The sequence below is a fragment of the Punica granatum genome, chromosome 8, assembly GCF_007655135.1.
Source record: "Punica granatum isolate Tunisia-2019 chromosome 8, ASM765513v2, whole genome shotgun sequence".
Lineage (NCBI taxonomy): Eukaryota > Viridiplantae > Streptophyta > Magnoliopsida > Myrtales > Lythraceae > Punica > Punica granatum.
In genome coordinates, this window is record NC_045134.1 from 25,451,024 (window position 1) to 25,522,103 (window position 71,080).

A 71,080-nucleotide genomic window follows, 5' to 3' on the forward strand; every position below is an offset into this window, starting at 1 on the left:
CTTGTGGCTTTTATGCAAATGTTGTTTATTGCATTCAAAAGACCCGTGAATGTTTGTATGGCCTACGATTTAACTTTGTGACACTTGACGATCATATGGAGTAGAAAACAAGTAGAGGTTATCAACTAATAAGCTGATGCTCGAGCAGCAGATAGTCTCGGCCAATAATACGGCTCTCGGTATTCACCAAAGTAACTAGCCAGGAATTTTCAATTGAGCTGATCTGACCGATTCAAAGCTTGCTGCTGCTGTAAAACATTTGAATTGAGAGCTGTTCATAGTACCGATCAGAGGAAGAAGAAGGGATGACTAATACCTAGCAACGTCGTCAATCATGATTGCTAGTAATTCATCTCTGGCCTGACTAGTCCTCAACTCCGGTGCCTTGAAGAGCAAGGCACTGTAATCGGTAGGTATATTAATTATTCGAGTTCATGAATACTTCGGGCAAGTAATTTATCCTGTCTGCTCATAATCCGTGCCATAAGTAATGGATGGGCGTTTGCTGTACGGGAATTTTCCATTGATGAATCCAGCACTGTATGAAAACCAAGCATTTCGGTGGCTTTGGGTTCGATATTTGATAAGGAGCTCGTCTTGCAGGGCGAATAGGGAGAAGATTGTGACTGCTCTGGCGTTTCTGCTGCTGAAGAAGTCTTCTGCGAGACCTGACAGAGGACCAGTTAATTCTTCCTGCGCAAGATTAATAAGACCATTCAGGTTCTGCTCGAGTAGAACATGGAAAATCAGATGCATGAGAATCGAATCCTATTGATCTGGAGAGTTCAAATGCGGGCCGAAAACTACAAAATTGTAAAGTAGCTCGTGGAAAAGAGAACACAAGGCATGAGATTTTTGGAAATGCACGCATACACCTTTGCCGATTTATGATAATATTGGTTACTTTTGAGCATGTACTCATGCATGACTCGGTTTTGATCCCTTGGGAGCATGGCTGCATGCCCTTATAAAATACCAGGGTCTTCCTCATGCCGATCAGACATCGGAGCGAAGTATCCCCTTGCCGTCCTTCCCAGTGGTTTTGCAGTAGCCCGGTTGATTAGGAACCCAGTGGAGTACTCTCGGCATCTCAAGCTAAAGAAGTATCACTCCTTGTCTCCATGGAAGCCTTACGCCTATCTAATTGAATTAGTTAGCAACGTACAACAACACCAGAGATTCATATATGATCTCTCCTCAAAGAACGCCTTAATGTCGATGGACAGTGAGCAATTTAGGGATACCTTTGGGAGGTCCCATGACGCAAACTTATTGAGATCAACGACTGCGATGGCTAGCTCTTTAGGTGAAGCTCCATCATAGGCCGGCCAAGTTAAATAATGTGTGATGAGCTCCTCATTTGTCGGGAAGAATTTGAGTCTCGAATTGGATTAGTGATCCAACTCAATTTGATTTTGTGTAATGATTGCAAACATTGATAAATATATTAATGTGTTATAATATATATATAAATGTGAAAGTAGATAGAAAATTTATTATTAAAAAATCGATTATAAAAATGATTAGGAAAAAGTATGAAACACAGTTTTTCAATTACGTTACATCTCGTAATTCCAATACCACTATGGGTGTTGATGGCGATAATGCATGTCATTATTACGATTTGTCTTAATTAAACTACTACTTCTTTTCACGATGGAAAACTACACTTCTTTTTTAGGGAAAAGTATAAAAACCTCTCATGTGTTTTGAGCTCAAAATAAATTGGATCATGTGATTTTTTCATGGACAAATAATACCTTGTGGTTCACTTTCTGAGAGATAATGGACCTCACTGTTAGTTTTTAGTCACTTTTAATCCTCAAACTTTTTTCTTTTTGTCATTATTACCCTCAAACTTTTTTTTTTCAATTTGATCCTAAAATTCGAAAAAAAAAAGGAGGAAAGGGCTGGGGCCATATGTCGGTGACCCCGACCCCACCACCCAAGTTGCCTGCGCACATAGAGGATGTCCACGACCATGGAGATGGGGTTGAGGCCACAAATTGGCGGCCTCTGCCCCTGAATCGATCGGGATCTCGAGTTTGAGATCCCAGTCGATTTTGGGGTTAAGGCCACCAATCGACGACCTTGATCCCACCCTCGAGGTTTCCGGCATCCTCTATGAGTGTTGGCAACCTGGATGGTGGGGTCGAGGTTGTTGACAGGAGGTTCAAGTCCCTTCTCCCTTTCTCCGAATTTTAGGACCAAATTGCAAGAAAAAATATAAAGTTTGAGAGTAATAATGGCAAAAAAAAAATTTGAGGACCAAAAGTAACGAAAAAATTAACGACGATATCCATTATGTCTCACGAAGTGAACTACAGGGTGTTATTTGTCATTCGAAAAATCATATGGTCCAATTTGTCTCAAATTCGAATCACATGGGGTTTTTGTACTTTTTTTTTTTAAATAAAATTTAAAATTTAATCGGATTTAAAACTCTCTTTCATATATAGAGGCCAATATATGTAGACTTAGCTTCTAGAACGAGAAGGTACGTTAGTTAAAATGGTTACCAAATGCGAACATTCAAACTGTAGATACCCTGTTGAACTATTTGGGTCGAGAATTTGTTTTCATGTACAGAAGACAACCGTTCGTTGTTATTGTTATTATTATGATCAAAGAACACCAAATTCTTTAATCTACGGTTAGCACATAGAGAAAGTTAACTCGGATCCATACCACACGAGACGATACCCAGGTTCGATGCATTATTTCTTTCTCCTAGTCAAGTATTAGGCCATACATCATCCCATGTTCCATGGGCTCTTACACGAATGAAATTCAAGAACCGTCTAAAGATGAGTTTTTTACATCATATTTTGGGCTAGGCTGAATTATTAGTTAAATTTCATGTCAGTCCATCAAAAAAGTAAAGCCTTTGAAATTTAAGGAAGAAACCTAACCTAATTCTATCGTGCCCGTTCATCAGCAGGGACTCGATCTTTTGGCCCCGCTTAGTCGAGAAGATGAGGGGAGGTCGGGGCACTGATGTTATTGCTGTCGTACAACTCTTGCTTTCATCACACAGAAGAAGTTAATCAAGTTTAATGTGATGAACTGATGATGCTATCAAGTGGGGTTCTATGTGGTCCATTAGCTTCCCCGACTCCCTAACTCACTAGGCCCACCAACTTGCATTAGTTGGGCCCACCCCTAATCTATGTGATCCATTGCTAAATCTTCCTTTTTCACTTCCTCCGCTCCATACATCTTCACCACCAACAGCTCAGCACTAAAACAAATGCATGACACGTTCTTTGGATAAGACCAAGTATCTTGTGGCAAATAGTTCCCTACCTTGGAAGCTTTAACCGAAGAAATCATATCGTCGAGATATGTGTTTCATGATCGTTTATAACACACAGTCCAGCAGCAGATTCGCCACCCATAACTGTCATACATGTAATATACTTTTATTGGTCGAAATTTTAGTTTTATATTATCTGCGTCGCCCTCTGCCAATGACTGTTATGGACTAGACCAATTATATTTGTCGCAAATAATTCCCCTTTTCTTTCATCTTCACCTCGAGTTTTGAGAGCATGGGAATTTATGTCAGACAATCAAGCAGATTCACGACTCACCATCATTGTCATCGTGTAAAATGCTTTTATAGTTCGAAGCTATTACATTTTTTTTTAGAATTGGCGGGATTGTGACAAAGAACTTCCATGAGGACGATGTGATTTCACGGAATGACAGAGTTTGGGACGCTTTTGACACATAATCAATAATCATGTGTGATCTCTCTTTTTCCTTTCGTCCACACATGATATGATGCTTTAGAGGGATTTGGGGTCGTAATCACATCGACCAAACAATGGAGCCAAAGGGCAAACAAAGAGCATGTGGAGAAATCAATGACACGGGATTATGGAAAAAAAAAAAAGGGACATGGGAAAAGGGCAACAAATTAAATAGGGAGAGATGATGTTTGGGGGTTCCCCCACAAACTCTGCAACTTTGTCTTGTCTCTTCCCACTTTAGAATGGAATCAAAATCAAATGGACGCTCCCCTTCCATTTTTTAATTTTCTCCATATTATTATATCTTATCCTATTATTAATTATTAACACTTAAATAAAAGAAAATACAAAAGGTCACATAAGATATTGTTTATGTAAACTTTATTTATTAGGTCTTGACTAGGATTTGTCCTACATTTCGGGTAATCTTTCCTCAAACATATCTAAGGCTCCTGATGAAGCTATATCCGATGAGCATTCCACGTTGTCTGGAGTTCGATACATATAACACGGTATTGATATCAGTTTGTCGTCAGGCTCGTCAATTGACATTCTAAGGGAAAAGAAAATTATACGCGACCTTACGATTGGGTGAATAAGCGGCATCCAAAATAAGGTGAAGCTCTTCGCCATCCTTTTCGCGTAATCTCGTGTCTTGTTCATCTTGTACATAATATATACACGAACATGCCAAAAGTTACGTGATACTAATAACGTAGTTACATTCGAGAACAACAATAGATCTTGTTCTTTAGCCTATCGCTATGATACTTGATTAACATTTCTCTCTCATATCTCTGTACAATAAGACAATTTTTTGGGCGAATATATCAAGGAGTTTAAAGCGAGTAATATATAATTTATTCCTTATCATAAATTTTGTTTCCGGTGAAAAATGGCAACTAACTAATTATTAGGATTATTAGTGTGGGTATTTCTTTTTCTTTTTGGGTAAAATGGAAAAGCGTGAGTATTACTATCTAGATAGACTTGGATATTTTAAGTTACTGATTATAGTAGGAAATGAGATAACTGCGAATCTAATCAGACAGAGGTGCTAAAATATCCGACAAATTTGATGATATTGAGCTTATTTTAACAAAGTTTGAGTGAAAACGGATGAAATATGATATTTTTTAAGGAAAATATTTACGAACATACATAAATTAAATCGTTAAAATTTCTCGTGTCAGAATTCTTTGTAAATGCCAAGAGATATAAACACATAACAATTTCAATCGTTCTTTATGGCTAGTCATTGGGAGGTACGGCACGGAAAATCAATTGTTATGAATTTGTGAAAAGAAAAAATCTCATCAATAAATAATTATTCAAGAAGATGAGAGTTTTTTAAGGCTGCTTGTTGGAAATATATATTCTTGAATTATAATTCATCAAATAAAAAATTCTGGAAAATATAGAGGTGGGAATAATGTACGAAGCCACACAAAGGGCACATGCCCGCATCGTGTGGATCAGAATCACATGATGACTTCGATCATGATTCCTATTATTTTATTTTCTTAAATTTCATAACATCACAACATGATTTCAGCCATTAAATTGCGTCATTATCACAATGTGTATGATGTGAATCTCTTTTTCTTTTTTATTATGGAAGAAGCTTATACTTTAGTATGAAAATAGTAAAAATTAAATAGATAAGAACGTATGTTTTATCGACGAGAATCGAATTTGAAGATCTCATAATTTCAGATCGGTGAATAATGCAACTGCATCAAACTCTGATTTTCGTGTTACGAAATAAAATTAGATCTTCTAATTTGCTGCATAAAATCCCGTGATCATTATTATTTATTTTTTTCGGATGAGAATAATAAAAAGGCGGAAATTCTGGTCGGGAGCAATAATAAAACAATCAAAGGCTGAGATTCCCTCCGTTCCGCGTGAACCACGAGGAAAAATCTGATCCGACGGTCGACAGCTGGCTAATCTGACCCGACAGCTGAGGATCCGACCCGACAAGCCATCCCCCCTCTCTCTCTCTCTGTCGCATTCTCCTCTGTTTTTTCCAGTGGCATCTGTTCGATTGAAAAAGCAAAGCCTCCAATGACGCAATTCCATCTCAATTTCCTCTCTTCTATCTAATCTACCGTTCATCTGTCCGCGTCTTTCCCTTCAATCGACCCATCTTTGAATCTCTCTCCTCCTCTTCTGAAAAATCTCTCTTTGACTCCTCCCTTCTCTCTCTGATCCTCTTCCTCCTAATTCTCCTCCTCAACCAGGAGGAGCTTTCGAGGCAAGCCCAGGTATCTCTCCCCGTTTTCGTAGCTTTTATGCCGATTGGTTGATGTCTTCAGGTCAAAGCTCGAATTTTTCCTTCTGGGTCTTCTTGTAACTGTATTTTTCCGTGGGTTCTTGAGAAAGCTACGCGCAAGGGTAAAAATTTTGGGTTCTGGGTTGGGAGAATTTCTTCGGTTTCCAGCTAAATTTCCTAATGAAAATCCGGCGAAAATGGGGGCAAAAATGACTCTTTTTCTCTATTTTCCGCTGGAAATATCCCATTCCTTCGTGAACCTTGAGGTTGCAGTGATCCAGGCTTTGACTGGGTTGTGTTAAATTTTTTGCAGGCGTTACTGTTTGGTCGGTTGAAGAGTTAATCATCGTCAAGATGAGCCGACGAGAGTACCAGCAGAACGCCATGGGAGGCTGCGAGGAGATGAGGATGGAGGCTGTGGTGTGCCCGAAACCGCGCCGCTTTGGCCTCTTGAGCCCCTCCATGGCTGAGCCCATCAGACCCTTGAGATGCCATGTCAAGTAAGAATATTTTCTTCCTTATATTTACATCTGCTTGGATTGTTATGTAATTTCATTTGCAATTTGTGATTTCTGTTTTCATGTTTTCTCTGACAAAACAGTCACCATGCTATGGTGGGGGATTCAGGAGCTGGGTCTGAGCTTCTTGATATGATCCTCTCTAAGGTCAACCCTCTCTCTCTCTCTCTCTCAGTAACAAGCTTTTAACGTTGTTGCTATGTTGGAATATCAACAAAAATTGAAACTTTTGCTCTGTTGATGGTGTTCAGCTCGTCTGTCGAATCGGTTCTGCAGCATCTGACTAATAGCTTCTTTCCGTGTTGTGCAGGGGGGCTATGGAGGCGAGAGATCTTCCACCCAGGTGGCTTCTTCGCCTCCGTTCTTCTGCGGATCTCCGCCAGTCCGAGCACAGAACCCGGTGGTCCAAGACGCCAGGTTCGGCACCGAGACAATCCTGCCATTTTCCCCAGCCTCGCCTACTCCCTTGTCCTCCTCCGCTTGCAAGGGCACCGGGCCTGCCCGGATGCAGTTTGGGCACAAGCCCGCTGCTGTGAGAATTGAGGGGTTCGATTGCCTGGGCCGGGACCGCGGGAACTGCAGCATCTCCGCCTGGGCTTAATCGGACTGAACCGATATCACTAACCCAATTGGAGAAAGGAAGAGGAGGTGCTGCGAAAATTTTTGACATGGAAGATGGGTCAGAGGGTGCTAATCAAAATCGAAATCTTTGAGAAGGTTATCCATTAATCTTCTCTAGTATGTTACTGTTTACTGCTACTACTACTACATGTGTATATATAGGAAGGGATGTTCTTGGGGAAGGCTTTTTTTTTTTTTTTTTGTCTGGGAGTCATGTCTTATTATCCTCAAAGGAATGTGTACATGTAAATTATGAGGTGATGAGGGATGGGAAGCAAATTTTTTGCAGAATAAAAGGGGAGAGTGTGAGAAGGGAACGGCAAGAAGAAGAAGTCCTTTTGTCTTCTCTCTCTCTCCTGTTAGGGATTTTTCATTGTTTAGGGCTGGTCCTGAGAGAGAAGTACTGAGATGCTTTGTGTAAAGAAGAATCTGTTCTTATTGAGATCTTATTGATCGTCCCCACTTGCAACTGTAATCTGGAGGAAGTTTGATGGTTAAATTATAGGGTTTTTTGCGCGTCTTGGAAAAATTATGTCGTAGTGGTAACTTTGAATTTTTGATGCTCTCAGCATAGCAGCACATGGGAGAATTGGGTACCCGAAATTTTACGAAAAACCTGCTCTGATTGAACCCGCGTTGATCGAATCATTGGGTTAGATAAAACACCGACTTTCGGTGGTGACCTGACCTCAGTGTGACCACCAGTGTGAATTCTTTGTTCTCTTTTAAATTTAGGCCACGGAAGTGACTGCAACCGGTTTCGTGTGTATCAACCATTCTTGAAAAAGACATGGTCAGGTTCCCCATCGCGAATCGAATCGGATCTGCCCGAAGGAAGGATTGACACGAGGGGAAGGTTAATGGTACCATCATGCCTTTTTTCTGGGTACATGGACAGATGAAAAGATGGTCCTGACTCTCGTGGTAGATGGGGGTTCTTGAAAGTAACTGGATTCCCCAGCTGCCTCCGGTGGAAGCAACGGCCAATCTGACTATGCCGATCAATACCCCGTTCGGATCTTATGCGCAGCAAATGAGTCCGGTTCGGAGTCGTCGATCTTATACCCTGTTCGGATCTGTATAATGGGTCTGACTCGGGCTCGAAAGTTGGACAGGGAAGGTATGGGAACAGGACGTGCCAACGAGGAGAGGGACAAGTAATGCGGGAGTTGAATTTAATGAGGATTGAATTGAATTAAAAGCCAAGGATGGAGAGAAGGAGGGGGCCTGGTTGGTTGAGAGGTCTGTTCTGTGCTGAGCTGTGGGATGGATCATGGATGTCAGCTTTCCTCGTTTATTGACTTGCTGTTAGCAGAAGTTGATGACGATGATGATGGCAGTGTCCAATGTGATGTTTGTACGTATAAAAGTACTGCTCATTATTAGCTTCGATAGTCCCGCGTGCCCTCTTTTTACACATTCACGGATCATTCGGCAAGAAAAAGCACACATTCATGGATCGGATCATCATGGTGGTGTCCATGTTTTTGCTTTATACCCACTACTAGGATATTGTTTCAAGTTCTAACCCCGAGTTGAAATATATCGCCAAAGAGTTCGGCCAAGATATAGGTTTCAATGAGCTTTCCGACTGTCTATAATATATCGATACGACTGCTTGTATTCTTATCCAGTTTACAAACGAGCCCATAAACTTAGAAGGGAATAGATGCATCATACTTGAAAATAGGAAAATAAATGAGTATAAATTTCTGTTTCAAGTGAAAAGTGATATCACAAAACCGAACTTTTTTTTTTCCTTGTAATTGTATTTACAACAGAGATAATTTGATTATGCTACGTCTATTGGGTTTGGGATGCTGTTGTAATATAATAGATAGACGTTCTCATAGAATATCCCTATATAAGTTATTTGAATATCCACTCATTTCGTCACAGGCAGTGACCATGTTTGGACTATGGTCATCGCATGATTAGATGTTGATTAGGCCTCATCCATTCAGCCCACAACATTGCTTATACCTCATCCATTGCGTGATATGGTTTAGGAGCGGCGTCGCGTCGCGGCAAGGTGGAAATGTATATAAAGGAGATCCTGGTGGAGTTGTGAGGATGCCTTGGAGTTGCGAAAGCAGAAGTCCACCATCGACATGGATCTCAAAAAGGCCATGAAGATTTCATTTCCATGTTAATCCCGAGCCGGTTTTCGTAGATGTGGCTATGTGTGAGTCCGAGATTTCCATGCAATGAAGAGCACTGAGATAGTGAGAGAGAGAGGGGTAATATTGTAGAGGTTTGAGTCTCAGTCACTTCTCGAGCTCCTACTGGAACTTCAAACGTAATCAACCGTCGACACGTGCGTTAGCTAATTGTCCCATGATCCGACCGATAGACATTCATATGTTTTGCAACAGCCCATCGACCCAGCTACGACAACTTTGAGTTCGTGTGGTGTTACTTCGCTACGGGTTCTTCGATGGTGATATTGTCTTTGCATTTAGTTATTCCCTTTTATAGCAAGAAAGAAGGCTAGGACTGTTGTCCCAAATTACATATGCAAGAGATCAAAGGAAGGAAGAAGTTCGGTGAATACTCGGATCGATACCGCATGCATATATATACCAAATTAAGCACATATATATATACCGAACTTCAAGTCTTCATTGGTGACATTGTCTTTGAATAACGTTTTCGAGTGTAGAAGTTTGGTAGTGTTACCTTTTCACAACTCGAAAACGTTATGCTATCTGAAACTCGATTATTTCGATATGTGCAGGAAAACCCTTTGGATCTAGACACTAGAGACTCTGATTTGGGTATATATGTATATATATATATATATAAGGAAATATTAGTTGGCAAAACACTTTGATGCGGAGTGCAACCAACCAAACTGTGATACCTCTTTATATATATATATATATATATATATATATCTCTTAAACTCATTTCAATTCAATCCCTATCTCTTAAACTCATTTCAAAACACCCTAAAAAAAATACTCATATTTCCCATTTTGAATTAATTATATAAAGTACAAATTAAGAAAAAATAATAACCACTGGCTAGATTAATTGGTTTTTTCAAAAAAAAATTAAAGAATAGATAAAAATTAATGAGGTGGAATGATGGTATGAGTGGGAAGAAAAACCAATAACATGTATTGAACCATCCAACCGAATTGAGTGACTAAAATAAAAAGAATCCCTTGAGAGGGTTCTAGCTACTGCAATTCAATTTTTTCAATCAAAGAATTGGTTCAATTAGTGACTTATTAAATTGCTATTCACCGAATTGAACCGTTTTAATCATAAGATACTAAAATAAGAATCACCACAATTATTAAAATAATTAAAAGAAATTGAAAAATTAAATAACAAAACCCAAAAATTCATCAAATTAGTTTTCATTTATGGTTAATTCTAAGAATCGCATCCAACATAGCCAAACTCATTCATTTTTATCTATGCTTTATTTTTATTTTTTTTGAAAAAACCAATTAATCTACCCAGTGGTTATTATTTTTTCATAATTTGTACTTTATATAGTTAATTCAAAATGGGAGATATAAGTATTTTTTTAGGGTGTTTTGAAATGAGTTTAAGAGATAGGGATTGAATTTAAACGAGTTTCACACCTAAAAGTCTAGTTGAGGGATTATGTTTTACATATATATATAATATTATTTATTTATTTTTATATATATTATAACCACCCTCAAAGCCCACCACCCCCCCCCCCCCCCCAACAAAAAAATAAAATAAAATTCCTCACCCCACCTTCGGTTGTTTGCATCATTGTATTCTATGCAAGTATTTTCTCATGTGGAGCACCGTTCCAGACTCGTCTCCACACGGTAGCTGATCAATCTCACCCAACTGGTGATATTCAAGCATCGAAAACTAAGGAGCAGGAACTAATTAATGAGGCCAAGCCACGCTTGAAATCACGAATCTTGTGATCTCGAAATGACCAAATTTTGAGGTAGGTTGAGCCTTCTTCGAGTTTGAGGGCTCCCATTATAAAGTGTATCAAGCCCTCACGCGTGCCTAGGGTAACCTAGACTTCGGTAAGACTTGCACGAGCATAGGGTGACTCATTCTAGGTTGATCCGGTCACAAAGCCCTCAGGGCTAGGTCACCTAGAGCTTGCAGGCCCCGGGGTTACTCACTGACTCCCAACTCATATGAAGGTGAAATCTTTGACCTCGATGCCGAGATCGGTTAACAGTTGGGTGGGCTATCGAAGGTGGAGGTCCAGTGGCTATAATACCGATTGTTCGATCGAATTCAAAATAGGATATAGAAGTGTCGCCGAGGGCATTTTTAAAAGAGTCTAAAATTTAGGAGTTAAACTACTCAAAAAGAAGTTTAGATAGGGAATTATTTTCAAAATTTAGCCCGTTTGGTTTCACAAATTTTTGTAACTCTATTCCACTTATCTTCAATTCAACAACACAATTATTACTTTTTCATTTTTCTTCAATTTTTTTAATAATTCAATTTAATTTTTAATATTAAATTTCTCAACTATTCATTACTTTTTCAAATTTAACAACACAATCATTATTTTTTTCATAATTTTTCTCATAATTCAATAATACAATCATTACAAACCAATTAAAACTAAAACTCAACTCAATTAAATTTTAAAATTGAACCCAAAATAAATTAGTTTAGGTATAAGTTTTGAAAATAAGACTACTTTGGGAGAAAGCTCGAATGGTACGGATACGGATACGTCAGCTCCATGGATTTTGGGGGGGGGGGGGGGGGGGGGGGTGTAGATGGAAAACCGGAGGCCGCCGAGTCCAGACAGCGCCCACAGTGAAATGAATCGAAATCTCTCTCTCTCTCTCTCTCTCTCTCTCTCTCTCTCTCTTCCCCCACCTTCTGTGTCCTGGTTTTTGACCAAAGGGACCAAACCAGCGTACGGATTCCACAAAACCAGGAACCAGGCATGTTTTACTAAACTAAATTAGAAAAGTTACATCAACGGAAAGAGCTCACTTTGGATATCGTTATCTTCCCAAACATATGCCTTCTGATTCTTATCCCACGCGCTAACTTCCCTCACGCTCCCCATCCTCTCTTCTTCCTTCTTTTATTTATATCTTCCTCCTCCTCTTATTTTTTTCTCTCCGTTTATATAATTATTATGTGAGCGAAATAATATATAATTATATTAATACATAGAAATAGAAAGTATATGACAACCCCTTTAACATTTTCTTGTACTTAATCACATTCCACTTCGTCCTTCTTGGCAACAAAATTTATTATAAACCAACATAGAAAGGCTTATTAATATATTATTGAACTGTTACAAACTAATTAGATAACTATAGTAATAAAATTCTCACAAAGAGTGTGTAGTGCAGCAGTATTTGCTCTAACATGTCGGTCAATAGATGACATGTATGAATCTCGTGGTAGGACTATACATGCCGCTTGTTAGCAATTTGGATTTTTATTTCACGGAACTAATACGTGAAATTTTCTAATAATAAAAAATTAAATTTTAGTAAATATTTAATTTAATTAATGTATAACTGAAAATTGATCAAATATGCAATATGAGGATCAAAAGCTCGCGTTCGGTTTTTGAGTTGGATTATGATTCAACTTAACTTGATTTTGTATAATGATAGTGTTGACAAATATATAGATTAATATGAATATATATATATATATATATATATATAGACGTGAAAATATATGCAAAATTTATTAATAACAAAATTGATAATAAAAATAATTAAAAATTATAAAAAATTATTATTAAATAAAAAAAGATAAAATAATAATAATCGTAAAGAATAAAATTGAGTTGATTAGATGAAAATTTTTTTACTTAAGAATCAAACAAAGTCTGGATCCATGAAGGTGCATGGGCGCGTAGAATTGGAGGTGGGGATGGCATAATGATGTGACTATGCGGCGACTGGTCAACAGCCAGGCAACGCACGTCTCTACACGTGTCAGACGCATGCTGCTTTCTCCAAGTCAGCCTCTTCCAACTCAGACTCTTCTGACAGCTCCTGGTACAAAGTCCAAAAGACAATTTTGACCTCGCCCAGCCTCCCAATCAAACAATGATGATAGGTATCTCTCTCGATACCTTGGATTTGATTTGGCAAGAAGAGGGATTGTGACTATCCCTTTGCTTCCTACTTACGCGGGATAATACATTAAACAATGAGAACTCTATGAACCTCGCTCACACACACACACACAATTAAAGTAATAATGGAAAATTGGACGGTTCAGTTATTAAGTCTTGTGTCGTTCAAAAAATTTTCGCACTTAAAAAAGGACGTTTCGTACTAAATATTTTTATTATATGAATTTTTTCCCTTGCGCAAAAACTTTTTGTATTCCAAGATGAATTTCTGTATTTGAGAAAATTTTCTCGTACAGGATATTGTTCTAAGAGTGCGAAAATTTTTACATTAGAAGAATCATGTTTTGAGCAATAGAAATTTTCAGTACGAAATGTTGTATTTGAAGCGCAAGACATTACTCTTGAATTACGAAAAATTGTCGCAGCTGACTGGAGGTTCAATGGCTAAACAGTAGAATTTCCCAGTTTTAGATATATATAAGTTTTGATCTCAAAACAATTTTATTGAGATCTGCCTTAATTAACTACGTTCAGCCTCGCTATCAAATTTGCAATACCAAGTAACTAAAAGTATATAGATATATATATATATATATATATATATATATTAATTTAACATTTCATATAGCAAATGGGTAAGACTACGACAAATAGTTTTATTTTTCATTCATGCGGCCGAGATCCATTAATTGGCAACAAAGGCGCTCAACCATACCGTTAGATGGCATATAATAAATTCCAGCCATGATTTGTTTTAAAAAAAATCATAAATAAGAAGACACTAGCAACAATGAGGGTTTAAAAAAGGAATAATCCATGAAGCAAATGAAGTTACGAACCCTCAACTATCACACGCACAGTAAATTGATATAGTGTGCAGAAATGCAGAGTAAAAACTTTGATAATAATCTCATTAATGTCTTGTTCAAATTCATGAAAAAGCACAAAATGGGAGGAGAGGAGAGGTGAACTTCGTATAGAATTTTGTCAAATTTTCATACGAGTTTTTCCCTCCCCTCCCTTTTATTCTACTTCACTTGAATCATCATCACATAGAGCATAACAACTTACATTGAATTTTGTTTGTATTTGCAGCATAGAATATAAATGAATTACAGAGTTTCGTATGCTATAGTAAGAGGGGCAAGATTGCGACATACGTAAATGGATAGCGAGAACCGTCGTCATGCAATGATCTTCTAGATTAATTCATAATTGTACCAATGCCACAAGAAATGGGATGGATCGTGTCATCAAGAAAAGGGTTTGGTAGGGGCAGAAAGGGAATTTTAATTATTCAGCTTCCCTCGAGGCTGCGAGACAAAGCCAGATACGTCCCCCCGCAAGACCAGCTGACAACTCAGTCTGCTTTACTCACTATTTCCTCGGAACCGTTTCATTAATTATAATCACGAGAATACGAATCAACGATAAATTATATTTTAATCGAGTAAATTTTTTACTTCTAATATATATAGGAGTCGGAAATTTATTGAAAACATCTAGAACCAATCCACACTAGACTCAGATGAATCTCATCCAGTAGGCGAAGAATAAACATACCCTGAAGAAAACGAAGAAAAAACCCCACAAAACCACTGCGCCCCTGACAATATCCAAACCCACGTCCTTTCCCGCTCATCACTCTCATGCCTGCGCGCGCGCGCACACATATATATATATATATATATGCATATATCTATATATGTCCCGTGCTCTTTACATTTCAGTTGCATTCATAATATAATTCTCCCACACACTGCCTTCTCCGCGATCGGATTTCGGAGCTGCCACGCTTAAGAGATCATGATAAAGATAAATTAGTAGCAAAGATATACCGCGATGCGGATGAGCTGCAATGGATGCCGGGTCCTCCGGAAGGGCTGCGGCGACGGCTGCCCCATCAGGCCCTGCCTCCGCTGGATCAAGACCTCCCAGTCTCAGGCCAACGCCACCATCTTCCTGGCCAAGTTCTACGGCCGTGCCGGCCTCATCAACCTCCTCAATGCCGGCCCCGATCCCCTCCGCCATGGTATATACATGTATATTTGAATATTCCACCACTTGTTTTTTATGTCGGTTTATTTTGATCAAGACCTAAGTTTGTGCGATTATTTTGTGACAGATGTCTTTAAATCTCTGCTATATGAAGCTTGCGGGCGGATAATTAACCCGATTTACGGCTCGACCGGGCTGCTATGGACCGGCAGCTGGCAGCTCTGCCAGGACGCCGTGGAATCCGTCCTCAATGGTGTTCCCATCACCAGGATCCCCGACGACTCGGCCCTCGCAGGTTCGGGTCCGCCTCTCCAGGCTTGCGACATCCGCCACGTGTCCAAGCCTAACAAGGGCTCCTCCATCCGCCTCCACAGGGTCAGGTCCCGGGGAGGGTTCAAGCGCCGTCCCGCCACCAAGCTGGCACAAGCCGAATCTGTGAGCCGTGAATCTGAACTGAGCCAGGGTCCCATCCGGTGCTCCGAGAGCGACGCAGTATCGGCGGAGACCGAGGAGGCCTCCACGTCACAGCTTGATGAGCGAGCGCCAGCAATGGAGGACGGTCTCGAGCTGGAGCTCGAGCTGACCCTCGGGTTTGATCGGACGGCTAAGAGAGCGTGTTCGGAGGGGAAGAGAACATCTGGCGATGGTTCCGAAGCCGAAAAATGTCAGCTGCGAGTGGGTTTGTGACGATTGGGAGTGAGTCGAGCCCCCTCATCCAATTACTTTGCGGCGGCTCGATGGACATGTGTTGACAACAACCTTAATCCTCCTTTTTTTGGTTTTATATATGTATCTTCTCACTTTCTTTTTTTTATGTAAAATATTTTTTTCGAGACCAAGTCATGTCTCCAATCATGGACGGAATAAGGATTTTCATTCATGGGACAAAAATATTACTTGATATAAATAGTACATAAATATTATTTTTTAGAGGGTAAAATATTAATTTTACTTAAAAAAATTTATAAATAAACATATTTTTGGAGTTAAATTTTAAAAAATTCAAAGTTTAGGGGTAATTGCCCCCTGCCAATACATTGGCTCTGCTCCTGTCTCTGATTTATATGTTCTTTAACTTTTAGTCCACTAGCGTTTGTGGGTTGGTTCGTTTTGTTTCGGTCTCTTAACCTGTACAAATTGTTGAAGAGGTAACGGAAAATTGTATATCGGTGAAGTTACTTTTGGTTTTGGCACAAGAAAGAATTTAGCTCGAATTGATTGGATTGTCTTGTCAAGCAAGAAATTGATTCGTCTTATGCACGTTCGGTCCCCCTTACGTATGGTCCCCTAATGCCTCTGGCTCTGGCTGTAAGTGATTCGGTATTGGAGGGAAATTTTGTAGTCAGCCCTTTTGATCGATTGAGTAATGCTGAATGTTACTTCAACATATCACTAATTACAATAGTTAATATCATTACCGATTCATCTATTGGTTGATTATAACCAGATAAGTATCAATTTGTTTGACCATAAAAACAATGACCAAAAACATTACATGAAGGCACGAGGTATATTATCAGAGGATACGTCAGGTGCACCCGAGAAAAGTTCGAAACTCTAGCTCAAGAATTCAGGCAGATCGGTGTCACACATTGTACATGCCTAAAGAAAAAGGCCCAAACATTATCAAAAAGTAGGGTTGCTATATACATCTTCCACCTGGTACTGTCACATTGCATCCCGAGCGAAGGAAAAAGATCCTCCGAGTTAGTTAACACCATTAATGTCCATGGAAATAAATGGTCGTAACAGCATGTTAAACATTAAACTAGCTAGCTAATACTGTCCAATGAGTGTCGCGAGTACGCACTGAAAGATGCTGGTGATGATTTCCCATTGAAGTACAAAGAAGAATCGAGGCTAGTAAGGATACCAAAAAGCAGACCCTTTAGGGACTAGCAAGGATCCTACGTTGCGGAAATTCCAGGTTAATGTAATCACCCACATGCCCAACTTTGGCTCTGGGTGAGGCTCGCTCAATTTGCACTCTCTGTAGGACATGGGATTTCGAAAGGGGGAACGGGATGAATCCCATCTCTAGCATCGTGCCCTGAATTCCAGTAAATGATGCAAACTTCAACTGTGATAGTGAATATGATGGATAGTAACCTCCCCAGAAGTTGCAGCTGCCAACACCGTCCCAGAAATGGCCCGCTGTATCCACGGTTTCTTGTCCTCCAGGTCGAGCCTGTGTAGAGTTCATATAGTAAATAATTATGGGTCGTCATGTGATGTGCAGTGCATATATACATATAATTATGTGTGTCAAAAACCAACTGGAAAATCTTATTGAAAACCAGCAGCAACAAATTAAGCACTTTCATCAGGAACAGTATCTTGAATTCCAGGGCAGGGCATATAAACTTACGGAAAAGCACACTTGTTCATGATTTGGAAATCTTCTCAAAAGGCGTAGAGCAGTTGAAAGCCCCTTCGTGCTGCCAAAATCTATTTCTACATCGATGCTCTGCAAAGTAAGGTATCGACGACGAAACTCCTCATGCGCTCCGTTGAGGGACCAATACCAGGAGAGGAGCAAACAAAAGGACAGGTAAATTATAAAGGATTCCATAACCATATAACTTCTGTATATATGTTCTGTTGAGGAGGGAATTAATCTTTCTGGAGCTAACTCCGGCACAGTAAGATCCTCATTAAGTCCATGTATCATCATGGGTGAATTAAGGCTTCTGATCAATGAAGCCTAGTAGTGGGGTTGTAAACCTGCATCAGACAAAGCCTATACAGAGCCTAGCCGATCGAGGAGGTCATTCATGTTAGGAAAAATCCACAGGTCTACTTTGGACTTGGGCCCATCCGCAACCCAAAAGCTTAAGCCAATGGGTTACTAGACCATTATCTCTTATAAACCTATGGATTTCCTCTCAACTTTTCCATGTGGGATTACTTCCAACACCCGCACTCACCATTCTCCATATAGGAGAGAAACCGGCCCAACAATTCCCCCCCTTCTCGACTATATGGAGGACTTCGAGCCGGGCTTCCACTTCCGGACTCGGATACCAATTGTTAGGCTCATCACTAGCCACGAGTTCCACACTCGGGCCTTGGCGTGGTGTGGGTTTCCACGCATAGCGTGTGCACTTCCCCAGGATCATTACCTTGGGCTCTGATACCACTTGTTGGGAAAAATCCACAGGTCTACTTTGGACTTGGGCCCATCCGCAACCCAAAAGCTTAAGCCAATGGGTTACTAGACCATTATCTCTTATAAACCTATGGATTTCCTCTCAACTTTTCCATGTGGGATTACTTCCAACACCCGCACTCACCATTCTCCATATAGGAGAGAAACCGGCCCAACAATTCATGCCTCCAGCCTCCTCCTTTCTAACTGCTGAACCTAGCTAGCCCCAAGAGCATTATGCGATGGTGCCGGATTAGACGATACTAACTCAATTGGTTTCATGTCAACTATATATTACCTTAAGCGTGTCCTTTTTGACAGTGAGACTCCTCGGATAAGGCAGCAGACAAGGACCCTCGAGAAATGTCTCGTTAATAAGTGTTTGGTCCCTCTGAGCTTGCTCATTTTGGATATCCTTATGAAATTCAAAAACAGGGTTTACAGAGAGCAGGACACAACGAATTCGGAAATACTCTTCAACTTCGAGCTCAAACAGTTTGGGTGCATCGATCTTGAGACCAACTACGCCGGACAGACCCATCAATCTCATCTTCTCTTGGAGAGGGCAGCTTGAGATCAGCTTTTCAAGCACGGATCTAGCAATCTAGAGAAACGAAAGCTCCAGGGTTTTCAGATTATTGAATCCTCCGAAGGAGGGTGAAGGTTCTATCGCACATTGGCATAGATTCAAATGGATTAAATCCTGACAGGAGAAAAGAGCAAACGGTAACTAGTCTTCTTACCCGCACGTTGTGGGCCTTTATTTTTATAGATTTTAATTAATATTTTGTGAATACATTTTAGAAATACAATCCATAGTTTTTCAGTTGATACTTGTCAAATTATATTTATGAAATTGCTACTAACAACGGAGAGCAAGTAATATGTGAGAAAACTAAGAATGCGCTTAAATTAGTACGGTAAACTATATTATAGGCCTTACTTTTTTCTGTTATATTTTATTTAAATGATTAATTATAAATATATAATAGTACTATCACACTTACCAAATAACACAATATCATATGTTATAGAAATGGTATTTAGAGATTTTTAAATAGTTGTATTGCATACCCAAATTCATAAATATCTATCTAAGAGAGGTAAAACCCACATGCATCACATTTATTTCAAATATCATATATATTGATTATTTTAATCTTTGCATATCTCCATATGTAATCTTGCTAATGATGAAAATATGAATAGATTATCCATAAAGTGTTGAGGATTTATAAAGGTATAAATTTTGTATATGCTCTTATTAGTTTACTTTAAAGTATTTTAAATTTTGTGTTTGGTAATGAAGTGGAGTTAAACTCCACTATATTCAAATATTGATGTGTATATTTCAATGGGATTGCAATGATTGTACGAAAAAGCATGTATGAGAATTTATTATTGGATAGAAGAAAAAAATAAAAATAAATAATGATTATGTTATTAAATTGATGAAAGACTAGATTATAATGGGGGAATTTATTATTAAAAAATTGATTGTGATAATGGTTAAAAAAATATGTGAGAATTTACTATTAAATAGGTGAAAAAGACAAAATAGTAATAATTATGTTATTGAATTTGGAAAAAAAATGGAGTGAAGTAGAGTAGTAATGGAGTTTTAACTCCATTACCAAACGAATCTACGTCTCAAAAGAACCGTGTATACGTATAATTTATATATATTTATATTTTATTAAATTTCACTTGTTTATGCTTATGCTTTTCCTTAAATTAAAAATATCGTCATAAAAAAAATTGTGTTTCTGCCACCAAAAAAATTATTACTTGAATGACAACATGCTTTGCCGTTGCAAGTAAGGACAAACCGAAGGGGCTAAGGGTGGCAGTCGGCTCCTAAAATTTTGACGTTATATGAAAAATGACAAATTTTTCTTCCATTTTTAGTGAAATTACTTATTATTTATATTCCCCCTCCCCCCAAAAAAAAAGCCCCTAAAGGGCTCGCCTCCCTTGACCAAAATCTTGGGTTCGTCCCCAGTTACAGGAGGCCGAACTAATATATAGAGAAAGAGATGGGTCGTGGAAATTTTAATAAGATTGTTTGATTTTCAATAAATTTGATAAAATTTTATGTAGGCATTCAATGAGGAGAATAGAAGAGACAATCAACCATGGAGCAATCATTCACCCAAGACGCTTATATGGCATGCTCTCATTAAACGAATGGAAGTCTCTCGTCACGCGGTATCTAAGAGTCTAAATTAAATACTTATTTAGATAGATTTTATTATATTCTATATTAATTATTATACAGTCAACTGTCATGAACCAAAAATATAATGATAAACTTTTTCAATCGTGACATCGCGCGGCGTTGCCCCTAGTTAAATAAAATCAAAAGCAAAAGGACGCTCCCCGGTTGCAGAAACCACTATCCCATCTCCACCTCCACCTCCACCTCCACCTCCGGAAGCTTCCCTCGGCCACAGTTCAGTCATCTTTGTCTCACCTATACCTCCCCTTGAATATTGCTACGGCCCCGGGACCCGGCAAGCAGAGAGCACAACATGTTTACAAGCCGTAACTAACTTACATAGAGCCAGTGAAAGGATTTCGACAGATCAATGTTCAAGCTGAAAATAAACTCAAAAATGACTAAATCAAATTATTCTTCAATAGCTTGAAAGAAATTGAAAAAGAAACATAAATTTGTCATTTTTTTCCGCAAGCTCGTTGCGACATCGACTATGAGCATATATAAAGAGATGAATTAAACAGAAGTTTTGCCAATTTCTCATGGCTGTAAGGGTCTGCAAGTGTATACCAGGAAATTGGGCTGAGAGAGGTGAGTGACAGCGTCATATTGGATTCTCGTGGCTATAAGGGATCAACGTGGTCGGGGAGGTGGTGGAGGGGGACAAATGTGGAAGCCATGGCTGCAGCAACCATCAAGGATTGTGGTGTATAAGCGTCATACTTCTCCTTTCTCATTTTCATATTTCCTGTTTTAGGTTTAGGCTCACACTAGGCAATATTCAAAAAGCTTGTGCTTCACAATTTTGGAGACTATATTGAACTCTGCAGCTGTAGGTCCATATCATGAGAGCAGATCCAATAAGAATGCGGTTAAATTGGCCCATAATCTGATTACGATGTTGTTGCCTGGCCCATAAGTGCTGTTCTGTCCTTGTGACCACGGAATAGTTATATCGATCCATTAGTCCTTGTGATTAAATTAATCAATATTATTATAAAAAAATGCAGAAAAAAGGCCCGCGAACAATGCTTACACCGACTCAATTTGTAGAAGCAACTAATAAATACTAGTGGAATGAATCCGCGCATCCGCGGGTTAGAATTGTCAATAATTTACATAATTAATATTATAAATTCTTTCGTTAGAACATCTATAGAATGAGTTTCCTTTGTTCTTATTGTATAGTGTATTTTATGCATGCAATCTATTATCTTGATGCGTTACGCGATCTAAATACTTAATTCACTTCCAAAATATATTAATTTTTTCTTATTCGAAAAATCTCTCAATGAGTATATTTTATTTTATTCATACAACAAAAAGGAGTAATAATGAATAATATGCCAAATTTAATGAATAATTATTTTTGGTCATCATCTAGTAGCATGTGCGTGAAATTTCCTCGACAACGTCGGATTCTACCTTTTTTTTTTTTGTCACGGAGAAATAGTAATGGGAGAAGTTTGTGGTCCACCGAATCATCATTGGAAAATAGTGCGATGGCCGTCTTGCAATAGATGGAGTCCAGAATTTACAGAGTTTAAAATTAATTTCCCAGTGGAGCGCATATATATAAGAGAGCTAACTAATAAACTTAAGCGAACGTGAATGATTTTCCATTTTATAGGACTCAATATGGCAATTTCACGGGTTCATTATCGAAGTCATTTAACCTAATTCCATGGGCACTGGTCATTTCGGTTTCAAGGAGCGATGTGGCATCACGACATTACATCATTTGTCCCATTGCTATTTGGGGTCACATGAAGGGTCACGAAAGTAGAAGCATTTGCCGTCTTACGTGGCGCTTCTCGACGCGTTGACCTAGTTTTGATTATTGTATATAGGTAAATTCTGGGATGTCTTTACAGACAAGGGAACGCTGAAGAAAAAAAAATGGGGAAGATGATAAGGTTTGCATGCGCTAATAGTCACGACATTATGATCGATGAGCTGCTTTATTCTCTATCGAGACCCGAAATGAATCTAAGAAAGAGGATCATAATCAGGAGAACAAAAACCTGTACGAATAAGAGTCCAGGGAGAGTTCAAGGAAGGAGAGTTCGAGAAAGAGACCGAGGTGATATATATCTGGAAGGCCATTGACATAAAGAGTTAATTACCATATAGCACGGGCGAACTGGATCTCGATCGGCTTTTATATATTGTTTAGGTCCATTTTAATTTGGCATGGTCACCATCCTCAACATCGTCCCGGAAATTCCCTTAATTCGGATGAATTAATTGTCCTGCGGAAATCCTCCGGGGAGCGGAGCTGCCTCACATCACCGAAGTTGTTGCCTTCTCCAGCACCACTACGTACCAAACCCAGACCCCATCATATTCATTTGCACCATGCATCTCTAACACCCAAGAAGCTGTCACTGCCAGCCACCACCTCCACCGGAGACGCCAAAGTTCCCGCCACCACTACCATAGGCTCCGCCCCTCCCGCTGTCAAAAGCTCCGCCTCCGTATATAATTGCTGCTTCCTTCCACAGCTGGCGAGTGAGCGAGCGCCAGAGGTGGAGGAGACGGTCTCGAGCTGGGTTTAACCCGACGGCTAAGAGAGCGTCTGTGGAGAGGAAGAGAACCTCTGAAGATGTTTCTTCGACGTTATGTCTCTGATTAATCTATAAATGTCCTTTAACTTTTAGCTCGTTATAATTAGCTTTTGTGAGCTATATATTATATGAAGGGAGATCAGAAAGAGAGAGGGAGAGAAATAACTTGTTCAGTGTCGTAGTTAATCTCTTCCAGCCGTCAGTCTCACTAGCTAGCTTTGCTTCCGAAACAAATTAAGCGGCAAACCGGAAAACCGAGCTGCATCTCGGAGGCATTTCTCCTGTCCTGCTAGTTGATTCCTGCAGAAGTTGCAGTATGTAGTTTCAAAAATGTTCACGTCAACTCACGGCCCATATCAGCATCTTCTTCCCTGCAAAACGAAAATTATTCGCAAAAGATATATAAAGTTCTATTCGGAAACAGGAGAGATAGCCATCTTACAAGTTAGCGGTATGCTAATAATTCCTTCTCGTCCGAAGATCCCATTCGCAAGAGAGAGCGGGACATAGCTAGGAGGAGCTCCCTTCAGTCCAATGGGCGGGCAAAGCAAGCAGAAGGAGTCGCTCCCGCATCATGCACTTAGGTTATGCTTAAACCCATTATTAGAGTCTCCGTAATTTCACTGATCTCTCCCACTCCTCTGCGATCTCTCGTGTTAATGATAAGCATAGCCCTAATGCATGAGATGGCAGCTCTGTCCGCTTCTCGGCCCTCGTATTGGACTGAAAGGAGCTCCTTTTGTTGCCCATCTCGTTGCCCTTCTTCGCCTTTCAGTCGTTCCGACAGAGAGGAAGAACGAGACGTGGACCCCAACTGCTGTTGTGTGGTCTGCTAGCTTCCTTAAACACAGCTGGTTTGCATCCCATGAAAGGATATGTTTGCTTATATACATACCCTGGTCAAGTATGTGTCTGTGTTTGGCAATACATTCAGCTGTCTATCATATGCGGAAGGACATATACCAATGACTTCGTCTTAAATTTTAACCACATGCTTGTCCTTATTCGCATTTCGCGCCCGTTATTTGGCAAGCATTGCATGTCCCCATATGGATGGTCGTCTCTTACAACACACGGAGCATGTGAGCGAGTGTCATCGATAGTCCTACGAATTTAGATCGTATCACGAATCACAATATATATGGTCGTGGTCGCACCGTATGGTGTTGGATTGGCATCACATGTGAAACATATCTTGTTGAGCGGGAAGATATTTCTAGGACTTGTCTGCCGATTGTATAGCAAAACAGAGGTCCCTGACTCTACGTATGGATAGCGTGCCTCATAGTTCGGTGTTTTCTGTTATATTTGCATCGCGTCCCACTTGTCATATTCTTGATTGAATTAGAGAGAAAGAAGCAAGCGAGACCCTCTTACATGACAATTGTCTTATCTTCGCGAGGAAGTCTATGTTTCATTACATGACTCATTCATGATGCCTCAATGACAATTGGATCAACGCATAGTGTGTGCTAATGATTTGAGAGGCCTCAATGAACCGTCCATGCAATGCATTGTAGAAATTCCCGCCTTATCTATTCGACCCCGCTTTTCATTTTCAAATCACTTTTGAAACTTTTGTCTGCTATCACTGCTATCATCACATTATTGTCTGATTGCTAGATCGAAGAGTACAGACTAAATCCTGACAGGCTTAGGAGGACACTTGCCCAGTTGTCTGTTTGTGCTGTTTTGTTTGGAGTTCAGAAAATCTGGTGGAGAAGGATTCAACCGTACTATATAATATTCCAACATAGATAACGACCAACTCATTCCCCAACAAAATCTCTATTCAATCTCCAGGGTTTTTGGCTTTCCTTATGATGATCTTTAATGACGAGCTCAAGGACAACCAAAAACTGCTCGATACGCGTTAACCCCAGCCGTTCAATCGTTGCGGTCCGACGTCCCGATGCAGCTGACAATCGACCTTGTGATCTTTGTCTTGTCTTTTGACTGTACAGGGATAAGGAAACTGATTCAAGACTCCTTTGGGGGTGACATGGACTAGTTAAAAACTTGTTGGGAGGACCCCAATCTGAGGTACGGTCTGTTTGTGTGTTCTCTTGTGCTTGTCCTCCTCTCCCCGTGTCCTGATTCTCCTGTTCGAAATCTTTGGGGATTTTGGCCCGTTATGAGATTTGAGGCATATTGCCCCGAATTCAACAAGAGTGTCAAGTTATAGTAGCGAGCTCGGTCACAGCATTGTTGATGCACATTGTCTCGACGAATCGGCCTCCTACTCGAGGCTCCTCTTCCACGCTGAGCCTTCTCACCTTGTTACATGGGCATTTGACCTTCCTTCTATATAATAGGATCTGATTATGCCAAGACTATGACCTTATTTCCATGTCCCTTCGAATTTTGATAGAATTCCTCAAAATGTAATCTATTAAAAGAAAAGGGGAAAGAAGAGAGAATTGTGGTATAATGTAGTGAAATACATTCATAGATGCGTTTGATTTTTGTTGGCGGAATTTTTCATACTTTTTGTTTCCATTCTCCCATTCATTTATTGGACCTTGACCTTCTTTCATTACGAAAATAAATCATTTATAATAATATTAAAAGAAAAAATTATACATTTAATCCTCTAAATTTGATTACTTTTCTATTTTAGTAATTTTTCTATTTTTTTTTATTGTTTACATCATATACCTTTCAATACTTTTTTGTTTTAATCCTTTTCCTTTTTCTTGGTTCGATTTCGTCCAATACCTTTGATTGTTTTTTTAAGGTCCTTTTATCAATATAATTATTAAGAAAAAAATTAATTTTGGTCCTCAACCTTTGTTTACTATTCTTTTTGTCCTAAATCTTTTTTGTTCGTCAAATATTGCCTCAATATTAAACTTCTTACCAACATGACATATCTTGAAATAAAAATTAATTTTTCATTCTTTTTAGTCCACCAAAAACAATTACCTTTTAGAATTAAAAAAGTTAATAATAAATTAAAATAATGATGTAAATTATATGAATCTAGTCGAAGCTTGAGTTATAAGTAACCTTAACTCGGGTGGTGCTAACCGTTAAACGAAGGATGATAACTTGAGAAGGAGAGAGGCGATGGTGGGGAACGACGTCGAGTACCACTGTTCTAAGAGAGGTCACCATAGGCCTATAGATCTATTAATGTTCCTCTTTGCAATCACAATCGCTTTACAACATCATTCATTGCATCACAAGCATGATTGGTGACTACCAAGGCATAATTGCCTATACTTTTTTTATATTTTTCCATGTCTTTGCTTACAAATGCGGGTATTGATGGTTTCAACACAAATTGCCCTTACTAAGATTGCCTACAACCTAAACGCTCTCTCCCTCTCATTAACTCGAATAAGTTCATGATTTTAGTTTTATTATTTTAATTTATTTTAATTTATTTTAAAATTTTAAGAAATTATTTCTAAAATGTTTTGTGAGCATTTTTATGGAAAATTAACAGTATAATTATTAGAATAAAACGTGTAATATTAAGAAAAAGATTACCTAAAAAAGAATTAGTATAAGGAAGTAGCTACAAAAGGTTAAGGACCAAAATTAGAAATTTCTCCAATAAAAAATTTGATAAAATGATGAAAACATAAAAGTAAGTGAAGGGATTAGATGAAAACGAACCAAGAATGATGAAAAAGACTGTAACAGAAAAATTTCAAAATTATAGGATGTCAACGATAAAAAAAAAAGAGACTAAAATAGAAAAGCAACAAAACTTAGATGACAAAATGTATAGTTTTCCCTATATAAAAGCCAAAGTGCGAAACATGAACGTGTCATCTAAGCTTTATCCACTAATCCATAAGTACTCCATGTTGATTGACTTTTCAAATCCAGTCAAATAATTTTTTATTGTATTTTATTTGTGTATATTCAATTAACTTTCTTTTAGTTAAGTTTATGCTTGATGGATTTGCTATTTATACCGTATTATTTGTAGATAGTGTCATATAATTATGAGATTTTTTGAAAAAAAATAGAAGTTTTATCGATAACTGAAAGGCACTCTTTGAAATACGTGCTTTTTCTTTAGGTGTCCGAAATATTCTATAAATATTATGAAACATGAAAACTTATTTTATGCAGCATTCCTCTACTCCCGATAGTTTTTCTCCAGCACCTCCACTCTTCGGATGCAAGTCTATATGTTATAAAATTGTTCTCTCTCTGTACATGTGATTTCATAGTTCCAATATAACTAAAGTATGTATCTGTTGCTTTAAATATATATATATATAATTGTCTGCCATCACCACTTTAAATTTTTTGACTCTCACATCCCATTTATTATGTCTACTCAATATGCAGCTTTGACACATCTCAAGGAGTTTAACTTAGTAGTAAGGAAGAGTTTAAATATTCATCCGATCCCGAGTTAGAAATCCTTTGGAGCCATCGGAACGCGTTTTGCGTGATTACCCGTTCCGTGCGCTGCCGGAGATTCACGGAGTCTCGAAGATTAGTCGAGCGAAACCCGAATATCCCGAGTTAGCAAAAAAAAAATATGCAGCTTTGACACGCATTTTGTTCTGTTTATATTTATTAATATGCTACATGTGTTGATTATTCATTTACTGTCATAAAAAATTTGATTTAAAAAAAAGGTTATCTCGCAACGTGCGGGTACCAATTATTGTAATAAACAAATATAAAAAAATAAAACATGAAAGAAAAATTAAGGGAGGTCCGAAGGTGAGCTTGGGCAGGGGAATGGGCTTAATGAATTTCCTCATCTGGACGGGCCCAAAACTTAGGCCTGAACTAACTACCACTTCAGCTTACCCGACCCGACCCGTATTTTGCCCCGCGAAAAATATCCAGACACTCGTTTCGCCGAGGCCATCCCGCGCATCCGCCGACGAGAACCACCGCAGTCATGCCGAAAAGAGGGCGCGAGACGACGGTGCCGAGCCGGGCATTCGCCGGCGGCATGAATAAGCACATATATTTTCCGGACGCCGACGTAGAGCACGAGCCAGAGCCTCTGAGCGAGCGCCGTGAGCTGAAGAAGAAGAGGAAGGTATCACGGGTCTCCGAAACCCTCACTCCTGCTTCGAAGCCTCGGCGATTTCCGTCCACTTCGAATCAATTCGGCGTGCTTCGAGCACTGCATCGACCGAAGCAAAGGAGGAGGGAAATCAGCAGCAGTAGAGTGGAGTTTCATCGTGAATGGTCGTATTCTTCTCGTGATTTCTCCGGCTGCAGAGGTTCGCGGTTCTTCTCTCATTCGTCTTCAGCAGTAAAGAGAGAAAAATCGAAATCAATGATGCCTATTTGTATGACCATCAGTTCCAAGCAATTCACTTTGCTAGTTCTCTTTTTCGTTGTAGATAGACTTGTGGTTGTTTCTTACAATATACTAGGCGTGGAGAATGCATCAAAACATCCAGACCTGTATTCCGGTGTCCCTGCCAAGTTCTTGAAGTGGAAGCGGCGGAAGAGGCTCATATGCGAAGAAATTCGCCTTTACAATGCGGGCATCCTCTGTTTACAGGCTGGTATCTCTAATTATATCCTCATTTACCATAGCCTCTGCAAATGGAAGGATGAACCGTTGGATAGGTATAACTTCTATGTTGACTCCAATTTTAAGGCTTTTATGGTAGAAGTGATGGCTGGTGTCTGGTGATGTTCTTGATGGCTGTAGGAGGTTGATCTTTTCCAGGATCTAGCTGTTGATCTACAGAAGGATGGATATGATGGCGTGTTCAAGGTACGTGGATAGACTACTTTTGCATCGATGTTTGTGACTTCCAACGTTTAATGGACTTGCATTGCTCTTTCATTCCAGGGGCGCACAGGTGAAGCAGTTGATGGGTGTGCCATATTTTGGAAAGATCAGCGGTAAGGAACTCTGGCCTTGTCACATATCGTATAGGCTTCTTCCTGTCTCAATTATCTGTTATCATGCATTTATGGTTTATTATTTTCAACTTTGATGTTTGTACTCTGTGTTTTTCATTGTATACCCTCTTCTTCCCTCTATTATTTTATTGTCAAGGTTTTAGCAAGTATTGTTCTGAACACAGATTTACCCTTGTGCATGAAGAAAATATAGAGTTCAGGACTTTTGGTCTCCGTGACAATGTTGCTCAACTTTGTGTTTTGAAGGTAATATATAAATTATTTGTTAGTCTCAAAGGACTTTTCTATGCTTTTTAGGGAACTCTTATTTTGATGCCAGCCGATGTCTTTCATAAGCCAATATGCAGGTCGTTCTTTTATGCTACTAAGGACCTTAATGTAATAAGGGCTACAAATTAAAAGGTTCCCTTCTTCTGTATAATGAATCATTTTTTTTTCAAGATTTTCTTTGCAGTGGGAATTTTTATTATAAACATACTGCTCTTTCACCTATAGTTAAAGTTAAGAGATAATTCTTCGATGTAAATATGTTGCATCTATTGTTGCTTTCTGTCTATACTGATAACTATTTTTTTCTGGATTAATCACCTTGGTCTATTGTTATTTAGAGAGGCTCCAAAATTAGAAGCTTGCATTAATGGATGCCTGCAGTATTTGATCATTAGGGTAATTGCGAGGAAGATGCACTATAATTGGTTCTACATATTTAAGGTGCATCTAAATGGCAACAATGTCACATTGACTTTTATAAGCTAGCAATTGCTTTCTGGTTCTAAACCTTAGTCCCACTACCTGGGCACATATATAAGCGAAAGTGGAGAAATTTGTGATACTCCCAAATGCCAATAAAACTGAAGTGTAATTGTAAAACTTGCTGCCAGAGTGCTTGTAATCCTAAGTCTGGATGTACTTGTATCAGCCTGGTTCTCCTTAATGTTAATGTATTCTTGACAATCGACTGCTGTGTTTGTTCTCCAAGAGAGGGCAGGTTGAATATTCTTTCAATATGTTTATTTACTCCTCTACTTGCTGCCATTATTAACTTGAATTAACTTTCTTTTATTAGATAAACCAGACAGAAGAAAACGCCAATTTGCCTGCTCGATCATCCATGTAAGGAGAAATTCTATGAGCGACGTTCTGCTTTGGTTTTTGTGTGCCTATTAACCCATGATGTTATTGTTACTCATTTAGGTATCATACCAGCCAAAGCCGGCATGTTCTCGTTGGCAATATTCATGTTCTATTTAACCCTAACCGTGGAGATGTCAAGCTTGGCCAGGTATTAGCTTTTCCAGCCCATTCTGAACAGGAACTTCGCAGATCATGGCACCCTTTTGGGAAAGTTAACTATTCAATTTATTCGTCTCGTCTTAGAAAGAATATAATGATCTCCTTTGGCCTCATACGGCCTGTCAGGTTGGGACTGGTTGTATACAAGCTTATCATTTGATTTTTATTATTGAATCAAATGTAACCTTGAGAGATGGATTTTATTTTATTTTATCTTCTGTTAGTATAGTTATATACTGATGTTCGCCATAACATTCAATGTCAGATACGGTTGTTTCTTGAAAAGGCGTACGAGTTATCAGAAAAATGGGGTGGCATTCCTGTTATCTTAGGGGGAGATCTAAATAGTGTACCTGAGGTGATAATTTTTTATATAATGTCACTACATGCTAACATTTTGTTGTGATTGAGAATTTACATGTCTCTTCATCTTGTTCAGAGTGCAGTGTATCAGTTTCTTGCTTCCTCTCAGGTGAGTTTGTGTTCTTTACATTTTTTAGTCTGTATTTTTGGCCAGGATGTTTTCAAAAAATTTGTACGACTTCCCAATGTGGCTGTATGATCTTTGGTCAGAATTTAAAAATCGCATCTCCTCCTTCCCCTTTTTGTTCAAGCTAAATGCACAGACAAGCCACAATAACTTTGAACTATTACAGCTGGACATTCGACTGCATGATCGTAGAAACATTTCTGGACAAATGGCGAGTCAATCATTTCGTAGCATGGCAAGATCGTACAGGTATTTTTCAAAATTGTGGTGGTTGCTATAATGTTGTAAGTTTTCCTAGATTATGTAAATATATGATTATGGTGATTCCAGCAAACTTTCTGGTCACAGTCACGTCTTCCTTGTGTGGCTCTTGCTTCCCTAAATATATATGATAAACCTCCATTAAAATATCAAGGTGTACAACTAAGGAAAAGCATGCATTGGATGTAATGACTTCACAATCTACTCATGTTGTAAAAGACAAAATTGTGGAAATGGTTGCTGAGCAATATGTTTGATAAGATATTGCATTTCTTCAACCATGCTGCATTTGGTGTAGGACTATATCTCGGCCGTTTATGTATAGATGGACCCATGAGGAATTAAGGCTTGCAGCAGGCAGTTACGGAGTCACTTCTCTATCTCACCAATTAAAGCTATCTAGTGCATATATTGCTATACCAGTGAGTTATTTAAATGTCCTGCTTTTGTGGTCTTCTATGCATGAAAGTTTTTTGGCTTTTACTTGTAACGACTATAGGAATGGCTCTTTTTTAAAACAATGAGAGAGAGCAGGTAACTAATATGGCTAGCGGTCGTTTCATATTGCATGCAACTTCTTTCATCTCCCTTGAACTGGAAAATTGAGTGTGCTAAGGGTGATATCTTCGTGCTTTTGCCTTTCTGTTTATACAGTTTTATGCATAGTTGCATCTCATATGTTTGTAAAAATTCATCAGGGAAGCTCTCGATGTAGAGATAGATGTGGAGAGCCAATTGCAACTTCATACCACTCCAGTTTTATGGGAACTGTTGATTATATTTGGTAATGCAACTATATGTTGGCTGTGACATTCTTTTATATATGTGTGTGTATATATATTTGGTTATATTTCTTTCTGAAACTCGTCCATCTTTTGCAATGCGCAGGCATACAGAGGAACTTGTTCCTGTGAGAGTTCTTGAAACCCTACCTGTTGACATCTTAAGGAGGACAAAAGGGTTTCCTAGCAAGGTGATTTACAACTGTAAATGACATTCTGACAGCGAAAGTAGTGGAGACGCTTGAAGCTTAATGAGACTATCCTCATTATAGTAGATAACTTATATGATCTTATCTCCATGAATCTTTGCATGAAACTCCAGTTTCTCTAATATTAGGAAAAGAATAATACTTTCTAAACGTAGCTCGTGTTTTCACTGTTTATCAAGTTTACTGGGCATTTCTTAGACTAATTACCTTGTTTAATAATTTTGTTATAATGTTCATTGATCCATTTCTAACCATTTGTGTGCAATTATGTCCATGTTCGTCCACAGAGATGGGGTAGTGATCATCTTGCCTTAGTGTGCGAGCTGGCCTTTGTAGATGGAGAAATATTATAGGTTTGGGAAGCATACTCACTCTCTGTTGCTGAAATTTGTGAATCCTTTAATCTTCCCACTATTGGAAAGATAAGTGCATCCATGCATGCGATTAAAGGAAAAGTCCCTTTCAGTTCGTGAATCACAAAGCCGAAGGGACAGCGACTCCTTCATTTAATGTGATTGAATAAATTCTCTGATTCGGGATGTCAGCCTAAAATATTGTGTCCAATGTGCATGCAGTGGACGTGGCTCTGTGGGCTCTGTGCCATCACATGAATTTACGAGAGAGGAGAGAGGTGGTCTGTGGGGTTGACAATTCCTTTGCTGCCGAGCAATTAAGCTCAGCCGTGACGTTCAGGTAAGACAAGAGATGGGCTGACTCAGTAAATGGCTTTTTTTTTTTTTCTTTTATGGGAGCTGGTTGATCTTATACCTGCTCTGCTTAAATATTGTGCTCTTAGTCAAAGATTTCCTCTCCCGCAATGGCAATTATCTCAACACAGAGGGAGAGAGAGAGAGAGGGTTGGTAAATTGCTGACATCCTTTAATACTATAGGTTATTGAAGGAGGATCGCGGCAAGCACTGGAATTAGAAACTTCCTCTGACCCCTTTGACCGGGTACTCCTGAAACTTGCATTGATCAGTTCAAATGTGGTTCTCGATGATTAAGATCCTTGTGTGTGGACAATATTTTGATCTATTATCTATAAAAGCAAAGAAAAGTCTTGAGAAAGTCGACCTGCACGAGGCGTGAATGTACAACAATGCTTGTAATTGAATTATTCACTCGTGTTTTACAGTGAAGTTTGACAGGAAGGAATAGAAAAGGCAAATGTGATGGAACAGAATCAACAAATGAAATAGTTCGTTCTTATTTGCAGAAGTCTTTTTTTTTTTTTTTATTTTCCCTCGTCTTCTTTTTATTTTTCTCGTGAGATCACATGATGTCTTAGAGGTGCTGGTGGTAGATTATTTCAAATCTCTGACTTATAGGTAAACTCTGCTCGCATAAAGCACTGTATGGAAACTGCACCATGCCTTGTGGTTTCCGGTGTCTCCTCCTGATTCTGAGGCAAGTATAGGGAGGGAAGTCTTGGGAATGGGACGTGGATCCTTTTGTCCTTTGCCCACGACAGCTGCCAAGGGGCAGGAAAGAATTTTCGTTTCGAAAGCTGACAAGAGACAGGAAGAAGGGGTGCGCGGGGGTGAGAAGAAAATTCAGACAAATTTGACAGACAGCCGCCTCATCGTGGGTAAGTTGCCGAGTCTCTATCTCGGAATGCCACCTTGTGCTCACATGCGTTTTTCCTGTCAACGTCTCAAAACCTCCCCGAGAAAGGGATACTAATGGGGAAGGAAGTGGGGGGAGTAGCATAGAGTTAGAGTAGCATAGAGGTGGCGATGATGGTGCCATGGTGGTGATGGGTGGTGGTCCCATTGATGATATGTAGTTTAGATATCACGCAAAGTTAACGGCGGCTTAATGTGATCAATGATTGAAGCTTTTTAGCGGGCAGAGCGGTAGGGTAGGGTAGGGTAGGGTAGGGTCGGGGCCTGCTCGTTCCCCCGACTTTCGGGGGCAACTGAAAGGCAGACCATAGACATCCTTATATGGATGTAGATGAGATATCCGTATAAACAGCGCCCGACGGCTTTGTTATGGCCGAGCAAAGCTTTACGCTGATTGGACGGTACGAGGGTCTTTCGGGCAGAAACTGAGTATTGTGCCGATGTTGCCCTCCAAGTTTTAAGTTAATGACCAAAATATCCGCTCATCGTCACCCGTTATGTGGTTATCATGCCTTCCAAAGGTCATGATTCTATTGGACCATAATGTTGGCAAGATACATTTTTAATTAATTAATTATATATATATATATATATATTTTATGCAGATATATATTATTATAAGAGGAGGGGGTGTTTCTAGGCTGATCTGACATCTCATCTCATCTAAAAATCTATTCTAAATCTAATGAATGACTTTTTGATTCGTTTGTGTCAGCTTTTATTGGGTCTCATCCTCTTCCTCTTCCTCTTCATGCGTGGAATACATCTATTAAAGGGCAATTTATATATATATAAAAATAGAATAAAGAATAAAGAAATATTCATTAAAATCCTCGAGAAAAAGTGAAGAAGAAATTAATGGGACATGGTTTCCAGTTTCTAGACATGAGAAGTGCATTATTCAAAGTGTGTTTGGATTGAGAGTTGAGTTGAGTTGAATTTTGGTTTTAATTAGTTTGTAATGATTGCATTGTTGAATTATGAGAAAAAGTGTGAAAAAGTAATAAATAATTGAGAGAAAATAATGATTAAGTAATGATTGTGTTGTTGAATTGTGAAAAAGTAATGAATAGTTGAGAGAATTTAATATAAAAAATTGAATTGAATGGTTAAAAGTATTTAAAAAATAAAAAAAAGTAATGATTGTGATGTTAAATTGAAGATAAGTGGAGTTGAGTTGAGTTGAATATTATTCCGAAAACAAACATACCATCAACAACTACTCCTTCCCCCACCCCAAAATGAAAGCTTGGAGATTACGCTTTCCATGTGTCCTTCCTCAATTCTCTAATCGATGGTCCGCCACGTCGCCCTTTCTGTTCATTGTTCTCATCGGGGGTGGATGTTTGAAACGTCGGTCTACGCCGGCAGGTCGAGAATTCTCGGATTCAACCTGTTGGCCGTATTCATATGGTGTTTTAATCCAAATAATGACTTTCGCTGTTGAGGGATCGTTTTTCTTCTAATAGGAGAGGATAATCCAAAAAAGTGTATTACTTTAGGGGGTTTTTGGTTTGTCGAGAGATTTTACTCGATCTTATCCTAAACGTAAAGCCGTAAACAAAATGTGCTCTTCGAGCATTCTTCGAGTAGGCTTTCCATTTCTTGTTAAATCAAATGGTGCTTGTCTTGTAGATGTTGACGTGCGCCCAAAGAATGCAACAACATTGGAAATAAGAAATATTCTACTCCTACACTTTTCTTTTAAAGAATCATAATAGAGTCCTTTCTTCTCTCTTTTGTTCATCTTTTTTTCAAATGCATCCCCCAAAGCAAACCCACAATGACATGAAAACAAGACACAGATATTCCCATAGCATCTTGGCAGCTCCTCTTTCCACAGAATCTAACAATTTTTATTATAAAAAAGAAATGCATGAAACCATTTTTTTTTAAAATGGCAGAATTTGACATTAAACTGTATTCTATGAAAAAAAAAAGAAAAAAAGGAGATATTTCGCCTGAAATTAGGAAAATTTTGAAATCGATTCTTATTAGCAGAACTTTTCTTTTTCTTCTTCAAAAGAAATGCAAGAAAATTTTGAACTCGATCTTACCCATAGAACCTTCTTTATTCTTATACTTTTTTATATGCATCTCTTATAGTCGAAAATTACACTCGCAACATGCTCTCTCATAATCGAAAATTACACTCGCAACATGCTCTCTCATAATCGAAAATTACACTCACAACATGAAGGGAATTATTTAATATACTATCACAACATAGAAAACTCTTCAAAAATACAATATACTGATAATGTAATGAATACTCTCTGTTCATGGCAAAATTGTGACGAGGAATACCCAAGAGAAGCTCTCAAGAACTCTCCATTGTATGCTCTTTTTTAACTTATTAAATATATTTCATTTTTCAGTAGACACACCAAAACTATATAGTTTGATTTGATAAGATCCTAACTACAAAACTTATATGCATGCTATATTAAGTGCCTCGTCGACCCATGCTAGCTCCTCCTTCTCGAGACTCAGCTCGATGTCCGGGAGATTCAGGACATCACTGTTCGGGAACCTGCACTTGGGAAGATCATCTACCCAACTGACCAGCTCGGGAGAATCCAAGAACCCATCGCCAAGCAGCAAGTTGTCCTCACAACCCAGATCCAAATCTTGACTCATCACTGGCGACGATATCATAACTGGGTCGAATAACAGCTCCTGTTCTTCAATAGCTTCCTCGATGTGGCTCCCTGCCATTTTCTCCTCTCGTGTAGGTAGTGGCTTGGGCTTGCTGCAGAAGGAAGCAGAGATCTGGGCGTCGAGCACTGAAGACGGTGATGGGAGGCAGAATGAGGCAGTTGTCTCCTCGGACCCGGTGTCTGAATGGATAGGCAAAATCTTGTTTTTGCTAGACATGATTGCACGATCAAACTCAAGCTTCTTCTTCTGATATGCAAGAGCAGCCTCTTCTGCTGTGCCATATGTCCCGAGCCACACCCTGACGCCACGAATTGGGTCCCGAATCTCGGCTGCATACTTCCCCCAAGGCCTCCTCCGAACTCCCTTGTACATAGAATTAGAAGAAGGCCGATTTCTCTTCCCGTCATAAAACTTCTCGCTTATGCTAATGCACTTGGGCCTCTTGCTACTGGTCTCCCTCGCCCTACCTGATTCCTGCCTCGGAACGGGAACTACAATCTCTCTGACAATGCGTTTATGACCTGTACGTACTCTCCTGGAGTCGTAATACGCGTCATCTTCATCGCTTGAAGACTCGGTTGCATCAGGGTCACTGTATATCACACGAACTCTCCTCATTGTTCTGAGATTCTCTTCTCTGTTCAGTTTCTTTTTCACGAATCCCTCCCCAGGGCTCGACCTCGATGACCCCGAAGGAACCTTCTCAGTCTCAAGCCCAGGCATTTCCGTTGCTTTGGATCGGAGTGTGGAGGACAAGAATATACCTATATATACGTCTATATTATATATATATATATGTATGTATTGGTCGAGCAAGCAGCGAAATGAAGAACCTTTGACAGTGCTGGGTATCAAGAGAGACCCAAGACCTGAGGTTTTTCCGAGATCGAAGCGAGAAATTGTGTCCTGTGATGATCAGGCCCAAAGAACTCGACCCCGGAGCAAGTCCTGCCAAGAACAAAGGATTGAAACCAATGAGGATCCCCGGTTTTCAAGCGAACCCTAAAACCCATCTAAAACCCTCATCTCGTTTCGAACCACAGCCATGGAAGCAAGCAGGAGGGGGGGAATGAACTGATCATCAAGAATCAAAAAACCAGAAGGGTCCCGGCGGACCCACTTACCAGTGCGGTCTTAATTGCATGAAGGAGGGGGAGAAGATGCTCTGTTCCCCAGCCTTGAGCAGAGGCCAGCACTGCATGCACCGGAAGATGAAGACGAAGACGAAGACGAAGACGAAGACGAAGACGAAGACGAAGACGAAGACGAAGACGAAGATGGAGATGGAGGAGGAGATCCTGTGTCTTAGAGAGACAGAGAGGCAGAGCTTCTTCGGAGCTCCAGTGATCAGATCAGACCCAGACGACATATATGATCGCAGTGTCTCCCCGCAAAAGCTGATGCAAAGAATAATCTGAGGTAGCCAGAGAGGCAGGCAAGAGGATCGGGTGAACATGGAGAAAGGGGGCATAATTAACACGAGATTCATTCATGGGGATTGATCAGAAAATGAAATCGATGGAACAGAGTCTCGTAATTATCTGTTGTTGTTCCTTACCCGACGAAATAGTCGTCTTCTTCCCTCTTGGAGCCGAGTTGTCTCCTCCTCCTCTTCTTCTTCTTCTCCACCAACTGGTCTGTCGAAGAGGGGGGGAGAGGTTTCTGAGGGATTGGTTTGTTCTTCACAGGGAGAAGCAGAAGCAGAGCTCTCCCTCCATGGCTAATGGCTGTCTGCGGCTTTTACTTCTTTCAAGAGAGAGGACCGACTGACTACTTACCAAGTGACAAAGTGGGGGAGAGAAGACCATTTAATTAAAGTAATCTAATTAATTAATTAATTAATCAATATTGGTCTCTCTCTCTCTATGCTATCACTCTCTCTCCCCGTCATGCACGGAAAGACAACTCCTTCACCGGTCCTTTTTTGCCGCCCGCTTTTTCTCGGGTTGGGCTATTAAGACAGTTGACTTTTCTTTCTCCTTTTTTTTTTTTGTCTTCCCCTTATTTTTACATTTTTTGTTTGTTTATTTATATGTGTAAAATATCTCAAAACACTTGAAGCCCAATTAGAATACATCACTGTCCTTAGTTAACAATACTCTTTAAGCCCAATTGATCATTGGGCCATCATTGGGCCTTTATTGGGCTCCGTCTAATTGACAAAAAAAATTTGATCTTGTTTTGGTAGGGTGCGCCAGGCCCATGCAGAAGTGCAACGCAAGGGCGACGCTCGAGGGCCCCTGCAGCAAGCTGCAGTGATGGGCCCTCCCCATGAAAAAATTAATTTAATATCATGTGGGCCGATGGCCCACGTATCAGATATTAAACTGATAAGAACAGATACTACACTTGATCTTAGCCAAAAGGCCGAGAAAGGTATGAAGAGCAATAGCAATGCTTTCCCCTTCTTATGCTGCCTGGAGCTTCTCGTCCTTGTCCCAAATGGTCGATGTGGGAATACACAAAAGGACATGGTCTAGCGGGTACTCCTCGCGCTTTATCTTTCCTCGCATGCAAAAATAATTTAAATTTTAGAATTTCCGAAATTAATTTGATTTAATTTAATTTCAGGAGATTAAAATAAAAATAGTTGGGAAAAGTGTGTGAGAAAATTTGAAAAAGAAGAAAATAAGAAAGTAATTATTGAGAGAATTTAGTATTATGAATTAAATCGTAATAATATATAAGAAAATGTACTAGGAGAATTTTTTAAAAAAATTATTTGCGTTGAATGGAGGGAAAAAAAAAAAGAGTAAAATTAAGCTATTAAGCTGGGTTCATCGTGCATTGGACTCTTTCAAGGTTAAACATTAACCTCAAGATAGACAAACGTGCTTCTCGAGTAGATAAAAGATATTTGGGGGATAATGGGAAGTAGGTAGGCTCCTCCTCTCTTCATGTGCATCCACTCCTCTAATGGTGTCTCTCTGCGCAACAGCGGCGGTGGAGTATAACTTTCGGACCTGCCAAATCACGTCATGATTTATCATTATTATGAGATGGAATTCATGCGTTGCTATTATTATGATATTGTCCCAACTCCCACCCAAACATGAATCAATCGTTAGGCTCCATTGTATCGACGGTTTATTTATTTTTCTTGGCTAGATCTTTTTGAGATTATGTGTTTACATCTTCTTCTTTTTCTTTTGTTATTTGCAGTGTTATCAGAACATGAAACAATCGTTATGCCTAGTAATTTTTACATTAAATAGAAAACCCATAAAATGGATCGATTCAATGTAATTTTATTCAAAACCGACCGGTTCTATGGGTCCAACGGTTCAAATCTGCAACTTGAATTCTCAGGTGAGCCAAACCGGATATGATGCCGATTTCCGATCCACCTATCGAATCGGCCAGTCCGATCCGGTCATGGTAACAATGGTTATTTTGATTATGTATAAATCTCAAAAAGAAAAACATCATTTCTTCTTTACGCCGCGAGAATAAGTTATTTTCCTTCCTTTTTAATATTTAGAAAAACACGAGATCTCGGCTTTTCGGGGAAGTTGTTCTTGGACGCGAGATGCTTTCGCAGGATTTCGAACCTCTAAAAGGCCTAAATGACAAAAGCGAATCACGTGAAGCGCAGTCGGCTGGTGCCCCCACCTCCTGATCATAAATGAAATTGTCAGTTTGGGTCAAAAGTAAAACTGTAAAGAAATTTTATATGGCGAGTGAAAAAATAATAATAATAATAATAATAATAATAATAATGAAGCAAAGGACAGGTCTTGGGTCTGGGGGGGTCTCCAAATTTATGCGTGGTGGGTCCCCGAGAAGACGTGGGATGGGTCCCACCAGGCATTATCAATCGACGGCTCGTAACGAAGCTTCCCATAAGCAACATCCTGTACGATTCTGTTAAACAGTCTTCAACTTTACCTTTCTCTCTCTCCCTCTTTTATTTTTTTGGTACGTATTCTAAAAATGTGTATAAATTTGACTTGAAAAATGTGTATTTTTGTTGTGTAGTGTGTTGAGTTAAAGTTAAAGTTTAAATTTTTTACTTGAAAAATATATATTTTTATTGTGTAATGCGTTGAGTTAAAGTTAAAGTTCAAATTTTAAAATTTTAACTTTAAATCCAAACGGAACTAATTTATAAAATTTTCAACTTCTTAATAGATCTCAATAAATTCAGTTAGACTCAACCAATTAAGGAATAAAATTTTCACATAATAAAATTTTTTCTAGTATAAAACTCATATCTAAAACATTATTTAAAGAGGACAACTACTCAACCTCTTAAATCGATTTCTTTTTCTTTTTTTATAATCCGAATTTTCCACTTTATATCTCGTGAACGAAAAAGTGATGGAATGTCACAATTTCACTGACTTCTCCATGGAAAAATTGGAATCTTGGCAAAATTTTCAAAGTGCAACATGTAGCAACCTTCAAATAATACAAATGCGAAATTTCCAAGTGCAACATATTATTCTTTTATAATGTATACTTTAATTTGAAGCAAAATGTTATTTTTGCATCTGTCTACGATGATTTTTAAGTGAAAATGAATTTTAAGTTACAAATAATTGCGGTAAACTTACATTTTTCCATTTATTTATAAGGTTTTGCGTGAAAATCTATTTATACTGCAAATTATTAAAACAAACCGGACTTTTCTTTTCCTAAAAATGTAGTGCAATTCCAAAATCTTTAAGTCGCGTCACCTGACTACGAATAAATATTTTATAAGAAAACTGAAATTGAAGAAAAGTCTTTTTTCCAATAAAATTTTAATTCGTAATCAAAGAAGCTGATGTTTCTATGAAATTTGACTTGCTAGCGCAATGCTCAATTATTATGCCTAATAATTGGATGAATAAACTCTATTTCTGTGGTGATCTCTCTCTGCAAACTGATAATCATGGATATACAAGAAGTTGTGATTGTACACCAATGACAATATTTTAATGTTATATTTAATTTTAGAGTTAAGTAGAATTAAAATTTGATTTTAACTGAATTGTAATGATTGTGTTGTTGAATTATGAAAAAACGTGTGAAAAAGTAATGAATAGTTGAGAGAAAGTAATGATAGTGTTGTTGAATTTTAAAAAAAGTAATGAATAGTTAAGAAAAAGTAATGATTACTTGAGAGAAAGTAATGATTGTGATGTTGAATTGTGAAAAAAGTAATGAATCGTTAAGAGAAAATAATGATTGTATTATTAAATTGAAAATAAGTAGAGTTAAGCGAAATAGAATTAAAACTAAAGTTAAAATTGATTTCTGAAATCAAACAAGGCAGTGTTTTATCATTGTATGTTAATGTAATTTACCCCACTTGTATTATTAAATACTAAAATCTTAAATTCTCGTCAACATGAATTGATATGAGTGGTTCAATCTTGTTCTCCTTAAATAAAGTTTCAAGTTCGACTTTTGAGTGGTGAAAATCCATAATTAGAAGAATTTTACCCCTTAAGTGGATCGACTGGCTCATGTTGGATTAATCGTGACACATTAGGCTTTTAAATACCAGATACACACTAGAAAATATTAAAATTTTCTAAAATGTATACTTATGAATCCTCCTAATACTTTTATATATTAAATAATTAAAGAGAATATAGCGTAATGATGGACGCATTCGCCTTATAACGAAAATGTTTTGGTTCGGTATTCGTTGGGGATTATACATACCCTTTTAAGCTACTACGTAGGACTTTTATTTTATTGTACGAGATCCGTGAATTTTCCTATAAAAAATAGGCCATAAACATTACGTATATTATAACTAATGCTATGATGAATGAAATATTTGAATTAGGTGGAATTTTATATTGATTATGAGAAGGATATAATAACCCTCCAATGAATATTGTCCCGATCACTTAAATATAAAAGTACAAATTAATTAAGAAACAAATGTGGGAGAGAAAATGCTGGCCCCGCTGTGAGTCAACCGCGGGTCTCCCGGGAATCATCGCAGAAGATGAGATATTGAAGTCACCTCAGATTCTTTTAAAAGAAAGTATAGCACAATAGCATATATAATATCAGTTGATTTTAAAATTATAAATTTGATATTTAGTGAAATTATTAATATTTTTTATTAAATTTTTTATGATTTTTCTTTTGTTATATTAGGTCTTTGACCTCTTTTATTTTTTAAAAAAAATCCCAGGATGCTACAGTCCCAAGAGCGGTAGGTGGGAACTTTCCCCTTACGGGACCGTTGGATCTTTTATTGATACGATCTTGACCGTCGATATAGTTCGCTAACTAACATCTAGGGCCGTTCGTTTCCGACGAAGAATTATCGACATTGATGTGACGTCAGCATGACCCCCCTCCTTATTGCGTCACCAGTATATGCTTTCCATATCTTTTCCTCGTGAAAAAAGAAAAAGATACTCATATTTTGCAAAAACTTCTAATCATCTTTTTTCGACTCGACGACTATAAAGAGATAGACTCATACGTCTAATGTATGAAAAGAAGACGTGAAATCAAGGGACACATATTTTATAGTAAAAATCAAAAATAAATCCTTTTAGTTTAAATATGAGAATACGTATCATTGTGTTATATTTTTTTCTCAAATTTTATATATTTAATATGGAAGAATACGAAATTATGGCATTTTATAATATATATTTTTTCAAGAGTTCTTCTCCCCATACTTGTCTATGCTACTCGTAAGATAGTTCATAAATGTGATGGCACCTACCTCGACTCGGTACCATGGTACATATTTCGAAATCGAGTTTCCATTTGTGAGGTTCCTTGTGACTATTATTATCCCCTATCATCTTGTAGACCGACGGGCCTTGCTGTACCAAAATTGAAGAGGAATCACTTGTAGAAGGATCCTTGAGTCGTTTAGCGCGCAAGAAATCTAATTTTCGTCCACGAAGAGTCGCAAGTAACGCGTAAGTTGCAGTCAGATAAAGCTTTCATATATTGGACTGAAATCGAATTATATTGCCATGCAAAAGCAATTGTATCATTTATTTTCAAAAGAAACTCTTTCTTTTCTAACTTTGAATTGGAATCGGATCGTTGAGTCCTCATCGAGACATCTACGCTGAATTCTATGTTCGGACTTCATCGAGACGTCCACGCTGAATTCTATGTTCGGACTTCGTCGTGACGTCTATGCTGAATTCTATACCACCAGACCCGATCGAATACCCCTAACAATAATGGAATTGTTAGACAACCCAAAAAGAAAATGATATCAAAACATATAACTATGTTGACCTGACCGGCTACATTATATTGGCTATATATTCAGTTATTCATCCAAAGAAGACTATATATATAACTTTGTTGGTCTTGGTAAAAGTATAGTATATATGACTGGGTGCGACTTCTGTTTTAAGTCATATTTTAGAATGGCTCAAAAAACCAAAAAAAAATATGCGTACTGCATTAATATACACATCACTCTCATTTAAAAATGAGAGGTTTTGAGTTCGATTATCTTCATTCTTATAATTTCTTATATACAATTTTTTTTTAATTAGACTTATGAGACTCGCTCATAATCATAACCAAAAAATAAAAATCTGAAAGCACAAACTACATGCATTGCATATATGTTGGCATTTATATACGCGTGACAAATGTTACATATATTCTCTCTCCCTCTCTCTCCCTCTCTCTCTCTCTACATTTCCATTTTGCTAGAGAGATTGGGACATATGGAAATAGAGAAGAGGAAGAGGCAGAGAGAAACTTTAGATCACGAGGATCCTTCATGTGCTGCTGGCGGTGATGAAAAGAAGGCCATGAAGAGAGGAGAAGAACATCGAGAAGAAATCGCCCCGAAGGCTCCGCCGAGCGAGGAAGAGGTTGAGGAGTTCTTCGCGATCCTGAGGAGGATGCACGAGGCGGTGAAGTACTTCGACCAGAAGGGCGTGCGGGGCAGAGTCGAGGATGGCCAGTGGAGGGCTGTGTTTGAGGCCGAGGTGGCCGCCGCCGTGTATGAGGAAGCAGAAGTTGATAACGATATTGACGATAACAAAGTCATGACTATTACTGTTGAGGAAGATAATAATAAGGGAGTTGTGGATATCAATGGAGTCGGTGGTGACGATCATCTCCTGGACTTAAACAGCTTGCCGAAGGATGGCCACGGGGGCCACTAGTTCGCGGCGGCGACCATGGCGTCTGGCCTGGAAAGGAGCGGCGGCGCCGGGGCTGACGTACGAGGTGGAAATCTATAGGCTGCTCGACAGCACTGGGGGCAGACAGAATATTTGTCTTTTTTTTTCTTTAATTTTATTTTCTTTTGTAAGTTCTTAGGTTCTTTTTTATGTTTTTCTTTTTAAATAATGATTATTTTGTTGCCTTGTTGTGTTCAATATGCAATTAATTAGCTGCTTGCTTTGTCGTTGGAATTGGTCCTTTTCTGCTGGAATTTATTTGGCATGAGCTGAGAATGAGGTTAGGCATAGTGACATCATCTTCAATTACGAAATAAGAGATGTCGGGTTTAATTCTATCGTAAATGGGATGAATAGGCTGGTGGGCGGCTGCTCTCCTTGATCCATCCATAGTTACATCCTCTATGTAAATAATTAAGTATTATGATCTAATATTCGTGGTAGTCCCTTTTCCCGTCAGAAATTTTTACCCTCCTTTATCTTATAAAAAAAATCACATTCTTAATACTGCATATATGTTCACTAGAAATGTATATCATTCATTAATTAATTCATCAATACGATCTGGAAAATTATATGGTGCAATTTTTTCTTCTTTTTTTTCTACAATCACATTTTTACATAATTGGATTAAAATTATTAATAATAAATAATAAATAAATGGTCATTCAATGATCCAGAATATAATTTGGAAAATAATTGTATCATAGAATTTTTCATAGAATTCTCCATATAATACTTATACAAGGCAATTTCATATTACAATATCTTATTTAAAAATTTCACAATAACATTTTCATTTTCTAATTATAAATTAGCACAGTAATATGTCAGTTGGGGACTTGCGGTCTAGTTAAAAGAGCATGAAGCTTCCTTCCGTCTTTCTCAAGTTTTCTTTAATTAGGCGATGATATGAAATTAAAAATTAAATAGAATTGACCTAGAACAAGAAAGGAGGTCGAACAACTTCTTCTTCTTCTTCTTCTTTTCATGAAATGCATGAGCTCAAAAAAGTATTTTCTTTTTTGGTCGCCCCAACAAAGTATTTAGAAAATAAAAATAATAAATGGACACAAGAAATATTACTAACGATCGAGACTCAATATTATAGTTGTTCCTATTAGAGATAATCAATGATAGGGACTGATATGATCTAGGAGATCATGAGAAATCTTTTATATTTAGGGGATGTTAATTATTATGTAATAGTTTCTATACTGATTGTAATTCTGATCTATAAATAAGAACAATCTCCACACAATTATATGTGTGAGTTTTATGACAATTCTCTATATTCTTTATGATATCAGAATAGGACAATCTTGCTATAGGCTGAGATTCTTTGCCGGCGCGTCCGACTTTAACCGAGCGCGCCCAACAACCTTGATTCAACAGCAAGCTGCCGTGCTTCCTCCCTCCTTCTCCCCATGACACAAGCACATTCCATAACCTCTACTATTTTTCACTCACTCCTAGTAGTCTTAGCCCTCTTTTAGAATCATCCTCTCCTTCCAGGCCGCTCTCTCATTTTGTGGCCGTATTTACCGACTCTATTTCTCGTAAACTCATCAATCTGGCCCTCAATGTCAGGACCTAGTCTTCTATCTCCTCTCATGAGTTGAGTTGAGCTATACTCATCATTAATCTCTCACTGCGAACAAAGTTCCTTTCTTTTCTTCTTGTGCGCCACTCCTACTGCTACTCTCAAGATTTAGCCATGATCTTATCATCTTGAGCTTCCTCTCACCCATGTCCCTTCTCATCTTTCTTTCAGCATTTCTTTCAAGCCATAATGGATCGACCTATATGGAACAAGTTTCAGTCACATTTTCAGCTTCTCTATTTCGAGGTCCGTTTCGCTTACTAGGGAGTAATACAAGTCATCACTTCATATTGTATTTTCACTGGTCTAGTATTTTGATTTCATCAGTCTCTCTTCACGGTATGTTTTCACTCGAGACAAATTCAAGTTCAACTCCAACATCTCCCATTATACTTGTGGGGGAGTATTTGAGAGAATCAATGATAATGATTGATACAATCTAGAAGATTATGAGGAATCTTTTATATTTACGAGATATTAATTATTATGTAATATTATGTTTCTAAATTTGTTGTAATCCTGATATATAAATAAGAATAACCTCCACACAATTACGTGTATGAGTTTTGTACTAGTTCTTTATATTCTTTAGTTCCAAAGATGGCATCTGATAACTCGACTCGTCTTCTTTAGTTCATAATTGTTATTGATTCTCAGTCAAGTGTGTAAATTCAGAGGAAAAAGAAAAGAGAAAACGCGTCCCGAACTGTAAAATCCAAGTCAGGTGATTGATACCATTCCCTTTGCTTTTTCGATAATGTAATTTTGTCACAAAGGGAACCATACTATATTCCGCTCACACAGTCATTTGTCTTTACGCCTCTTTCTTTTTCTTCTAATTTTCCTTTCCATTCTTAATTTTTTTTCTATATATTTTTTTTGGCCAGGTTGTCTTTATTTTCCTCCTTTCGCAAAATAATAAGAGGTTTATCATTGCTAAAGAATGAGTACTTATAAGAGAAAATGCTAAAGACAACAAAAATTATAAGAAAACGAAATAGTACAATAAACGGATCTTCCAAGTAATCACCTGCGAAAAATATTTGTGAAAATGTCGTCTTAGCGGACAAGCACTGTTGATTTACATGGACCGCGGTAAAGACCGGAAACAGGAGGGTTCTCAAGCCATAAATCATTATGATTTTGATCATCATGATAGCGTGATAGAACTATCAGAACGAGCATATACTTTAGAGCAAAACTGGAGGATTCTTGAAGCATACTTGGACTTACAAGAACTGAAGCAACTGGGAGTTAAATGTTCTTGAGATAGGTGATTAAATAATGAAAAAGGGCACATAATTTATCGCATATAGAGTTTGAAACATTAGAATGTGCACACGCCGTGATGTATTACGTAATGCTAAGGGTTCGTTTCACAATAATGTTAAATTTCGAAATTTAATTCCATTCTTATTGAAATAGGTAAAAGACAAACAAATATGTTAATAAAATATTTATATATATATATTTTATTTAAATGGGTTATAATAATGAGATTGAAGAAAAAGATAAAAAAGTAATGATTGTGTCGTTGAGTTATAAAAATAATAATAAATAGTAATAAATTATTAAATGAATTTAGTATTAAAAAATTGAATTGAATTGTGGTTAAGATGAAAAAATAAATAAAAAAAGAAAAAAGTAATAATTATATTGTTTAATTGAAAAAAAAAGTAAAATAGAGTGGAGGAGAAAATATTATACTACAAAACCAAACACATCCTAATTCTTTTGTGATGGCTTATAAGTCATACGATCACACAAAAAATAATAATGATGAGAAAATAAGTGTAGTGCAGTAGTACACATTTCATCGGTGATAACTAATGGTTTCGGATTCGATTCTCGTGGGAATATCTATGCATATTTATTAACTAAGCGTTTTATATTCTTATACTAAACTCACGATGCTCCTCTGTAATTAAAAACTTTTACCAAAAATACTAATTTCAAAAGTAACGGTTGCCTTACCTGTGATTAATTAGTACGGACTGGGCAACGAAGTTAGCTTATTAAAAACTTCTGTAGGCCGGCCCATAGAAGTCAAAACCTATGGGCCTTATATTATAAGGTCATCCTCTTTACCAAATTGATGTGACAAATCCCGTACGGCACACACCACATAATTTATTTATCTATTTATATTATATTAATACTGACTCTTGAAAGTTCGAGCAACAAGATGTCTCAATTCGTTCGATAATAACTTATCACGTCAGCTTTTTCTCTCATTTCTTGGCTCCTCATTGAAAGTCAATTTGAAGGCATCCATATGAAAATATCAATTGTAATAAAGAAGAATTTGTTTCGTCGATTTTTCATCCGAAAATAAATTAATTTTTAATATTATAGCAATTTATTTCCCCTGTTTTAATATGAAAATAAATTAATCTTCATTATTCCTTTCTTATTTGTGACGATACATTTCCATTTGATCTCCGAGAACGAGAGAAAGATCAGAATTATGGGGGACCGGAGTAGCCAAGGCTATGACCTGCATTCCGTGCTAGACTTTTAATTGGTGGAGTCCGACAAGCCATTACCCGCCTGTCTCATTACATTCTTCAAGCAGTACTTGCCTGCATCGTGGTTGGCATTGTGATCATCACCGCGTTCAGCTTTGCCCTCCCATCCAAGCCGACCACGACCGCCGTCGACTGATCTGGCCATCATATCATTCTCTAAATAGATTGATTTCTTTTGAAATAGAGATTGTGGGGTTATATTGGTTTAAGCGTCCGTTGGATCTCTGCTTCCAAATTGGCTGGCTAAGGGACCTGATAGAGTCTTTCACACTAATTGATCTGCTTGAGTGCATCGATCTATGAGCGGGCACGACGTCCGTGCAGTATCAAGCCGTTTGCAAGCTATTTTTGGGTCTCCGATTTATATGAAGTTCTATTGAGCTTAATGTGGAACAAAATATCCAGCAATTGATGTATGTTGTTGTGCCTTTCCTTTTTTCAGCTGACATGCTGATTATTTTTTTCTTTCTAAAATATTTGATTAGACATTAAAACATCTCAAATTGCGATTGTTAATGGAAAACTCCTATACATCGGGATACAAGTTAGGAGCCAATTATATTTTATGTCGGTAATGAACCGGGTGAATATAGCACCAGAGGTCCAAGCCACAGTAACTACGGTGTAAATGTTGTTCCAATAGAAGAGTATGCAGGAGGGTATGCTTACAGTTTTTTAAATATGCATATTCTTGTGAGTTTCAGATAAATTTTTACACTCGGACTTTTGATGATTTAATTGGTGTGTGGATCCATGGTTAATTGGAGACGTGAACATAATAATGCTGGATAAAAAGACAGAGATGCAGTGTGTGCTTCTTTACACGTTAGAAGTTTGGATGTTTTCTACGATGATGTAATATTTAAAGATTATTCTATTAATGTTCATGAATTTAATTTACGATATTAATTGAAATTATGACCGTAATTCGTTCTGTCTGTTGCAAGCTCGAATCAAGGAAAGCCTTAATTGAAGAATCACCGCTACAATCAAATTCTCTGATCAAGGAAAGCCAACAATCAAAATCCTCAAAGGAAAGTCAAAATTAAAGGAGAAACGTTGCATGCACGAGTGAATGAAAGTTTTTTATATTTTATTATTTCCTTCTCCCTCCGCAAATCCCTCCCTTGACTGTTTTTATTTCCCTGTCAAGAGGGTTTTATTTGAAAGGAAAGCAATGAGGAATAACTCATTCTTCAGAGTATATATATGTACGTGTCCACCAAGATATTATCATGGGAAAATTATTCTCCAAATCCTATTTTGTTCCTTGAACATCCGTACATATTAGAAGAAATATGGACGATGGAATGATATAGAGAATATATTTTGTCAATTTACATTCTAGATTTAAAAGAGACCCGATAGTGGTAGAACATGACTGTAGATTTTTGGAAAGCAATAAAACTGCGAATATAATTTATAAAATATCAATAATTAAACTTTAATTCATTATTTCATTACATTTCTTAATATATTTTACAAAAAAAATGCTAAATACGTAAAAGAAGGCACTTGCGTAACGCGTGGGTAAAAAAAGCTAGTTATATATATGTGTGTATGTGTATATATATATACACATATGAATATGAAAGTCCTTGTTTTTTGGTTGATAACCAAGTTTAGTTGCATATTGGAAGCCGAAAGCAAAGTCCACTGGATTGAACATAGAGAATAAAGTTAAAAAAGAGAGTGTAAAATAGTGACGCATTTTTTCTCTTAGTAATCAAAAGGTTTCAAATTCAACATTTAATGGAATTATATGTGCTCTTTTATTATTGGAATTTATATTTTATTACACTATGTCCACGATCCTTCTTTATAATCGAAAATATAGATAATAAATTATTCCTCGATTCTTTCACTTTTTAGTGGACAACACAAACTTATATATCAGTACCACAACTCAGCATGGAATTGAACTGAAACCACCGGATATCTCCTTGTTCAGATACTGACTTTTCCGTGTCCACTTAGATTAGTTATATGTGGAATTTCCTCAAAAGAGTCGGTATGTTTTCGCTGCTCATTGTACGTAAGCACATTCCCGGGTCGTGTGTTACAGTGATCATGCCACAGAGATGGATGTGTCGAATGCTATGCAGTGATCAATAGTATAATGTTCCGTTTGGTTTCGCAGTTAAAATCACAAAAGTTTTAACTTTAACTTTAACTCAACACATTACACAATAAAAATGCACATTTTCCAAGTCAAAAATTTTAACTTTAATTTTAACTTGACACACTACACAATCATTTACCTTTTTTCCACAATCAAAATTAAAATTATTTTAACTCTAAAATTAAACGCAACTTAAGGAACCATCTGCAATCTGCAGTGCTTGAAGTCCAGATGCAGAGGAACATGGACACCCAACATCAAAAGCAATAGTGGCAACCAATGAAAATGAAAATTAAATGGCAATTAATAGGAAAAAAGAAATGAAAGGAAACAATTTTTTTTTAAAAAAAGGGGGCTTTTAGTGAGAACAAGACCTCGCAAGAAATCGAGAAGTTTTATGTTAGGTTTTTGGCCATCGGAATTTTCTATGCTCTTTATTTAAAAATTTTCCCAATTCAAGGATTTTTCCCAGAAAATGGAAAAAAAATGTATAAAAAGTAGTCCATTTTCTAATTTTAATCTAATTATCTCATCTCACCTCGGACTGAATTTTCGAGACTCATTAAATTTTCGGATACTAAGCATACACTGAAAAAAGAAAACAACTATCCCATTTTTCCTAAATTGAATTCTCTTGAGTCTTCAAAGTCTAGTTCATAATAATTTGTTCTCTTCATTTACAAACTACCATCATTTCCTTCTTTAATTTTTTAAAGAAAGCATTTTATTCTCCCATTGATCTTGGCCACTCCTTTTGCTCAAATTTCTAATGCCAATTCAAAGGTCATAATATAAAGGGAAATAAAATGAAAAGCTCCAAATGTGGATTTGACATCATGCAAAAACGTTTTAAATTTCTTGGGAATCTGTTAAGATATAATCCGGATGACGTTGTGCACCGAATATGTTAAAAATAGTGAAAAAATATACATGAACATGAAATCGGACGGATTGGTGTGTCGCTTGATAAGAAGTATGAATATATTAATCGGCTCATGGGTCCTCGCTTTTAACTTAGTACGATAATGTTGACAAGTGGGCGACCCTTTGATTGTTATGTGTTTGAAAAGAGGCTGATATGATCTTTCTCGGACGACACGATGAGAGACTATACGTGGCTGATCCTTAATTTGTTCTTCTTTTTTTTTTTTTAATAATAAAGTGCTTTTGATTTGACGAAGGAAAGAATGGTTCTTGTTAGCTAACGACGTTTTTTGAACCATAAAAGTTTGATTCGGGACTATTGGGCTAATTTAACTATCCTTGCCCCTCAATGTCAAAAAATAACATTTAATTTAGTTCGATGCCATTCGTTTACTTTCCGCGGGCTTAAGTATCGATGGATTAGTATATGCCTTGCTGTTTGCATGATCAAGTTCGGTTGATTCTTTATCAAGAGGACCCGAAAGAGAAGGACAGCAATATATATATGTTTTTTTGTTTTGTTTTGCTGAATAAAAGGTCGGGAGGGAGAGACCAGCGTAATAATCCCCCTCTAGAGACCAGAGGGACTCCACAGTCGTCATAGAATGTTTTATTCGCCCGAAAGGATAAAGGGCTCAGTAAGACATAGCCCACATAGGTCACCATGACCCCACCAATATATATATTGTTATGCATAAAGATTATTCCTTAGGGTTACTTTGCTGAAAATAAGATTTTTCGAGAATTTAGTGATAAAAAATATATAGCAGATGTTTTCAAAATTTAGTTATTATTCCTAGTACCACCACCAGCCTGGCAATAATTGGTGGCATGACATCTTATATTATCTCTAACGGACATGAATACATTTGTTGTTTACTATGTAATGAAAAATATAAAGGAATTAAAATAAGGAAAATATGATGCCATATGATAAGATTGATTATATTAAAAGAAATAATACAAAGAATCAATATGCATTCAGTGCGTGCCATGTAGATCGAAATTGGGGCCAAATCAAATGCCAACATCAACTGTTTGTCCATTTCTTGATTTCCAATCTATATATACACAACTCCTTTTTTTTTGTAAAAATCTACTCATCTTTGAATCGCCTATAAGGCGGACATGGCCAGTGGATGAGCTGGCCCGAGCCTATCCAACGGCCGCCATTGCATTCAGGAGGGCGGCAGGAGAATTTACGGCCGATTTATCTCTAATTATTATATTATGATGTTCGTATGGATCATTATATAGTTGAAGATGGCGACACTCAAAAGATGGAAGTAGATAATAATCTTCTATATAATACTAGCACAATATTGATCGATAAGGACCTAGGGTTTATCTTCAATGGTTTGACTACCGGGGTACAAATCAAATCCTCCATTGGAGAAGGATATATTTGCTGGCCGCAATTACGGAAACCGAAATTACATGAGACTGTATATGATCAAATGAAATGCTTCGGTGGCATTTGATAATGGAGTAGAGTATGATTCTATTTAACTTCAAGGGATGAAAATAGAAGGAGTTGGAGAAATTTCTTATTAAAAAATTAATTGTAATAACGTAACAAAAAGTATGTGAGATAATTTATTATTAAATTGAAGAAAAATATAAAAAATCAATGATTGTGTCATTGAATAGAGAAAAAATAATGAAAAATTTAGAAAATTTAATATTAAAAAATAATTATAATAATAATTAAAAAAAAGCATGTGAGAAAATTTATTATTAAATCGAAGGAAAAGACAAAAAAATAATGATTATCGTTAAATTGAAAAAAAAAAGTAAATTAGAGTTAAGTGGAGTATGATTTAACTCAATTGCCAGACAAAGTTGCACATACGAAAGAAATCGAAGCAAAATGAAGTAGACCGATCACGGTACCAAACATGACTATATATATTGGTTTCAAGGTCTTCAATTGATTAAGGGTTGAGGTATTCATGGCAGAATTCAGCCCACATCCAGACAAAAAATTAGGATCAGTTGATAGAGTGAGAATCTATGGTGATTTTAAAAGAAAAAAAAATGATGATGAGGATTTCACTGAAAAAGTCAGAAGTTTCACGATTTTCGTTTTTATTTTCCTTTTATTTTTCATTTTGAGAAAATGAACCGTCAGTCCCTAAACTTCAGTTTCATCCGTCAAAATAGTCTGATGATAAACCGGGCTAACAACGACGTAAAAATTAATAAAAATAATCATCATAATCAAAATGAAGTCATATTGGATTTATTTAAAAATTTATTTGGTTGAATGATTTAGAAAATCATATAGCCCGTTTGATTTTACAATCAAAATTTTAAAATTTTGACTCTAATTTTAACTTTACTTACTACACAAAAATCAACAACACAATTATTATTTTTTCTTTTTCTTTAAATTTTTTAACCATTCAATTCAATTTTTAATATTAATTTCTTTCAACTATTTATTACTTTTTTCCACAATTCAACAATACACAATCTTTACTTTCTCTCAACTATCCATTACTTTTTCACACTTTTCTTCATAATTTAACAACACAATCATTACAATCCAATTAAAATCAAAATTTAACTGCACTTAACTCTAAAATCAAATACACCAATAAATTTTACTCATCTTTCGTCGTGAATTTTATTTTGACTAATAAATCACGGACTTTGACTTTCTTTTCACCTCTGTCATCCGTCACATTTTTTTATCAAAATTGATCACATGGCGAACAAACTACACTTACGCGGCAAACGATGGCTCCCCGGGTCAATATAATAATGTAAGATAATAAAAATAGAAATTTAAAAATTTTAAAGGAAAAAAGAAAATAGTCTTGATCGAGAAGGGGGTGGGGGCGCTTCTAATTGACCTCCCACCTCCAGACAGAGGTCGCCGATGGGCTCAGACCTCCAGCAGGAGGATTGTTTGCCTTTAAAAAAATAAAATTCAAAAGATGCAAAATGGTGTCATTTTTTTTTATATTATTTTTGAGAGGTCAAGTGACACGGCACATGGCACTCCACCTGGGCAGCCATACATGTCAGATTTTTGTCACTCCAATTTCACGTCAGATTATTTTCAGACAATTGAAGTTTAGGAATGATGTTGATGGCAATAATTTGTTAAGGACCAAATTGATGATCGGTCTTAACTTCAGGGACCGTTCTAATAGTTTTCTCTTTCATTTTTAGAGTGACAAATGGTTCACGCATTTTTTTTTCCTAACCCAGGGTGTCCGGATTTCGCCCCACTAATCCCGAGGCTTTGTGAATCCCCGGCTGTGTACAGAACGGGTAATCACACCAAGAGCGATCCGGTGGCTCCAAGGGGTTTCGAACTCGGGATCGGGTGGATGCTTAAACTCCTCCTTATCACTATGTCAAACTCCTTGGAGTTTAATAGTTCACACACTGATTTCTACAAATTGTGTGTAGACCATAGTTTATTCTGGCTGGTGTAACATCCATCCACAATTTGGTGATGTTGAATTAGAATTTTGAAAATTTGAACAAAAAGATTAGAATTTCAATTTTCTACTAGATTCATAAATACCCGACATTATTAATTTTATTTATTCGATGCCTCATCCACGAAAAAGTGGAATAGAGAGCCGTGCGTTTTTCAAGTTGTATTCCTATTGATCGATATTCGATGATGAGATTTTAGAGTTCCCATTAATTCTTAATTATTATGAACTCATCTCTAACTCAAAATATTTAAACTAATAAATGGAATAATTCAACCGTGCGTCCTATTTCTAGACAATTCTTATTGATTTTTAGATATATGGGATTTAATTTAAACTTTCAATAAGACTGTTTAGCTTTTCTTATAATTAGAATTCACGGGTATGTTCCTCGAAAAATCAATAAGATTATATGATTATCATCAACTACTCAAATAACACTGTTCATTGAGTGGTTTGCTCAATTTAATAATCCCCAAAAGAATTGGTTACTTCTTGATTAATCAATTTAATTTGTGATAATTATGTTCCAGCCAACAAGAACATATTGATCAGGAAGGTTTACCTTGACCATGAAAACTGTTTCATTTTCATTACATCACCAAGACATCAACTGTTCCCCCGATTCTCTCCGCACTTTTCCAGAAGAAAGCAGAAAGCGCGTAATGGAAAACGGAGTAACGTTCATGGAGGAAGTTTCCTTCTTTTTTTTTTTGGTCGATAGTACAAATATAAAATATAAAACGAAATAAATAAACATATAAATCCTAATAAGGGTTGAACTAAGGACCTCTGATTCTGAATGAACGCCTTATACATGCACAGTTTTCGATTATTATGTCCTTTTTTATTTCTAATACAGTTATTTCAATTCAATTCGGTTAGTTGGGCGCAAATTTTGGTGTTTGTTTAATTTATCGATTCATTTGAATTAGAAAAAATATAAAAATGAGGTAGATTAGAAGATTGCCGTGGATGAGCAGAGATGGAGCGAGATGGGGGCTAAGAGTCGCATTCACCTCCATTAAGGCTTAATTTTTTAGTGTTGTTATTGAAATAAAAGTATTGAATTATAATTGCTGAAACATAAGTGCTAATTTTAAAATAAGTAAAAGCGTTTGGGAAGTACTAAGTGAAAACTATTGAAAATAAAAAACAAGTAATTATTAATACTTGAAACAGAATAAACATAAGTCAATTTCATAAGCACTTATTAATTTACTTATGAAAATCACATTTGCAACCGTAATTTTAATCCAAACCTCGGTTCAAAAACACTCATAAAACACCAAATCTATTTAAAATTATAAAGAAAAAGTGATTATTGAACATTGCACATCAATTTCAAACGAACTTTAAATTTTTAACTCTATAAAAATTTACATGTTATTCTTTAATTTTTTTTATAAAATTTCTTGTATTTATCTACCAAATTTGGAAAATTTATATTTTTTTTGCTGAATGAAAAATCTATATTACTATATTTTACCCTCCATGGACCTCATCCCTTGATCCATATCCTATATCCGTCTCTGCGAAGGAATTTTCTCATCCGCGAGGTTCGTGGGTTTTTTTCATCATTTTCTCTTTCACAGAGCAGAATATTTAAAATCTTCTCATGAAAATTTCATACCTTTAAAAATTGTTTCTAATTAAAAATTTGTTTAGAAAGCACTACTCATCTTTTAAGGGGAAAAAATGTTTTTATAAGCAAGAAAGAAAATGCACAACTTTCTTTCCCGTTAGCCAAACAAAGATTACAGCTAACTACGAACTGTAGTGCAATCAATAATCCTACGTTTATGTTAGCGGGCTTTATTTGCAATGTAGGCATTGAAAACATATAGAAAACACTCCGCAAATATAGTCAAGCGACACTTGAACGAGAATTGTTACTGAGCAAATTGAGAATAAATTGAGATCGCACCAAAAGAGAAAAGGAGCTAACATTATCACACACATTGTTTTGCTTTTTTGTTTTCTTTTCCCCCCACGTTTGCATGATTGTTTTCGTGAAAGTGGTTCGATTCATTTGTGTCGTCTCTGTACTAAAAAGCTGGATGATCTACATCATCAACAGCAACAATAGATTTGTAAAACACATCATTTTTCCTTTTGAAGTTATAATCCATCTCATGATGCAAAGAGATGCATGTGCTGCTGTTCTCTTGGAGGCATGCATGTTTTGGAAAGACGTGGATTACCTCCAATCCATAGCTACTTACTATAATCGACGATGTGATCGATTAGTATGTTATTAGAAATATGAGACCATATATAACGTAGTGGTCCATACTCTCGCGTCTTATAGGTTCTAGATTTGATATTCAGTGGGACATGAGTACCTTTTTATTAGTTATTATGATTTTTATTTTATTGTACTAAATCAATGGATCTACTTTATAATCGAAAAAAATGAAGAAATATAAGACCATAATAGTTATAAATAAATAATGTTGGTTCAGTATCGGAGATTGAAGCGTCAAAATAAAAATCTATTGAGAAAAAGGCATAGAAAATTAAACGGAAAATAAATTAGAGATATACAAAATCATTTACTAAATAGAATCAAACTGATCAGATGGCACGCTCTTTGTTTGCATGTATAATATTTGAATTTGAAACCTTTTATTAATATTAGGTAGATGTTGGTTTTACTATGTTTCTAATTACCTCCATATAATTCCATCGTGACCTAATTAGGATCCCCAATAGACTTTGTTAACATAGAAAGTTAATTAAATGGGTGTTACGTTTCTATCCGCCATAGCTTGCCTTCCTGCGGATTGTTTTCTTAGTCCAAAATTAATCTTCTTATTGAGAGGTTGGTCAGGTTTCACCCTACTTCATTCACCAATAAATTATACAACAAAAAGCAAGGAAAACTAAAAATAAAAAGAAACATTCGCCCCAAAAAAAAAAAAACCTCAACTAGATATAGGCCCCCGCCTTATGCATTTGTACAAAAATCAATTGAATATGATGTTTCATTTTTCTATGAGAAATTGTTCATTTTTCAAATATATTTAAAAATTAATTTTCAATAATAAATTTCCTCATCTAGTATTACCTATATTTTGTCTTGTATGGGCGGAGTAGAATGGGGTAAAACCCTACTCCACAACCAAACAAACCCAAAAACATATTTATTTGAAAATAATGGAATTTTTGTATTTTAAGATACTTTATACTTTATAATTTTATTGAAATTATTAGATATTAAAAACTAAGATAATTTTAGCAAGTTCGAAACAATCAAAATAGGAACTCACACATTTTGCACTTTATGTTTTCCTATATTATAGTTATCTGATTATAATTGATTGATTATTTCTTGAAAGGATTTTTATATTTTTCATAAGAAAACTTTGAACGCCTACTCCCAAATCAGGAAATCATTTTATTTTTCTAGAAAATTTTAAATTTGTATTCAGAATAATGTGTACCATAATTGTTGTAATTTAAAAATAGTGACTAGATCTAATGTGTACCATAATTGTTGTAATTTAAAAATAGTGACTAATCTATATATAATATAAGCTTGACTATATCATAATAAATAAAGGTAGAATAGTAATTACATATTAATTCATAGGTTAATTGCTATATGTAAGTTGATAAGTATAATAATTATTATTGTGATTAATAATACTAAAAAATATTCAAAAAATTATTGTAAAAGGATTCCTATTTCATTAGTAAATAAATGTTCATAAACTTTTACAAGTATTGTGTAGCTAACCTTGTTAAAATTTAATTAACTATTTCTTTCAACATTTTATATGAAATTATTATAATTAATGAAACTCTCTGTAATGTGAAGAGAATAATGTACAAGCAAATAATAAAATTAAAAATTTTGAAGATTCCATGATTATTTCTCTCTCATAAAATAAAATTTAAGATTTTGAATTTTTTTTGGATTTTTTAAATATAGAAATGAGACTGATAATAGAAATAATGTATATGAATTTACTGCATAACTTTTTTTCTTATGAGTTGAATATATATTCAATGTAGTACGTCTAAAATTTATTGCATTAAAATTTGTAGTATAAAATAAACCTTTTGTAAATTCATATCAATTATTACTTCCATATTTAACTTTTTATCATTAAATTTTCTCCACAAAATTCGTGTAGGCATGAATTCAATAACCCAGTTTTGAATTATCTTTAGGCACTTTATATTAAATGAGATGCATAAACTGCATTAATTAATCTACTATGCGAAGATTCTTTCAAGGAGAAATTAAGGGTTCACCTAAAAAGCTGTAGTGGCGTTTCTCACTTATTTGCACTCTTACACTTTTTTTTTTAACCATGATATTTGAAAGTTTAATTGAGTTCTGACTAATACAATCGAGCCGGATTAGCTTGATAAGGAGTAAAACTCTCTCAAAATAGATTTTCTACACTCATAAGAATTCGAACCCGAGCTTTTACTTAAGCGAAATAAACTCCGAACCATTTGAACCAACCTACATTGGTTACACTCTCGGCCTTATATATATTTATATTAATTAAGATTTAGAATTGCATATAAGGTGTGACTTATCGAGGATTAATTATATAATTGCAATTACCCTGTCGTGGTCAATTACCGGAAGAATAGGGTCAAATCCAATAACATTCCTTGCAATTTCGTAAATTCACAGCCACACATCCTCTTTTTAAAACAGAACTCTCGTTACCTTTGGTTTTGTTGGCTGCTAATCTGGATGTGACATACCCATTGAGAACATGTGGCATTTCAAGATAATATTTTTGGAAAAGTCTTTCACCACATAAAACTATTTTGATTTTTTTTTGCACGAGGCTCGATTGAATTAGTCCTGATTCAATTGACCTTTCAGATATCAGGATTCACACCGAAAATGTATAAAATATTATATTATTTGTTAAATTTAGTACACCGTCAAATTTTTATTAAAAAAATGTGAAAGAAAACTTAATGGCACCCATCATGGATCCCACACACCGTGTCAGCAATGGACTTACGTAATAAGTGAATGATGTGTAAAACGACCTCACTGACAATTTCAAATAAGCCCCCATGTTTCTCAAATTCGAATTCCTCCCCCCCACACTCTCTATCCATTCTTTCAGCCGCTCTCTGTTTTTTTTTTCTTTTTTCTTTTCACTTTCCTCTCCCTCCACAACGGTCACGAGCCTCAGCCCCTTCAGATCTCAAACTTTAAAACGATGTCTACTGCCCCCTCTCTTTCTTCTTTAAACTTCAAACGATGTCTGGTGGAGACTCCGAAATTTGAGAAAAATTAGGATTGTTTTCAAGAAGAAGAAAAGTGGATCCCATAAGCATTACAAGTGGCATAAGCCCTCAGTCACATTTTAAATGGACAGTTAAAGGTGTATTAGATTTGATTAAAAAAACTTAAAAAATTTCTGCTAATTGAGATATTATTACAAGGTGGGCGGGCTACCTTATGCAAATAAGATCAAAACTGTATTTTACTGTGCAATTTTTTAGTATTTTTAATTAAAGGAATAAAACTTCTGAAAATAAAAATTTTGAGAAATTGAAAAATAAAAAAAATCCCAAGGCAGTTTAGTTATGTTGTCCGTCTACCCACACCCCAGGTGAGGTCGCTGGAGGTGTTGAAGACCTTCAACGACCTCACCTGTGGTTGGGTAGCTGGCGAGGGAGCCCCCCTTGAGGTCTTTCACCGACGCATCACCTTTCTTATTTTCACTTCTTTTTATTTTTGAGATTAAATTTTTTAATTTAAAATAATAATTGGAAATGTCATGTCATCGCGGAGTACACTTGATACCCAATCAACTGTCACCTTACCAACTGTCGCCTTACCAAAACTAACTAGAAGTGTTAAGTGTCCTATGTTGAAAGGAGAAAATGTCATGTGGCGTTTCGTAATGGAGTGAAGTATGATTTCGTTTGATTACAAACTTTTTAAGAAATTTAAAACGACCCAAATTTTTAATATTTTTAAAAATACATCCGACTTTCTCTCTCTCTCTCTCTCCCCCTTCTTAACTTTCTCTCTCTTCTCCAATCCAAAACCCCCTATTCCATCGGCTTGTCCTCCCCTCTGATTTCTCCAGGACCTTCCACCTACACCTCCAGTACCACCCCATCAATGAGTTTGAGTTATTCTCCAAGTCCATCGGCATTGATCGGTGCGAGATCGACGCATTCTCACAGATATTCTCAGAGTTCTTCTTCAATGCACGGCAGAGGAGAGGACGATCAAAGAAGAGGGCACAGTGGTCAAAAGATAGGGCACGGTCAAGGCGAATCTCACCAGTGGAGGAATGGGCGAAGGAGAGGGCGGTCAAAGGAGAGGGCAGAGAGGTCAGAGGAGAGGGGGCGGGGTCAGGACGAAACTCACTGATGGAGGAGTGGTCGAAAGAGAGGGCGGTCGAAGGAGATGGGAGGGTGGTCGAAGGAGAAGGCGAGTCAGGGCGGATCTTGCAAATGAACAATATATGCAGTGGGGGGAAAATTTAATAATTTTAGAAAATTTGGGTCGTTTTAAAAATTTTAAAAGTTTCTAGTGAAGCGGACGGAGTTTCACTCCGTTACCAAATAAGCTCGACTTCTCTTTCATTGTTCTAGGCCTTGAGCGTCTTTTATAACTAAAAAAAAATCAAAAGGGAAAATTATACATTTCGTCTTTTACTTTTACTCACTTTTCTATTGTCGTCCTTTTCCTATTTTCTTTTCTATTTTCGTCTTATACCTTTCATTACTTTTCTATATTTATCATTCTATTAACTTCTCTATTTTGCTGATTTGGCTTCCCATGGGTTCTCCATTAGTGACACTTTAAATACTTTGATTTGTTCCGCTTTAACCAGATCGAGTAATTGGTAGTGTTAAAGCGAAACTGGTTCAAATATAGTCCTTTTTTCGGAAGATGGACCGGGCGTAATCCAAGAAAAACTTGCAACTTAACTCATGACATTTCATATCTATAAAGAATTTATGTTAAATCTAAAATATAAGAAAATGTTATCACCCAAAAAAATATGAAACTCAGAAAAAAAAAATTACGAGCAACAACTCTTCCTCTTCGTCCCTGAGTTTAAGCAAATCAATTTTTCAAATCCAACAAAAATCTAATTAAAAGCAACTTACATAACTATCTAATTAACAAAAACCTAATTTAATCATGCAAATTCTCCTTTCACTACCTAGTGCCGTTTCAATGAAGCATATTGGCCTTTAAAGCGTATTCATCCCATAAATGAATTAGTTCCAAAAGATTTGTCAAATTGTAAAATTCGAACCTACACCTTCTATTCAGTCTTTATCATATTCATCTCGTTCATTCTTATGTCACATCTTCTCCCTTGTTATTTCTCAATTCGAGCCTTTTCCCAATCTAAGTTCCTATAAATTTCCGAACGCTCTATGTTAGATCTCAAACAATAAACAATGGAGAGGGAATGCGAATGTAGTAAAGTTGGATTCCTTCGTTACTTCGGCTTATGTCCGAGAGTAGAGAAAGATGTAACGTTGTGATGCTATCCATGTTCTTCTTTGTTCTTCCATTCTCTTTATTTTTTAAAGTTTTTAGTTTTTTTATGTTGCATCCACAAGGATCCAACTTAATATTTTTAACGGAATAGTTAACGGAAGGATAAAAACAAAAAATCAATGAAAGGTATACGACGAAAATAAAAAAGAAAATAGAAAAAGGACGAAAATAGAAAAGTAAGTAAAAGTTGAGGACTAAATGTGTAGTCTTTCCAAATCAAAACTTGATTTTGCTTAAAGCCAAAAAAAAAAAAAAAGAAGGGCATCGAAGGAACGACTTGGTGGGTGGTTGGATATGGCAAGTGGTAGAGGGACATTAATTGGTCAAATTGTTCCTTTTCTCCCAAATTGTTTTGCGAGATATTTCCGGCACGAAATTGACTACTTATAATGGACCATGAAATTTCTTTACCTCTATATTTCAAGAAATTATTCAATGTTCCAAGTTTGTTGTTCGATGATCATGAGACTCTGGTTATGAAATTAATTCAATGTCGTAGTCTAATGGGTTACATCAATACACACAAGGACGCAATACTGAAAGTATGTGTTTTTTCGATCTTATTCACATTTGTTTTAGTCAATCAAATCTGCACTCCTTCCTATCCAAAAATTTAATATATCTATCTCGGCCAACTCATATTCGAACTGACTCACTAAAATTTAAGGCTTCATTTATTTTCAAATCATAATCTCACTCAACTCAATTCAACTTTATTTTTTCTCAATTTAACAATACAATCATTATTTTTTGATCTTTTTCTCTAATTTAATAATAAATTTATATTTTTCTATCATTTTTATAATCAATTTTTTAACACTACTTTCATATTTATATATACAAATTAACTTTTTAATAATAAATTTATCATCTACTTTCACATCTATACATATATATATATATATCAATATATTTATTAATACTTGTAATTATTGCACAAAATCAAATTCAATTGAATTATTATCTAACTTGAAAACAAAAGGGAAGTTAAAACTCTCACATTTATAAATATTTTTCATCCACAGTATTTGACTCAAGTCTGGAACTTGCAAGATGTCAAACCACCCAACCCAGGCTGTGTTAATAACTTCTATCTGACCCAATGAGGGTAGATATTGATACATAACCGATTTGACACGTCGCGTTCTAGAACGACAGATTATGTTGGAATATTTCAGATGCAGGAACAAGGGTCTAGCATGGCCCGTAGATTAGCTAAATTCAGAACTGGATTTTCAACATTCTACTAAAGGCAACAATATAATATCTCGTAATTCAATGGCTATTTTATATGTTATTTTTAACGCAAGAAAAATATATATATTCACCGGTTACCAACAATACGTAAAGAGAGGGACAAGGAGAAGGAGTGATCTTTGGCTTTGCTGGTCTTTTCATTTGAATCTATTTGCCTTAGCCCATTCAAATTCACTTTTTGTTCCATATTCCACAACGCGCAAACTTTCTTTTTCTAGGAAAATTCTGGGAAAATAATGGTAACATGGCGAATGAGCTCATGTATGAGCTTCTATTGATTTATTTAGTGTATTTCCTTTTTTTTTTTTAATTACGAATGAGATCTCTTATCTGACAGATCTCGTGAAGTATCATACAAATCCACTAGCTAAGTAAGTCCAACTACATCAGCTGACGTGTAGATGACCCAAGAGAATATTATTGTCAATTTATTTTGAGAGTTAAAATCACTTTAATTTTAACTTTAACTTTAACTTTAACTCAACATATTACACAATAAAAATACATATTTTTCAAATAAAAAATTTTAATTTTAACTTTATCATACAAATAAAAAATTTCCAAAAAAAAACCAACACTATATTGGATTGATTGATTTATTTATTTATGGAGATATGCTTCACTTTGAAGGAATCATATCTAACTTAGTGTACAAAAATGCCAGAGGGACCATCAATAAAAAGAGGAAATCATGTAAATTGTTGAACAAAATGGTTGAGAGATGGGCCAACCCCTGCCCCAACTTTTGTCTCTTTGTCAAGAGAAAAAGAAATAATAATCGAAGAAAGAGACCAAGAAAATCTTTAATGATCGATTTTTCTTTCTACTAACCCACCTCCACAAGTTAACTACAGCGTATAAATTAATCCTAGATTGATCATAGCTTATACGCGGTTCTAAAGTTCAATTAAAATAACAAGAACATGTACCCGCGCTACGTACGTTACCGTATAGATAGTTTTTTAAAATACTTTTACATAAAATTAGTCAAATATATAAAGATGTTGGCATTTTTTTTATGGTTTTCTTTATTGTGGGTAGTTCTTTATTCAATAGGTAAAAATATATGTTATTAATTGAAAAAATAAAATTGGCCAAAATTTTTATTTAAATACTAAATGAAAAATAAAATCAATAAAGAAATTGAAAATGAAAAACGTGGGAAAGGATAGAGGAGACTGGGATGGCATGGAAAAAGGAGATGGGAAAAAGAGAAAATTTTGGGAGTAGTTGTGAGTTGACAGTTAAGATTAGTCTTTTTAATCCGATGGCTCTTAATTATCCAAATTATTTCATTATAGGCAATTTTGAAAAGGAAAAGTTACCCCAACTGTTTTCTTTTTCCAATTTATAATATAGAATAGATAACTACACATATAATAATTACATCTAATTTCACCGATTCTAATCATACTAAAACAACGCTTTAAATTGGGCAAGCGAAGGAACAGATAAAAAAAAAAAAAAAGAACCAAAGGAGTTGCATCTGTGCATGCATGCGATAGTGGGAATGCTTGGGGATTTAGGTCAGGTTTCCTAAACATGGCGGAATGAGACCGTCAAGCTTGTTATCTGCAAAAGACAGGCTTTCCAGGGAACTCATCCGACAAATGGAAGATGGACGTCGCCGGTGAGATCATTACCTTGAAGGTAGAGGGTCTCAAGATTACGATGCAAGAAGAGGGTGCTGTTAGGATTGGGGGTCCCCTGGTGACGACTACAGGTTAGGTCGACCTTGATCACATCACCAGTTACGTTGTCACACGTGATCTCCTCCCACGAGCAGCGGTCACTAGTACCTTCCTTCCAAGAGGCTGTCCTTGGACAAGGAGGAGAAGTTATGGCTGTTGACAATTAATGGAGCTGGTTTGTCGAGTGGTTCACTGTATATGACGTGGTATTTTTTTATTGATTCATGCGTGAGGGTTAATTTCTAATATTATTAAAGGTTTATAGGATGAAAATAAGAAAGTAAAGAAAGAAAATACTTAAAAATATATATATATATATATATAATGGACGGTCCATATTAAATGAGAGACAATCTAATGATTCATATTGCTTTTATACAGTGTGAAAAACTAAAATTATGCACCGACATAATTTGAGAATTCGAAAATGTATTTTTGATACATACATTACATCCCTTTAAATATATTTGGTGGCACGCAGATTCCCGTATTTTGACAATGATAATTGCCATTAATAACTGGAGATTTTATACAACAGAGTAAGGGGATAATTGTAAAAAAAACAAAAAAAAATCGAGATGGTTGATCTAATTGATAATGAGGAATTGTTTGGGATTATAAGTTGATTTTCAATTAAAAAGTTTTCAAAAATTAAATAATAAAAGTATTTAATATCCTTTTAATCCAAATGGATAGGATGTGCTTCTTCTTTATCGTGGTTTATGAGGTTGTGGGTTCCAATCTTCACCTCTTACGCGTATAGCCCTTGCCGTGGGCAACTTAGCCAAAAAAAAAAATCAAAAACAAATATATGACATAACAAAAAAACTAAATACTCCTAAAAAATGTGTTTGACAATCTATTTATAAATGTATAAAAGTTGAAGCAAAGCATTATATGATATCACGTAGGATAGGATGAGTCTAAGCTCTAATTGAGTGACTCTTCGAATCTCAACATATGAAATTTAAACAAATGATACAATATTGTGGTGTCATCTTATTGTTGAAATTCCAAGAGTCTTTTAACTTACAAAAGTCGAAATGTTGATAATTGAAAGAATTTTAAAAGGTATTAACTTATACAAAAGTCCAAAAGTTTATAATCAATTCAAAAGTCCCATACTCAACAACGTTTGAAAATCCTATATATCACGGACGTGTATCTTTTTTACTATCGATGAAGAAAGATTTTCTTTTTGAATTTTCACAACTGGGGAGCCATTACTTTTAGATTGCCTTGGCTTTTTTATCTTAAGACAAAGAGGACGTGGTGGTAGCAAGATTCTGTATAATTTTAAGATTACGAAGTTAGGATATTTCTTATCATCATTTTATTAGTTGAAGGTGATGGAATCATATGGAGCGGAAAGGAAAGAGGAAGCCGGAGAAAAAGCATAAAATATGTTAGAGTTAATACTATCATATTCTTTTTTGCCACCAATACTATCACGTATTAGTACCAGAATCTTTTATGATAACTTTAAGGAGCCTTGTGATCTTTTATGTAACTTCCCATTGCAGGTATAGCATGGATAAACGAGATGACTTTCGGGATCCTTTAGTTCTCCACTAGGGACAAAATAGATAAAAGTAAATAAGAGAAATTATTATAAAAAAAAATTAATTATAATAATAATTAAAAATAGATTTGAGAATTTAGTTTATTAAATGAAAAAAGATAAAAAATGTATATATATGAATATAAAAGTATATAAAAAATTATTATTAAAAAATCAATTATAATAATAGTTAATAAAAATTATACGTTAGAATTTATTAGTAAATTAAAAATAATAATAAAGTAATGATTAAATTAAGGAAAGAATGGAGAACCAAAGTAAAATAAGATTATTCAAAAAGCAAACGGCACCTAAGCTTTTCTTACGTAAAAAAATGAGATGCCAAAATGCTTTTTGGTGAAAAGAAAAAAACATTGTCATCAATAAAACGTCAGTGTCTTGTTGATTTTTTTATTCGGTGAAATTATTTTTTCTTTTTTTGAGTGTATTCTGATATTTAAAAGTTTAACATGTCATAATTAATTCAGTTTGAATTCGATTAACTAATTAAAGGATAAAACTACACTAATAAAGATTTTCTCCATTTATATAACTCGAATTGAGACCTCACTTAATGAAATTCCAGACCCGAACCAACCCAGTACTTTCCTTTTTCTTTTTCTTTTTTTTCCTTTTCCCATTTGTTGTCGGTTTCGTTTGTTTTTACCCCCAGGAGATGGCCGGTTGATTTGGTTATTTGCGACAACGGGCGGGGGCATTATTGTAATTCGGACAGAAATATCTTCCTCCCCCGGTTATTGATTGATTGATATCATCACCTGCATCTGCGGCATCGTGAGACGCACGACAAAGGAAGGTGGAGTGGACATGTTTTCATCAGCTTTCCCTTTCGTTTGTTTGTTTTAAAATTTTGTCTTTAATTTCCTTTATTACTTTTTTCGGTGAACATTTTATCATTTAAAAATTAATGAATTCTGACAAATTTAACTCGAATCAGATGAAATTATTAAAATATAAAACTTTTCAAATTATAACGGTACGTTTGATTTCAAAGTTAAAGTAATTTTGATTTTGATTGTGGAAAATGACAAATGATTATGTAATGTGTTAGTTAAAGTTAAAGTTAAAATTTTTGACTTTGGAAATGTGTATTTATATTGTGTAGTGTGCTGAGTTAAAATTAAAGTTAAAATTTTTGTGATTTTAATTGTGAAATCAAACGGAGCATAAAATTTCTCAATTTCACGTGATTCAAAACTGAGACTTTAATTAAACGCAAAAAATGTTGGCCAGTTTGAACTAATATATATTGAGTTATTTTCATTTTTATTTAATTTGCCAAAAACTGACAATCTCAACTGCACCAATGATATCGCCTGCATGCGTTGCACCCTCCTTCCCACCTCCTCCACGTGTCCCCTCATGCCTCCAACTTTTCTTATTGCCTTTTATTTATTGAATTTTGGATTAAAAAAGGGACGTTTTGATTATATATCCATTAAGATATTAAAAATACTTTCCTCAAATATTTTAATTACGTTACAATTTCATTATCTCACATTCAAAATGAATGAAACTTTAAGTGTTGAAGATGTGTGGCAGGTAGAAGGTGTCGCATATCATATACCCAGCATGCTGTTTTTTTTTTTTTAAAAATTGATTTTAATTTTTTCATTGGTTTGTGCCCTCAATGTGGATGGAAACATTCAATTCAATTGTAACCGGAAAAAATGGAAACGTACGAGTTCTTTTATAACCTATTTAAATGCACGATCACCCATAGGGGTTAGTTGAAGTGGTTCTCTTCGAATACAGTCTCGAATTCGAATATTATGAATATAAAAAATTCTTAATCGAAATAATTTTATCTATTACTGAATCTATTTAATTCGAATTAAATTAGTCGGAGAGTATTATATTTTTGAATACCAAAGTATACACTGAAGAAACCTATTTAAATGCACAACTCGAAGCGTTGAGGTTAAGAATCAAGAAATTCTGAAATAGAATTTCGTCAAACGCATCTCCAACCTCAGGGCTTGCTCTTTCCCACCTTTACTAAATTTATGGGACTCCTGATAAACGAAAAAATAATATCCGATTTTTTGTTTTAGATAATTTTTGTGGTCAATGATCGCTGCTCATCTAGCATTCTCAAAGATTTTTCCATAGGAAAAGTAAATTTGTTTTCAAATGGTAACATGTATTTACATGCCAAAATAATATATCCTAATATATATATATATGTATATATATATACACACCGTAACTAATAGCTGAGAACGCATCGTAATTTTATCAGAAAAGGACAGTCTAATACATGGAGCTTTTAAGTTGAAGGTGGCAGCTAAGGGCCCTGCAATTTTGTGTTGGTACAATGCGAAGATAATGTCCCCAAAGCTTGAAGATTGGCTTATGTTAAGTGGCAAAAACGTTGTGATCCGTCGGTTCTCACCTAAATTTTAGACCGTCAGATGGATCGGAGGAACGGGTCCGTGGGAGGATCAACAGGTGGGGTTCATCCCAATCTCGTGAACGAGCGGTGACGTACCGATTCGGTGGGCGACACGCGCCGCTTAAGTACAGCATAGGATGACGTGGTCCAGTGCATGCGCTTGGGCCGCAATCGCCGGTCCCTTCCCCCGGCTTAAAAATTTTGAGGCTCCTCAGGACTCGAGAAAGCCGCATGTCGGCGCCGATCCCTTTTTTTCTTTTTTCACGGCTCGGCTGGGGGAGGATTCCGCTTCACACGTTGCGCTCTGAGCAACACGTGGCGCGTGTGCTTCACTGCCGCTCGTGAAGATTTATGCCTTAGCTAGTGGGCCCCCGTTTAAGAGTTTGCTTACGTCGAACTCTTTTGCTTTTTACCGGGTGGAAAAAAGCAACTCATTTACCGTCCACCAGAAAATAAATAAATAAATAAAAGGTAAATTTTAACAACAACTCGTATAATTTATAAAATGATCGATGACCCCTCTTCCTTTAAAAATGAGTTACACACCACTATTTATTCGCTGATTTCTACTTTTTTTTTTTTTTTTTTTTTTTTAAATTGGGTCAGATTTAGTTCGAGTAAAGAAATCAAGTAATGGATCGATTTGTGCAGTTTACATACATGGGATCCACATGATAAAGTGAATATTATCTTGGTGCACATTAGCGAAATGAGAGGTAACGTATGACTAATTTTTTAAAAGAGATATGACATCGATCATTTTACAAATTATAACGAGTGTTATCTAAATTTACTCACAAATGAATAATCCTTTACCGAAAGTATAGTGCTTTGTCAAAAACTCTTGTTAAGATGAAACTGCACATATTTTTCTGTTAAATTTTTAATTTGTTTATAATAAATTCATGAATCCCTCTTATAATAATAAAAAAATATGCTATAGATGCCTAGTCATATTTACCTCTGAAAAACTTCTTTGAAACATTTCTCTTCTCAACTATGGCGAAGGAAAAATGTGCGTCCCCTATTACAAATTCCAATAAAATGCGCGGCAAAGTCACGTGCATGCACAACTAAGGAAAAAACTTTTAAAAAGAAAATTCGAATTTCTTAAAAGAAAATGAAAGTGGGGGAGATCTGGGGCTTCTGGATGGGGTTGCGACCGGGCGTCACCCGCCCCAACAAGGTTAGCCCTCAACCACTACAATCGCTGACGACCAAGTACAATTACAGTGCCCCGTAATTGTGGACTTTGGCACCCATTTTCGCTGAAAAAAAAATATCTGTATTTGCTAAATACGGCGCGTGCCAGTGTTACGATGGCGTGCCATATCTTTTGAGTCCTTTTAAATTTTTTTTAAAGAAATATCATTACTTTTATATTTAAATAATTGTATCAATTATTTGTAACGGTTAATAAATGAAATTAATTGAAAATTAAAGAAATGGTAAGGTGAGAGATTAACCGTGAAGGGAGGGGGGAGAGAGAGAGCATAG

General features: G+C 36.4%; 4 protein-coding genes and 1 non-coding gene across 13 annotated transcripts; 3 read left to right on the plus strand and 2 right to left on the minus strand.

Annotated features, from left to right (window-relative positions):
• Positions 1-5,820: 5,820 nt before the first annotated feature.
• LOC116189290 lies at positions 5,821-7,701 on the plus strand. The gene is made up of 4 exons (XM_031518888.1): positions 5,821-6,025; positions 6,347-6,533; positions 6,635-6,698; positions 6,862-7,701. The coding sequence occupies exons 2-4, from the start codon at positions 6,388-6,390 to the stop codon at positions 7,150-7,152; spliced, it is 501 nt and encodes a 166-aa protein (XP_031374748.1). The 5' UTR covers positions 5,821-6,025; positions 6,347-6,387; the 3' UTR covers positions 7,153-7,701.
• Positions 7,702-14,779: 7,078 nt separating this feature from the next.
• On the plus strand, positions 14,780-16,433 carry LOC116187029 (LOB domain-containing protein 41-like). Its single transcript, XM_031515608.1, has 2 exons — positions 14,780-15,289; positions 15,383-16,433. Exons 1-2 carry the CDS (start codon positions 15,100-15,102, stop codon positions 15,940-15,942), a joined length of 750 nt encoding a protein of 249 aa, XP_031371468.1. The 5' UTR covers positions 14,780-15,099; the 3' UTR covers positions 15,943-16,433.
• An 11,578-nt stretch (positions 16,434-28,011) lies between these two features.
• On the plus strand, positions 28,012-33,310 carry LOC116188433 (carbon catabolite repressor protein 4 homolog 5). 5 transcript variants are annotated; one of them, XM_031517790.1, is made up of 16 exons: positions 28,013-28,398; positions 28,522-28,685; positions 28,839-28,904; positions 28,983-29,035; positions 29,221-29,302; positions 30,123-30,169; positions 30,251-30,338; positions 30,615-30,707; positions 30,789-30,821; positions 31,006-31,088; positions 31,399-31,522; positions 31,799-31,884; positions 31,989-32,073; positions 32,379-32,444; positions 32,667-32,784; positions 32,983-33,310. In XM_031517790.1, the coding sequence occupies exons 1-14, from the start codon at positions 28,068-28,070 to the stop codon at positions 32,442-32,444; spliced, it is 1,401 nt and encodes a 466-aa protein (XP_031373650.1). In that variant the 5' UTR covers positions 28,013-28,067; the 3' UTR covers positions 32,667-32,784; positions 32,983-33,310. The 5 variants fall into 5 exon arrangements, with proteins under 5 accessions (XP_031373653.1, XP_031373654.1, XP_031373650.1 ...); XM_031517791.1 differs by having other exon boundaries at positions 32,379-32,784; XM_031517792.1 differs by lacking the exon at positions 32,379-32,444.
• A 2,602-nt stretch (positions 33,311-35,912) lies between these two features.
• On the minus strand, positions 35,913-38,333 carry LOC116188250 (ethylene-responsive transcription factor ERF116-like). Of its 5 annotated transcripts, XM_031517477.1 has the most exons (4): positions 37,937-38,333; positions 37,503-37,792; positions 37,248-37,326; positions 35,913-37,142 (listed from the first exon to the last, which is right to left on the minus strand). In XM_031517477.1, the coding sequence occupies exon 4, from the start codon at positions 37,099-37,101 to the stop codon at positions 36,148-36,150; it is 954 nt and encodes a 317-aa protein (XP_031373337.1). In that variant the 5' UTR covers positions 37,102-37,142; positions 37,248-37,326; positions 37,503-37,792; positions 37,937-38,333; the 3' UTR covers positions 35,913-36,147. The 5 variants fall into 5 exon arrangements, with proteins under 5 accessions (XP_031373337.1, XP_031373339.1, XP_031373336.1 ...); XM_031517479.1 differs by lacking the exon at positions 37,503-37,792; XM_031517476.1 differs by having other exon boundaries at positions 35,913-37,326; positions 37,503-37,775; positions 37,937-38,328.
• A 229-nt stretch (positions 38,334-38,562) lies between these two features.
• On the minus strand, positions 38,563-38,758 carry LOC116189670. Its single transcript, XR_004152443.1, has one exon. It is a non-coding gene; the product is annotated as a U2 spliceosomal RNA (small nuclear RNA).
• Positions 38,759-71,080: the final 32,322 nt, after the last annotated feature.

Excerpts from the sequence above, each read along its gene's own strand:
- LOC116189290 (XM_031518888.1), top strand. The coding sequence starts at position 6,388 with ATGAGCCGACGAGAGTACCAGCAGAACGCCATGGGAGGCTGCGAGGAG. Across the intron at positions 6,534-6,634 it reads CCCTTGAGATGCCATGTCAA|TCACCATGCTATGGTGGGGG; the intron begins GTAAGAATATTT and ends CTGACAAAACAG. Across the intron at positions 6,699-6,861 it reads TTGATATGATCCTCTCTAAG|GGGGGCTATGGAGGCGAGAG; the intron begins GTCAACCCTCTC and ends CGTGTTGTGCAG.
- LOC116187029 (XM_031515608.1), top strand. The coding sequence starts at position 15,100 with ATGCGGATGAGCTGCAATGGATGCCGGGTCCTCCGGAAGGGCTGCGGC. Across the intron at positions 15,290-15,382 it reads CCCCGATCCCCTCCGCCATG|ATGTCTTTAAATCTCTGCTA; the intron begins GTATATACATGT and ends ATTTTGTGACAG.
- LOC116188433 (XM_031517791.1), top strand. The coding sequence starts at position 28,068 with ATGCCGAAAAGAGGGCGCGAGACGACGGTGCCGAGCCGGGCATTCGCC. Across the intron at positions 28,686-28,838 it reads CGGGCATCCTCTGTTTACAG|GAGGTTGATCTTTTCCAGGA; the intron begins GCTGGTATCTCT and ends TGATGGCTGTAG. Across the intron at positions 29,036-29,220 it reads ATATTTTGGAAAGATCAGCG|ATTTACCCTTGTGCATGAAG; the intron begins GTAAGGAACTCT and ends TTCTGAACACAG.
- LOC116188250 (XM_031517479.1), bottom strand. The coding sequence starts at position 37,101 with ATGCCTGGGCTTGAGACTGAGAAGGTTCCTTCGGGGTCATCGAGGTCG.